Here is a 50,556-nt window from a genome sequence, read left to right as displayed (position 1 = left end):
GCCAAAGAAGCTCTATAACAAGATTACCAATCACAGGCTGTGCCAGTGGTATGAAATGGTGTACACTTCCTGTCTCCTAAGTGGCTGTAATGGCCTCTCCCCCTGTTCCCATTGGGCATTTTTAGCACTGATGCATCACTGATGGCTTGTCCATGTCCAAACAATACAACATCAGATACAGTAATGTTAGTGCTTTATAGTGCCAGTGACTCATATTACCTTAATATGCTCAGATATCTCAGAATGTGTTGCTGAAACAGACAAATCACGAAGTGAATTTTCTTCTGATGTGTCCGTTTGAAAAACACCATTTCAGTGTCAAAATGTTCAGAAGATATGTGGCTTGTGAAAAATTGGTCCAATATTTACTTTAGTGACTCTGGGGCGAAAGAATTGGTCTCAATCTGTGCTCACAGTCATTGGAATCAATAGATTCAGGACCTGCCGCTAATGTCTCCTAAAGGGCCGTCAGTGGTGACACCCACATGACACGGATACAGGAAATGACTCTTTAGGGTGTCGTGTCTACTGAGGCTGTACTCAAACACAGCGATGCTTTGAAATGAGTACTAACGTCAACATGCTAACATGCTTACAGAGTCAGCGCTAACAGGCTGATGTTTAGCAGGTTTAACATGTCTAGCTTAGTTAGCATGCTAACATTCAGCACTAAACACAGCATAGCTGAGCCCCAATTATATATCAATGGATCACTGAATTCACTGCAGTTCATCCTCTGGGGGAATGAATGTTTGAACTAAAATTCATGGCAGTCCATGCAATAGCTGACCATGAATATATATACAAAATTAAATGGCCATCCATCCAGTAGCTGTTGGAATATTTCAGTCTGGACCGAAGTGGTGGACTGACCAACACACGGCCCTCCCTTAAGCCACGATGCTGGCATGGATAAAAGAGAAGAGTAGTCAAAACCAGACCATCAATCCACTAGATCCTATATTTCCCATAATGCCAGGCAACTGTCTTTTATTTGACACCCCCCCCCCCCCGCTGTTTTTCAAGCTCTCAACACAAGTTTTCTGTTAAAAAAAAAATATAAGATTTTGAAGCCCAAGCGGAGACATCCTACGTCTTTCTATGACATCACTATGACATGAGACTCGACAGATTAGTTGACGTTAGTGCCAGCTGTTTTTACAAGCTGAGCAGCACTCCACATAAAGAAAACAATTATCCTAATGTGTAAAATATGTTCACATTAGAGTAAGTATGTGTGTGTGTGTGTGTGTGTGTGTGTGTGTGTGTGTGTGTGTGTGTGTGTGTGTGTGTGTGTGTGTGTGTGTGTGTGTGTGTGTGTGTGTGCGTGTGCGTGTGTGTGTGTGTGTGTGTGTGAGCCCCATGACTGCTATAAACATAATGGCTGCTCAGCTGAGTGTAATCACCCACTTTAAGGCCTGACCTCAACCTGTGACCCTTCACCCCGACTGTCACGGCTTCTCTGAGCACAAAGCTGCAATGAGCCTGGATCTCTAAAAATTATCACACTTTCTTTCTGAATAAATCATATTCTACTGCATTTTATTCTTTTCTAGTCCTTGAAGACACCCCAGGGCCCACCAGACAGGCGTGTGGGTCATGGATTACAGTCAGATAGTATTATAGAGGATTATTTTCTAATGACTCATTTAACTCAAAGAACAAAGGACCAGCTTAAGTGACGTGATAAGGCTCAATAAAGGAGACTTCTGGCAATGCAGTGCTGTCACACTTGGAGGTCCAACCCTCACTGTGAAATGAAAATTAAAATGAAGTTAGATGGAGGTGGATTATTTAAAGTTCGAGGTCTAAACCTCAGTAGAGGAAGGTTCAAATACACAAGATGGACAGAAATATCTAAAAAACTATTGTTGGATTGCCATTACATACATCTCTGTCAATTATATTCATTTTATGCACCTTTAACTGTCATTGTGTATGTACTGTACCACACTGCCTCGCCTTATCTGCCAGTCAGTCGGTAAAATAACGGCACCACTGTTCCCATTCAGACCACTGTAAACCTGTCAGTGAGTAGCTGCTGGGAAACCGATGCTCTGAATAGGTTTTGATGGGACAGATGTGAAGTCCTGAAAATATGAACCAGCCATGAACTGCTTATCCTGGCACACCTGAAATGGTCAAATATCAGCAGCTTCCTGTTGTTCTGGATTCATGTTTCTCTGAGAGCTAGTGTGACTGAAACAGTACAATGTGTCCACGCACGCACGCACACACACACACACACACACACACACACACACACACACACACACACACACATATTTATGCATCATCTGTGGTGACCGAGACAACCTTCACACTCTGTGTCACACATTGTCTGTGTGTGTGTGTGTGTGTGTGTGTGTGTGTGTGTGTGTGTGTGTGTGTGTGTGTGCATACATGCATATTAAAGGCCTCTGCTGCCTGGTCCACAAGGACCGCTGGTGTCTGGCAGCGTTTGCTCCCCAGACAGCCTCTGCTGCTCCACCTCTGCTGGCGTTGTTTGTGTCTGTTATTGTTTGTGTGCATCTTTGATGAGAGTGTGTTTTTTTAATGAGCGTGTGTTTTTACAGCTGTGATCTCGGTGCAGCTGCTCACACAGCCTTTGTAGGATGTTTCACACCTGACTTACCCGATAACAACTGTGGTTGAACAATAATATACTCTCACATTGTTATTGTCGGTTTTTGACCATCACGCTATGGCCGACTTGAAGATCTCCATTTTTCTGTTTTCACATAACTGAGTTGTAATTCGTGGGTTTCTTTCAATGCGATACTGTTCAAAAACCCCAGTGCTGTTGCAGCTGAAGGCACCGTTTCAATCACTTGTAACTTAAATGGATTTCATCCCACTCAGGTTTCTAATTAAGTCTGATTAAGTCACCATTATGTTACACTAATTCATGTTCCAAGAATCACAAGAATTTGATCACTTAACTTTTCATTTCATCAGGTCAAAATGGTTTTTGACTAAATACCTGCAAGACTGATTCTCCTCAGCTTCAGCTTTGTGTTCAGTGCAAATGTTAGCATGCTATCACGCTACAACATTACTGTATAATGAGGTTTGGTAAATGTTACCTACCTGCTAAACATCAGTGATGTTAGCATTTTAATGCAGCCTCGCGGAGCTGCTAGCATGGCTTGTTCAAGGGGAATACAGTGCTAGGATTTGCTACATGCGCCTTATTTTTAAAGTATAGACACGTCTCGCTGTGTTTGAGCTGACACAACATACATGTAGGATGTGGAAGTATGCCAGCGTGCCCTCTCTGTGTCTGATGGCTGATTTGTCATGGTGAGTCAACCTGCTATTCATCCTGCACAGACCCGTGTTGCTCCTCCATATCCCCTAAAGAGATTAGTGACTGACCCAGTGACCCACTGACTCACTGCTGGGCCACGTGAGTGATGGAAAAATATGGGTGGACATAGATTTGATTAGAGTGAGGGGAGCAAGCAGAAAGGCGGCCACATGAAAGATGGCAGACGAGGGGGAAGGTGCGTACATGCACTCCTCCGCTGCAGGCGAGTCGGTGGGAGGAATGAAAGAGGAGGAAAGAGTCGGGGTAGCTCAGCAGAGCTCGGCCTTGTGCTGTTTCCTCAATGATGTGGTCTTTTCTGATCAAAGGCCCACTTCCTTCTCCTCCTCCTCCTCCTCCTCCTCCCGCTGCTCCCCAGGGCTCCTCATCCTAACCCCACAAAGCTCTGCGCACCCCCACCCCCTCCAACCACACAAGTCTAACTACGCCTCCATCAGCCTGCATTTGGATATAATGAAGGTTTTTGACATTTCTGCCTCTAATGACGCCACTCACTCACTCACTCACTCCCTCACTCACCTCTTTAATTCAGAGCTTGTAACAGCTGGTGTTTCCATGGGAACAAGAGGATCGGTTGAGGTGTGGGGGGGCTCTCAGATGTGGGCGGACATGGCGGCCATTTCGCACACAGCCACTCCTCCCTCTCTTAACCCTCCCCCCATCCCTCCCTGCCTCGCCTCTCCTCACTCGTTCATTTGTTCTGAGAGAAAGAGAGAGAGACAGACAGAGAGACAGATAGAGACAGAGACAGACAGAGGGCTGGCTCAGCCTGCAGCCTGGCACTTTACCCACAAACCACTGCACCCATTTCTGGGATCTGGGTCATATTTTCAGTGACTCATCTTTTTAGCAGAATCGTTGATGAGGGAGGAGGAAAAAGCAGTGGGAGAGAGGCAGAATGGAGGATTAATGGGAAGAGATGGTTCGAGCAGGCAGAGAGAGGGGAAAGGATTAGGTGGGAGGGGGACATGAGGCAGCACAGGGGAGGAGATTAGATGAAGGGGTGGTGTGTGTTTGTTTTGCCATGTTGGGTGTTCCTCTGGGATCTGCAAGCCTGAAGGGTAGGTGGGGGCGTGGGGGGCTTAGGGACCTGCTCTGGGGGCTCCATCATTACATTACCACCCCGGATGGTGTTCATGTGTGTGCATGCGTGTGCGTGAATCTGTAGAGGGGGTTGCCCTTTCTCTGCACTAGAATAAATGTTTCAACACAAAGGCTCTATTCAGGAGACAGGAAAAAGTGTGTGTGTTTCCATGTATGTGTGTGTAAGTGGGACAGCACATGGAGCCGCTGTGGTCAGAAACTGGCAGGAGACCAAGAACGAAGCACTGCGATTATATGAGAAATGAGCGAGAAAAGGCTGGGTTTCCAGAGCTACGCAGGTGGGATTATGACTGCCATCGTGTTTCATAGGTAGAAAATCATGCAAGACCAAACAAGAGTTTAGATCCTGAAGCTCGTCCACCTCACAGGACCTTTGCGCCCTGTGAAGCACAGCTTAAATGTCATGTCATGTTCAAAGAAAATCCACACAATGATGCACAAAATATCTGTAATTTTCCAGTTGGCAGTTTGCTAATGCTTCCTGAACAATGATGCTCGGCAGGTTTGTCAAGCTTTGAGTTTCTCAGCATAATGAAGCGGTGTTTCATGATTTTGAATGTACAGTGCTTTTTTTAACTTTAACAAATAAATGCATTTATTAAAAATACAAACGTAAGTAGCAAAAGTGTAAGGAGCCAACATTAGCATGTCTCTTGCAACATTAAAACTTAAATGTAAACTACAAACAAATCCAACGTAATGGACTCAATGGACTCTTGAGGCAAGAGTTTCCATCTTAACATGCTAATTTTAGCTTAACTAGCTTGTTGGCTGTTGCTGATAAAATCTGCTAGTGACAAAATTGACAGTTAAGTGTGATGTGACTGTTTTAGCTAAACGTATTCATCATTTGATCAGGGGAACAATGAGTGACACTCAAAAAGCGAGGACCGAAAGAAACAATGGAGGCACATAGCGTTCCAAATCCCAGTTTTATTGGTCGTTGGGTTTCAGGTGAACCAATGGCACGAGAGAGATTAATCCACAATATCAAAAAATTATACAAAATCATAATACAAAAAGAAAGCTCCAGTTATACAAAGCAAAGATGTGGACTTTCTTCTTCTTTTTTCAAATCTTTTATTTTCCAACTGCCCAAAAACTCAAGAGTAAGGCACAGTCATTACCACATGTTTACCCTTCCACATCCGTTTGTCTAAGCCTTGGTCTTGGCTACCTTGGAGACGCTGTTTCTCCGAGGCTAACCGCTCCTTTTATTAGCTTGAGATTCACAGCGCTTCATGCAAGAACCTCAGGGAGGAATCTGAACGGAGTTGGTGAGGAGCTGGCTACAATCAATGATTGGTTTTCCATACTGATTTCCACATCAGAGGAATGCTTGATGATGATTGCGATGATGGGTGGAAGAGCCCGATAATACACGGCCCGGTGCCAAGATAATCTCTGCTGTGTTGTAAAACTCAGTCGACAGAAACCATTGCTCCTTAATGTGGAATGGAGAAAGCAAGCCGCTAAATGGCAGAGGATCAAAGGATCTATGGGTGTAATGTGCTACATGACTGCCTCACAGACGTTTCAGTTAAATGGACGACAAATTCAAAGTCTGCTTCTACTCTTTTTCTTTCTTTTTTTTTAACATATCCCTTCGCCGCCTTCACCGACGAGCCAGGAACAGAAAATCAAACAAAAACAAAAACAATTTGGTCGTTTCTCATTGAAAAGGCTGTCCAGATACTTCTCAGAGTTCAGACAGAAATTAAAATCAAAGAAGAAGCAGGATTAGATCATTAACTCTTGGCAGCCCTTGAAGTTAAAGAGAGAGGCTCTCAAGGGCAGAGACGTGGCAGGAAATCACGATCTGCTGGTCCAGACGGTGTGTGAGACGCTCGACGGCGCTGCGGTATTTCTTAACATGTCGTGAGTTAGTAGCACCAGGTTCCAGTTTGGTCAGTTGTGTGTGTGAGATGACGGTTTGTTAATCCAGCATCAGCTGGTTTGGCGTCGATAAAGGCTGAGGTCTAAGTTTGGTTGAAGGATCCAAAAAGCAGCTTTCAAAAGGCTCTAGAAATTTCACTCCAGTTGCTATGGCTACCCATGATAATGCCTGTGCCTTGCACATAGAAAAAGAAACGAATCCAAGTGTGTGTCGGCGAGTGCTTTTTCTTCCAGTAACACAGGTGAGTGCAGTAAACGCGTGTGCCCGCACCATTTTTAACTTTATTTTCTTTATACTGTTCTCAGGACAATAGGTCTAGCTTGTGGGGGGTGGGAGGGGGACAAATGTTTGAACTTCCTACTTCCTGTTTGGTCCAGGAAAATGCCCGCCGACCAATGAGAACACAGCTAGAGAACAACACAGGAAACTGGTTTACATTTGACTATTTTACATTTGAGATGAAGAGGGGGGGTGAACCCGTCAGTTACATCACCTTTATCATCAGATCCACTCCAGTTATATCACACGGAGGCAACGGGGCCTGCTCGTCAAAACAAACACACCAGGCCTGGTCTGATAGGAGCACAAAATCTGCCTCCACCTGACCCGACCACACAAAAACAGACTCTCTGTAGCTAACAGGAAGCCGGTGAGGAGGACTTTTTCCAGCAGTGGATCTGTTTTGGGAGATTAGATCAGGTAGAAACAGATCTAACAGACCAGGTCAGATATCATAAATACTGCCACCATGTGCTGCTCACACACACACACAATAGAGACAAGTACAAAGACGAGGGGTTAACTCAGAGAAGGTGGGGCTCTTTAAACGTGGCTCTGCTCTGCTCTGGGAGAGGGACGGCCCAATCGTAAGGCGAGGAGGGAGTGAGTGACAGGTCGAGCAGCGAATCAGATTGGAGCAGAAAAAAGTGCACAGCCCCACGGTAACTATGGCAACAGGTAAAGGTCGGCGCTGCAGAGCAGAGCTGGGAAAGGGAGGAAGGAAGGATGAAGGGAAGGAAAGGGAGGCAGGAGAGAAAGGAGTGTCTCCTTCCTTCTTCTTCTATCCTTCCTTTTCTCTCTGTGCAGTTTATCAACATATAAAGTCATAAGTATAGGATATAATATCAGGACTGGAAGGAGAGTGGCGGGATGGATGTAAGGGTGGGTAGTGCTGCGTCGCCATGCTTCATTCATCCATCAGCATCGCAGCAGTGGGCGACCACCTCCACGCTTCCCTCAGTACTCCCAGAGCGTGGCGGTCTCCAGGTCATCGGCGTTGGCCTTCAGCACGCCGGCGTGGTCCCCGCGGAGGTACTTGTTGTCGGCGAAGTGGCGGATGGCCAGCTTGTTGTAGTCGCAAAACTCAAAGAGGAAGTCGACGGGTGTGTCGCTGCTGCTCACCACCGACTGCTCGTTACCCACCATCCAGTATTTACCCGTCGAGTCTGCAGGAGGAGATGAGACGAGAGGGACCATGTAGATTAAAGAAAGAGGAAAGGGAGTGAGGAAGAAGAAGGAGGTATCATGTGGCACAAAGGTGGGGGAAGGGTGTGAACACATGGAGGAGGGAACAAAAGCTTGGCTTAAAAAATGTCTTTGTTTGAATTACATAATGAGAAGGCGTGGAAATTATCCGAATCAAATCCCTCTTTTTGGCATAAACGCCTCATGAGTGAGTAAACCCATAATGAGAATCCCTGAATGATTTAATCCCTTGTATGCCTGCAGGAGGTCCCTCCACATGCTCCGACAAGCAGTACCTCTCTGCGCCTGCTTAATGCTGCAACATATAGGTTTACATTCAACACACACAACAGCCAAAATGTCAACAAGACACTGACCGTCCAGCTGCTGTCAGCTGAACACCTGAACTGACCTTGCAGGCTGTAAGCTCCATCTCTGAACTCCATGGTGAAGTAGTCATAGGAGGAGCGGTTGGAGTCAAGCGTCCCCGTCACCTTCCTGCAGCCGATGAAGCCGTGCTCCCCACGCAGCACGATGATCGGGCGGTTAATCAGCTTCATGATGAACTCCTCGGACTCACCTGGAGACAAAGGATGAGGCGTGTTTACTGGAAATACTGTGAGCATGTGACAACCTCAGCAGTTTATTTGTATGCTACAATAATTGGTCACGATACATTCAATTACACAAAAACACTTTGCTTCTCATGCCTAAAATGCCAAAATCTGCACTTTCCAAACACTCACACTGCTCTGCAAGAGCGACTTATATTAGCTCACTGCTGGAGCATAAAGTGCTGAGTTTTTATACATCTCATTAAAAATGTATGCAAAGCAGCTCGGCTTCAAATCTGCCCTAAAAAGAGCACAGTGGTAGCTGACAGCACAAAGTGAAAGCTTCAGCTTTGATCCTCCAGTGCCAACACACAGAGCCCACTTTCTAATCGGTGCATCGTCTGATCTGCTTGCTGACATGGTGCCTGCTTCATGCAGCAGAGTGTGCTCTAATAATACAATGAGCTGGTGTAATTAAAGGAAGACTTTGACGTTTGCTTTCTTGCTGAGAGGTTGATGAGCTGATAAATTCAACTCACATATCTGCCCATTCACTGTAAGGCTACAGCCAGCAGCAGCTTAGTTTAGCTTACTGTAGCTTAGCACAAAGACTAAGACTGTTTAAGCCCACTGTTTGTTTGCATGGCTTCACCTTCAGTTAATATATGTGCGCATGGTAATAAGCACATACTTTACATGTGCCTAGCTGTGAAAGATGCATTAAGGTTTTTGTGTTCGACCAGCATCGAACACAAATAATACGATATTTTGGTGCAGTGGTGGAAGGAGTACTCAGATCCTTTACTTACATAAAAGTACCATTAATGTATACATACAGTAAAATGTGCCCTATGCCATATATTATTATATATGATATTTTGACTGTTGACGCATCACTGTAATAAATATAGCTGTCAGATAAATATAGTGGAGTGGAAGTATGAAGTTGCATAAAACAGAAATACACAAGAAAAAGTATTGTGTTTGAGTACATGTTGCTTTCCAGCACTGTTCTGGCGTCACCGTGCAGCCTCCTCAGTGCCTCTGCACACTCAGGAGTTTTCTCATGATGTTTCCCATCAACGTGATTAACTTCAAACAGAAAAGCAGCGAGAATGTGGCAAAAGGAACAAACGAAAAGACTCCAACAAAGCCGACTCTTCGCAGAGTAAACAGCCACGTTCTGCTGTTACGAAACAGAACCGCTCTGCTCATGAGTGCTGGAGCCTCTGAAGCCCAGACAACTGGAACATGCAGCCATGATTTCATTCCTGCTCTCTCACTGTGTGGAAATCCCCCCATCGCTGCTAGTAAATCAGTTAGCTAACGTGTCACTTTCTGAACAGCTGAATCAACAAATCTCACCGACCAGCAGAGTCGATGGTGGCTGCGAGCTGGCCGTTTTTCTTGGCGGCGACGTATTTCCCATTAGCAGCCCGGAGAGTCAGCCTCTTCCCACGCCACTCAATGTCAAAGTAGCAATTAGCAGACCTGCAGAGAGAGAGAGAGAAAGTAAAGACGTGAGAGGGAACAGGGGTAATTTACATGGCAGTTAGGTATCCAGTAGCACCTGTGTGTCACATTCAGCTCTGCTTAGAAAACTTCCCTCAGCTGCTTCATCCAGAGCACAAAAGTAATTGTTGGGTAATTGGATAGGTGGGCTCAGGGTGGAGGGATAAGCCTCACTTGTAGTCTTTGGTTCAGCTGAATCAAGCACCTTGTTAATCCCTTCACTCAACACGGAGGACAGTTTTATTTCCTCGTCACATTCTGGGGTCAACACTCATTTTCCCTTCTCGCTTTTATTAGAGATGCTCTGAAACATTCTCCTCAAACCACAAGAGGACTTGGTGAAAGAAAACGTTTCTGTGGTTTAATCAGCGAGGACTAAAGCGAGTCGAATCTCAAGAATGCGATAGAGGAATTTGGTGTACTTCCTGCGGAGCGCTCTGCAGTGTGTCCATGACTGTCTCTGTTCTGACTACACTTGAAAAATGGAGGGGTGTCAGCCTCAGAGTTAACTCAGGACGCTTCACTCCTGTACTTATAATACATCTGCAGCTTCAATCTGTGCATTAAAAACAAAGATTTTCAAAATAAAGCTCACACAAGTACTCTATTTAATACTCGAGGGAGTCTAAGCTTCTACTCCTGCATCTGTTCGGGGCCTCACAGTGAAATCGCCCAGGAGCAGAGGGTCAAAGGTCAAAGTTCAGGGGTTAACAGCCAGTACTCGGGTTGGACAGCCCCACTGCACATTAAAGAAAATCACTCTCTACAGGTTGAGGTCGCACACAAATGCACTTCATCTCCCACAACATGCCACAGCCATGACGTGAGATCACTCACTCTTCACCTCCCACACATCATCCACCCCCCACTGCACACACACACCATCAAATACATACAAAACTTCTAAGTAAACTCAAATTGCCAAAGGGGGCTACAGACCAGGAGCTGTGACAGACCAGTATCAGGTTCCCCCACGATCACTGCCTCCGGTTAGCCAGTGAGCAGACACATTGGAGCAGGTGTGGTGGATTTGAACTTTCAGATGTCTGTTCGAGGAGAGACCCAGTGATGGGTGTGATGCTTACTTGGTGGAGGCGGTGCACTGCAGGCCACCATTAGCAGTCAGGGTCCAGTATTTCCCTGCAGCGGTCCGGAATGCACATTTCCTGTTTTCACGACAAATTTCCACCTGGAACACCTCCTGGTCGCCCTCCTCGTCCTGATTGGCTGACAGGTCCATACCTGGTTGGGGTCAGATGAGGAGGAGTGGTTAGTTAAAATACAGGCTAGTGGGTCAGTCGTGAGTCCCACACACATGTGGAGGATGCAAATAACCACAGAGGATGACACACACTCACACCCACACACATCCTCTGGTCAGGCTCAGACCTACTAAATGAGCAACATCAGAAAGCATGGATTAGTAAAGGATTTCACACACACACACACACACACACACACACACACACACACACACACACACACACATCTGTCCAGACAGACCCCACTAGATTTCAAAGGATTAGTCGTCATGGTGGACAGTCACAAACCACACACACACACACACACACACACACACACACACACACACACACACACACACACACACACACACGCATCGATTATGAATGCAGAACTGAAACAGTTAATCGATCAACAGGAAATTAATCTGCAACAGTTCTGAAGTTTAGCAGGTATGAAGTTCACATTTAACATCTTGGTTTAGCATATTAGCATCCTAACATACATTAATTAACACTGGACACAACGTACAGCTGAGGCTGACGGGAGTGTCGTTAGGTTTTGCAGATATTTGGTCATACGATAAAGCAAATAGGAAATTAAATTAAACAGACAAAATAACAGATTAATCACTACTGACATTATTATATCTACGAGTTGTGGCTCTTGCTACAGATACTAAATCTATAGTCCAAAAGGCTACTGTGCATATCTGTGTGTCCATACACCAGAACACCAGACCTCATTAAAATGACATCAAATCCAATGAGGCACTTAAGAGCAAGGTAAACAAGCACAAGTGAACTATGAATACATATACATACACACACACACACTTCATGCAGCACAAAGCATGCTATTGTATATGATGAGGTCATGGGCCTATATCTGGAGGGCTGGATAGAGAGAGACCGAGACAGAGAGATGGACTGTCCATTGGGCTGCTGTGTAAATGTGTGCAGAGTGAGACAGTGAACGAGACAGAGAGAGAAAGAAAGAAGTGTTTGAGAAAACAAACCAGCACGCTCATGTGTTCCCCATCCGACTCCCTCTTCATGTGTGACACCCTCCCCCCACCTCATCTCATTTTTCCATGCTTCTTGTTCTCGCACAGCCGAGGCAAGCTGGCGGCAGAGGTCATGTTGAACGCGCTGAACGGGAAAATCTGCCCTAAAACGCTGCTCATAAGAAACAATCATGTGCTTTCAAAATTGGAGGTACGTCCTCTGGTCATGACATTTTCAACTGAGGGACTCTAAGAAAATTATTTTGGCGGGAGGTTAAGTAGGCCAGTATTTATCTATTCATTTATTCACAGTATTTTGACTCCAGTGACATCACTTGAGGCAATTCATTAGATTTTTGCGCAGCTCCCTCTGGAGACACAAACCGTTTTATACAAAAAGTACAAAAAAATACAAAAAGTCAAGGGAAAAGAAAAGATGAAGGACTCTGAGGACCTCACTTTTTTAAAAAGTCAATCATAAAATTCAATAATCAATAAGCCCTGCTCAATAATCCAATAATAATTGTCGTACAGTCCCTAACAGTGTCACAGTGTCCTCAGTCAGTACTGTGTCTCACTACAAGCTGTATACTGTTCATCTCCACCTGAAGCCAAAGATGTACTTCATATTAAAGTTCCTCATCAGAGAAAAGCCTGACAAAAGGTGTTAGTCACTGAAGAGTTACTGCTCACACTTAGTGTCTGTGAAACAGACGAAAAAAAGGAAAATATGCATCACTCCTCTCCCATGGAGTGTTTGCTCGGGAACCCTGGCCTCTGCGGACATATTGAGTTTCTGCAGAACTATGTGAGGATGCACACGAACGCAACACACACACACACACACACACACACACACACACACACACACACATTGAAGATTGAGAAGGAAAATATAACTGACCATAATGGGAACCACATGGTGGTGGTGGTGGTGGTGTGTGTGTGTGTGTGTGTGTGTGTGTGCGTGTGTGTGTGTGTGTGTGTGTGTGTGTGTGTGTGTGTGTGTGTGTGTGTGTGTGTGTGTGTGTGTGTTGGGGGGGGGCGGCAAAGAAGATGAAATGTGAGTTTAGCTCCATCAGACAAGGAGGGCTTGAAGGAACACATTAGAGGAGGAGCAGAGGAGGAAAAATGAGGAGAAACGAGGGTGAGAGTGTGCGCGCCTCCAGGATCATCCGTCACATCCCTGAACTCTGCTCTAATCCTGCTCCGCCAACGCACACACACACCTCATACAGTAGCACAGGACAGCCCATTTATTAGTGTGGGGAGAGGGAGGGAGGGAGGGAACCATCTGCTGGATGCTTTCACACACCAGAAACTGACAGCGTACTACTGACTCACCATCATGATTATTCCACAATGCTACAATGCTAATGCTCATTATTCAAATGTGAAAAATATGAAGAACCCATTCTTTAAATGTTACCAATTAATCAATCAAGGAAAAATAATGGAGTTGTACAGCAAATCGTCTTTTTTACTATGTAGTTTCTGCACAGATACAAGTTTGACAAACACAAGACAGATAAATATCATTAGTGTGTATATATATATATATATATATATATATATATATATATATATATATATATATATATATATATATATATATATATATATATATATATCAGTGAGCTTTAGAGGGGCTGGTAGACAGTGTTACCTGGACAGAGCCAGGCTAGCTGTTTCCAGTTTTTATGCTAAGCTATGCTAGCTAGCTGCCCGCTGTAGCTTCATATTTTCCTTGCAGATGTCAAACTGGTACCGATCTGCTCAGCTGACTTTGGCAAGAAAGTAAATTTTAAATGTGCTTTTAAGCGTGTTTTGCTTAAAAATGAACTTTAAAAGTCACTCGGGGCTGACAGAGCTACTTGGTACATGATTTACATTTACAAACATCTTTTCTGTCTGTGTTCAGACTGTGTGGAGGTCAGCTCGTTGAACAGTTTCAAAACTATGCAAAACTCCAGACTAGTTAAAGTGATCATCCTGGAAAAGACAAGAATTTCACTATATGAAAATAAACCAGCTAACAAAAGGCTCACTTTACATACTGCACTGCACAGCGCTGTTTAATTCTGCCACTGAGCTGGTTTGAACAGATCACTCCTCTAATAGATCCTCTATACGTGAATCATTTTGGATTCAATCAAAGAGGTTTTTATTGTCGTCAGCAACACAATTCACACACCTGAACATTTTGAAGGAATTGGGATGATATTTGACTGTTGTCCTGGACAAACAGTGGCAAGGAGGAAGTGTTCGTTTCTTCATTTTAGACGCACACACAACATGAAAACAGACTGACGGAGACAAAACACTCACCCTGAGGCCTGCACAGCCTCAGCCATGACCCTGAGAGAGCCTGTCAGGCTTCATCTGTGTGTGTGTGTGTGTGTGTGTGTGTGTGTGTGTGTGTGTGTGTGTGTGTGTGTGTGTGTGTGTGTGTGTGCCCAGATATGTCTGTACTGATCACTCACAGGGTTAATAGAGGAGGAGGGAAGAGGGTCTGCACTTACACACAAGCATGAGTGAACTATGTCCCTCTTCAGCAAACCACACCAGAGGAGGTGACCACACATACAGAATCCACCCAAACCACACCAAACGCAGAACACACACACACACACACACACACACACACACACACACACACACACACACACACTTGAAAACAACCCCTGTATCTTTCTGTCCACCCCACCCACCGCATTCAGCCTGATGGCGGCAGGCACAGATTGTTGGCCCCGGTTACTGTGAAGCAGCACTGGAGGCCTGCTGTGAACGCACGCGATTGTATCAAGTGCAATTGTGTGTGTGTTTGTGCGCGTCTCCTATTGTTCAGCAAGGCTGACCGAGGAGGCGACCAGCTGGGGCACGAACAGGGAGCCAGATCATCAGCCTTTGTTCTGATCCAAACACACACACACACACACACACACACACACACACACACACACACACACACACACACACACACAGCACAGAGCAGCCAGCCTACACGCCAAATACTGTGCCGACTGTAACACCGCCGCTCATACAGTATGGACACACTGAACACACACAAGCTCATACCCCCATTTCCTCACACAAATGCAAGAAAAAGGAGGTCAGACATGCGAGTATTGTGCCTGGGGATGTCCCAAATGTTTTGGTGAATTGATCTCAACTCCATTCTGCGTTCAGTGTGGTGCAAAAATCAACTGAAGTACAGTCGGAGTGTTAGAGGGCATTAGTGAGGAGACACACCCAGAGAGGAGCAGAATGACACACTGGAGACCAGCTGAAGCCTAACCTATAATAAAGTAGACGACATAAAGGAGGAGAGGTTCCCTGGGGCTCCCATGGCGCGCGTACACACTCACACACACACACACACACACACACATGCACACACACACACACACACACGACAGTCTGAAAACACACAAACAAACTGAGGGTCTATACACACATTTAAGGTCGCAGTCAACAAACACTACCAAGGATGCTTAAATTCACTGCATCCCTTCTTTTTTTCCTATCAGTGTGTGTGTGTGTGTGTGTGTGTGTGTGTGTGTGTGTGTGTGTGTGTGTGTGTGTGTGTTATAGAGGAAGCAAATCATCACCCTTTACCCTGCAGGGATTAACACACACCAGCCAAGGTCGGAGCTGTGCGTCTCATGTCTCATTTCCTGCCAGCGAGGCGGGGGGGTGAAGGATACAGAATGGGTGTCAGGGCCTGAATCATGGCCAGACACAACATGGAGCCACAGTTTCTGTCTGTCTCCTTTAACCACACACAACACAATCCGCGATTTAAAGTCTGATTCTAACTCTGATTTGACGTGATGACTGCTTTTCAACACTTTCAACACATGTGCACTGGAGTCTGCAAAAAGCACAGCCACACAGCCAGCATCAGATTATATTCAGCAGGTGCTTTTAGAGCAGTCTAAGATGCACATATGACACATTTTTACACGAAATCTGAATGTGATCGTATGCTTTGAGCTGAGCAAAGATGGGCTACAAAAGTCTGCCTTTAAAGAAGACTTTGACATTGTGAGAAATTAGCTCATTCCCTACTGGTTAGCTTAGCTTAGCACAAAGACTGGAAACGGTGGGAAACAGCTAGCCTGGCTCTGTCTGAACAAAGGAAGTTCATTAATCAACACATTATATCTCACTTATTCTAATCAAAAAACAACTATTTGTGTTTTTCGGGCGGTTGTGTGACCATTTCTTGGCTGGGTGCAGTGACATCCAACACAAAGTCCCTACTCCTCACCAAGAAAAGATCCCTCACATAACCCCATGTAAAACTACAAATAGCTGTTTTTGCACAATGCTTCGACAGGACAGAGCCAGGCTAACAGTTTAGCCCTGTTTCCAGCCTTTATGCTAAGCTAAGCTAACTGGCTCTTGCTTTATGTTAAACGGACCGACAGTATCAACCCTCTCATCTAACTCAGAGATCTCATACATTCATACAAAGTCTTGTAAATCCAGTTTCAAATGAATAGACAGGTTAGTCACAGGATACCTGATCATCAGATATTAAATATTTGAGACAAAAAGCAGCCCAGTCCCAACAGGGATCACCCTCCAGCTCACCTCACCCCTCTCAGAGGCAGAGATGACCATCAGTTTCAAGGACCAGTCAGCACCCAGTGGTCACACCAATAGCAGGACATGATAGGCTTTCATCCACTTAGCTGACAAACTCAGTATTCCCACACACTGTTCACCACAGTTTGGGGGTAGAACAGGCCACTTAAAAGGCCACTGAGCTCCAGGCTAACGGACTGATAATTGTGTCTCAGTCCATATGAGGGTCGTTAAACCGTCTCAGGGAATTTGCGATCATCTCTGTTTCCAGGGAAGAGGAGAGTGGATGTCCAGAGACGAGCAAGGGTCGGGTTAATGGCAGTTATGATGGTGCGAGACCAAATTAGAGGACAGCTGACATAAGAGGAGCCTACATGACGAGACTGCATGCTGAATGTCGAGGATTTATTTAAGGGTTTTGATCAAAATTCAAAAATAGGATCACTTCATAGCATCATGGGGCTGGGGGGTAACGTGAACATGTTTGCTAATTAAAAGCCTGCTTTCCAGTTATTATTGAATCAGGAAGTATAGAAGAAACGATAACAGATGTGAGTAGAAGAAATAAATGACAAGAGTTCTGACTCAATCAATCGACAATCCTGACTCCGGACAACTAAACTGGATTTGATCTCCACCACAATCTATTAAAATCAATTGTGATTCCCGAAGCCAGCCAGTTTGATTGGACAAAGCAGCTTTTGGACTGTCCCACTTTGAGCTCGTTCATGTCAAAAACCCCCGGCTGCTAATGAAAGCCAGCCGACTTCAGCTGCCATCTTGGCTCGGGTCTGCCAGGCAAATAGCAGCTGTCGGTCTGAAACACATGTGGAGCCAGTTTAATTCCACTCAGAACTTAATCCACATTACAGGGATCCAGTTGTTGGTGGGTTGAACGAGGTCTTCCTCTAAAGATTCAGTTTTTGAGCTGCAGGGTGGCAGACAGGGCGGAGAGGACATCCAGCCTGCACACGGCTTCAGACTGACCTCTGATTTTTCTTACTCAATATCGATTCTGAGCTCTCCGGTCAAGGTATCCAGTGACATCAAGTACCAATGTGACACTAGTGCACTTTTTTTAATGCAAAAATGGAAATGCTTCACCTCCTTGATACACAAACTGTGTTCTGGTGAGAACCACTGAATGTAAACATAACTTTTGTTTGTTTACAAGAAAACTCGGCACAGCACCTTTAATGTGGCCGATACCTGATCTGCTCCATACGGTCTGTTTCAGCACTGACATGCATCCAGCATATTTCCCTGTGAGCATCAATAATGTCCAGAGCTGCAACTGGTGATTTCTATTCTTAAGCTTAATTCTGACTGATGGCCATTAGAGCTGTCAGAGCTGAAGTGAGTCCAGCAGCTGTGAAATAAAGATTTAAAAGCTGTAATCAGAGGTTGAACATGACTGGATGCCAGTTAGTTTTCCATTCAGGGTGCTAAAATGTGTCATAATAGGACTTTATTACACAGAAGTCTCAAATAAATGTCATTATTTTAATAAGTATGAGAGTGTGAGTAGGAGCAGGGTGTTTGCATTTCATTGAGTTTCACCCTCCATAATAAAAAGACTAAATCTGATTAAGCCAAATGTCTCCCTGAGAGCAATGACATGCTCCTCATTTAGAGATTATTAAAGTGCGATTCACGCTCCCGTTACAGAGGACGCAGTCCAGAACAGATCAGTCCAGCATTGACACTGCTCCCCTGTCGCGACCCGCTTTTATGCAACCTCCACCTTCAAAACCGGCCTCCATTTTGAGTCTGAGATGGACGGCGAAAAAGTGAAAGAGAGAAAAGTAGATAAACATCCCCAGGTCAAGTAAACAAAGCAGGGAGAGAGAACAAACAGGCTCAACAAAAGGATAGACAGGTCATACTTTGTGAAAAGAACAAGAAAAACCACCAAACCGCACAGTATTCTCACTGGTGTGCTCCCCTGACCAGATGCTAAATATAGACTTAAAGAGCATCAATTACTATATTCCTATCACTCATTACACCAGACAGTCACTGCCACTGTCTCTCGGCTTCCTCAGGCGTTCCACCAAAATCACTCCCATGATGTTTTTGTGCTGACTCAATGAGGTTTTCAAGAGCTCAGTGGGACCTTAAATTCAAGGCCTTTCTATTCATTTCAATACGTCTCTTTCTATTTAGACAGCCATCAACAACATGAGGGATGCCACTGATAATGACCTCAGACACACAGCATCCAGGCCTGGAGGCTGGAGGAGTGGGGGAGGGGGCGAAGAGGAGACGCAGAGGGAGAATGGGAGAGATGAGGAAATGATGAGTGGAAAAAGGAAGGAGAAAAGGAAGGAAGCAGGTGGAGGGACAAGCTTGTAATATCAGACTGAAGAAGCATGAATCTGTGTGAAGCCTCAGCTTTTCTGTGCAGGCTGTTTATGGTGCAGCTGCAGAGAACATGCTTTGGTTTGCGGTTGCCTGCGTGCCGTAAATGCTGATGACAGATATTCTGTTTGATCGATCATTAGTGTTAACGGTGATGACTAAAGTTTGGCATTTTAAATTCAGTTCTGACGAATAAGAACAACAGTGGATGTCGTAAGTGAAGCGAAATGCTGCAATACAGACAATCATCCTCAACGCATGATGAATAAATCAGGCACCAAGTATCTGGTCTTACGAAATATCTGGATCAGAGGATTTTTCATAGTATTTCTGCTTTAATTGTGCCGTTTTGCCGTTGACTTTCTCTCCTCTAAGCTGCTTTGTGCCAGTTCAGCCTCCTGCCAGTTTGAGGCTGTTTTACATTTGAATGTTGGCACACGTGCACATGATGCTGCATGTGTGTTCAGAGGACGAGGACTCTTTGTGCACTTCTTTGTTACACTCTTTCATGTCAGCTGTCTGGAAAACCCAGTGAAAACACTTACAGCTAACATGGACAATACTCTGCGTGCTTTCATCAGCTCTTATTGTCCATCCTGCTCACATTAGTTTGGGCTTTGGAGAGAGAGGATATCAAATTTAATGTGATGGTGTGCATCACATGCTGTGTGCTGTGGCCCTGGACTTTAATACGTTACAGGCCTTTAGTGTTTGAGTCATTATTTGAACATGTGTACACACAAAGGCTTAAGCATATATATAGGCCATCTACATATCCTGCTGCTTTAGGGTGCATGTGTGTGTGTGTGCGTGTGTGTGTGTGTGTGTGTGTGTGTGTGTGTGTGTGTGTGTGTGTGTGTGTGTGTGTGTGTGTGTGTGTGTGTGTGTGTGTGTGTGGGCTGCAGGGGGGATGCAGTCTGACATTCCATCACTTTAACCCTTCCTCTGCCAGAGGATGAGATACCAGCGGACTCACACACACAAGCTGACCACCACACCCACCTTGCCGGGTGGAGACGTTCCTCTCGTTGGCCGCGGTGAGCACGACCTGCGGGTGGCTCTGCTCCAGCACGAACAGCTCGTCCTTGCCCACGCGCGCGCTCTTACCGGACTTCATGGTGCCGGAGGGCCCAGAGGGCGCGAGGTACTTGCCGCTACAGTCCCTAAACGCCACCTTGCCGGAGCGGAACTCCAGCGTGTAGCCCGTGCTCTTGTCCGTGGTGGCGACCAGCGCGCCGTCGTTCCTCAGGAAGCGGTTGTCGGAGGTCTGCAGGTGGTAGCGCTGCTCGCGGAACACCAGCGTGATCATGGAGTCCACCCCCCACGGGACGTCCCGGTCGATGGCAATCTCGTCCACCTTGGAGCTCAGGTGCGCGTACCGCTTGCGCGTCATGCTGAAGATGTTCACCTGCGGGTGCATGGCGATGTGCACGCTCCATTTCTCCGCCACAGACGCGGTCTGGGCGAAGCAGATGATCCGGTCCTCGGTGCCGCCCAGGTAGCGGCCGTGCGCTTCGGACTGCAGAGACCAGCGGCCGTCGTCATGGGCGGTGATGATGAACCGGCACTCCGGGCCCGGGGTCTCGCTGTCTCCGGTAACGTTCCCGTCCTTGTCGGCGGCGATGTACCGGCCCAGATGTGACTTGAGGGAGAACACATTGCCGCTGGACTCGTCGCCGCTCTGCTCCAGAGTCCAGATCTGCTTCTTCTTCATGCTCGTGGCGGAGGCGTTGATTTTGAAGCCGAAGGTCTCTGCCGTGAGGTATTTGTTCCCGCAGTTGATCAGACCGAACTGGATCTGCAGCATGTCGCTGGTTCCGTTAGACGCGCCGTTAGTTGTCATTGTCGGATCTGTGCGCTCGAGCTTCGGACCGGACCGGTTCTGTCTGAGAGGGATGGGGGGGGGCGGTTCTGCAAGTGAGCTCGCGGCTGAAAGGGTGGGATGCTGTGCTGCCTCGCGTGCTTCTCTTTGTTTGGGGAGTGTGTATGTGTGTGTGTGAGTGGCTGAGTGGGAGTCTGTGAGCGCGCGCCACCGGTCCTCAGTGCTCTGCCTGTCTCAGCAGCGCGAGCCCGCCGCCACAGCTGCAGCCTATATAACCATCAGTGACGTTTCGCTGCAGGCCACGCCCCCTAATATGGACCGAAATCTGGGAGCTGAACTGAACTTTTATCTCTCTCCTCCTCCACTGATGTTCTGTCACTTTTAATACAAGCTCTCCTTCCTCTCCCTCTTCTCTTGTCTTCTCTTCTCCTCTCCTGTTTTCTTTGTTTCTGTCCTCTGCTCTTTTCTCCTCTCCTCTCCTCTCCTCTCCTCTCCTCTCCTCTCCTCTCCTCTCTGCCCTCCTTTATAGTCTGTATTTCTTAAAGGTCTTACCAAATTAGAAATAATGTGTACACATAGATATGGAGAAAGGCTGTGAGTGAGGAGACAGGAGAGGAGGCTTCGTTAACCTCAATAGCCATCCCCTTTACCCACAGTCACATATGGGGAATCTGTTTTGCCGAGACTGATAGCATCATATCACTCTCTCGCTCGCTCGCTCGCTCGCTCGCTCGCTCGCTCTTGGACTCACTGATCAGATAGACTCAGCATTCAGATCATGAGGACAGGTTGTGTGTTCGTCAGCACACAAAGCTCTATTCAGGGCTCGAGCACGCACATCAGAGGGCAGGAAAGGCCTGGCTCCATAAACAAAGAGGCCAAACAGATCACTCTGGCATCTTCTCACTGCTTGTGCACAAGTGTGCATGCCAACACACATACAAGCAAACAAAAAGTGGGGGTCATATCAGCAGCCGCGGCACACTTAGTATGTCTCAGAACACACACCCACACACTCAAATGTCAAAGCAGAAGTTCATACCTCATTTCTCTCCCAGTGTGGTTACTCTTTCCAACACAGATGATGCTCTGCTGTCTGCATTCCTGTAGACACAGTGAGCGATGAGAGTGAGAGTAATGGTTTAGTCCTCCGCCTCCATTACAACCCACACATTATTCATGCCTGCATCATTATGCAAAGGATGTCTCTAAGATTAGGAGATCGAGGATCAGAGCTTCATTTGCACGTACTGAGCTGCAGACCACATTTCAGCTACAGGACTTCAGCAGATGTCCAACCTTTCCGTTCAATCGCTCAACCGTTATTTAAAATCTCCAGGAATGACTGAGGGCATGCCTTCATATCAAAAGATATGACAGGGATCAAGCATAAAGCTATCATTATTCAGTGTTTGAATGGTATTTTTTGTCTTTATCAGGACAGCTTCCTTTGTAACAACCCATATAATTACTTCCTGTATCTGGAGTCAGACAGTTAAGAGCGGCAGAAGCGATTAAAAAAACTTAGATAAATAATTAATATTCCTAAATTATGACTGTCACAACCAGTGTGTATCAAAATGCTCTCATTCCTCTCCCTGCATGCTGGTGGGCTTGCAAACGGAAAGTAATCTGACCCTGACATGTAATCTAATCAACGGTAATCCCTCCCTGCCTCTCCTTCTCCTGCAGTCTGGATGAATCCAATCTCCAGACAGAACATCTTCAGACAAATCCAATTTCAATGTCATTTCAGCCGCAGATTCACACAGTAATAAAATCACCTGACCCGTTCTGATATATATTTGCTTGTCTGTGTTGTGCAATATTTATTTCTAATAGTGCGAGTTACAGAAATGAATCGAACCCTTTCAGTCCACACACACACACACACACACACACACACACACACACACTCAAACAGCATTTTCATCCATGATTTTGCTTTGTGAGTTTTTAGAAGCCGATTTTTTGGGGGCATTTCTGGCAGACCTGGTGTAGTGTGATATTTGGACAGAGCTGGACTGGCTGTTTCACTCCAGTCTTTATTCTAATTTATGCTAATTTCTGGCTTCATATTGAACATGAGAGTGTTGACCTTCTCATCTAGGCCTTGATAAAAAATATATAAATAAGTGTATTTCCCCAAATGTCAATGCCATTTTTTCCAAGATACGCTTTCAGTCGTCCATAAACACAGTTATAAGGCCTCTGCAGCAGACCCATGCAGAATGACTGCATACCTAAAATGGACAGAGTCACCTCTTTGGGATTGATTGACAGGGTCTGGCACAGCAGCGTCAATAAGCTTTCTCTGCAAAGTGCAAATCCCTCACATCACCCTGTGCCAACTGCGGCGCAAATTAACTAAGAGGATTCAAATAAATAATTGATTCGGGTTTGTTGTTGGATTAACAGACAGCCAACGCTCACAGATGGTCCTCTGTGAGTTTGTGTGCGGGTCGGGAAAAGCCATCCTCGTTACCAAAAGCCTCAAACATAGTGAACTGGAAGTTTGGTTCCAACTTGGTAATGTTTTGGAAATCCAAAATCAAATCCAACATCAGTCAAACAGGGAAAAGTGTGTCAGATTGAAGTGGCCAGACTGAATCACACTGTCACTGAATGAATCGGTAGCTTTCAGCAGTGGAGCTCCTCACTGGTGACTGAGAGCACTGTTGTCAGTTTGGCCATGATGTACAGCAGAACCAGGAATTTCAAATCACCTGACTGATTTCAATCATTTCGTTCAGTTCAGTTCAAAGATCTGTGGTCGTTAGCCATGTTTCCATCAAGGTTTTTTAAGGCAGATTTTGAAGAATCACACAGAAGAAGATGAAGAAGAAGAAGCTGCTTTCATTGTCCTGAATATTCCCATAATGCAGGATAGCGAGGCTGGTACTCCTCTTCTTCTCTGAGGTTTGTCGGCAGCGAGCAAACAGCTGGTTTTATTTCTGTATACAATCTGTACCGTCAGCTTCTGACCTTTACAAAGAGTTGCTTCAAATTCACTTCATAATTTTATGGAAACACAGCAACTGCCTGTGTAGTTTGATCACGTCATCACTGTTCGTGTGCATTCAGTGTGTACCTCAGCAGTGAACTAATCACTGTTCGTACAGCCCTGTGCTCAGCCCTGATCTGTCTCTAGCTCAGTGGTACGTTCAGTCTGCTGCCGGTTCAACCCGTTCCATTCACTTTAGTACAAAACTAAGTCTATACAAACTGCTCATGAGGCTAATGGCTCAACAGATTACTTACAGCAGAGTTATCACATCAAGTTTCTGTGACTTTTGCTGCTGTTTCGTGTGCTTTTAACAGGGAAATAATGTGCTGTGAATCACAGCTGAGCTGACGACAGTGCGCCCGTAAGGAGCCGCGCCGCTGAAAGCTCCTGACTCAGTCAGTGATAATGTGATTCAGTGTAGTCAGTGCACTTTGAAGATTCATTGATAAAGATTTGTTCATACACGGACTGAAAATATCTAATACACAGCAGGTTACTGCCCTGTTAAAAGCTTACTGTAAGGCCATGGAAGCCACATAAGCGATCATGATCTGATGACTCTGTTGCAGATGAAAGAGCTGCTGAGCTATACCCTCATGCACAGTGCTCATACAGGCTAGTTTTGTACAGAGCTGGAGTGTAAGCCAGTGAACAAGCAACAGAACCAAACTGAACCATAGTGATGCGTTCACTTGCTGATGTATGCACTGAAGCGCATTTGAAAAGGTGATGCAACCACTTTGCTTATTAAGTGAGTGAACTGTATGGTCAGTGTTTAGAAACCTTTGAACTGAACGACTGCCTCTGAGCAACACACAGCTGCCAGTCAAAACATCTCACACAGCCGCAACAACCACGAATAAATGGCAATGTAGTATGATCAACTGTGCGTGTGGGTGTGTGTGTGTGTGTGTGTGTGTGTGTGTTTGCAAGAGCATTTATCCTCATTCTCCGTTTATCTTTCCCTCCAGATGGGTGCCTCCATTGTTGCAAATTGAAATTCATTTGCGTTTTAAGGGAAACACTCTGTCATGCACGTACACACACACACACACACACACACACACACACACACACACACACACACACACACACACACAGAGTCTCTCCTCTTCTGATTATGCATGTCTTCAAGACATTTTAACCCTGTTATGAGATGAGATTAGCAATGATTTATGATTACACCTCATCCACAGACACACATGCATACGAGCACACAGAAACAAGCCTCTGGAGAGGCCTCACCACAGGAGTCGCGCACTGCTGGTCACAGAGGGAAGGGAGAGAGGGAGGGAAGCTATCATTGTTCACAAGCTGAGCTTTGAGGATGGTTGCTATGGAGACCGGCCTCAAATTTGCTGGTTGATGAAGGGCAGGCAGTCTGCTGCAGCAAGCACACACACACACTGACACACTGACACACTTGCTGCACACACAACACCTGCAGACGGCGCAGCACTGCAGCACTGCGTCAGAAGACGCAAAACTGACCAATGAGTATCTTTGCCTAACACACACCTCTGAGCTGGAGCCAATCAGAGCTTCTTTCCCCCTCCTGCATCACGATGTCTGCCAATCAGGGCAACATCATTCCAGATATGTCTGGAAAATATGAGCCAACCAACAGCGACACTGTGAGAAGGTTTTTTAATAAAATGGAAAGTCCAGGGATTTTTTTTTTTAGAAGTCTGAATGTGATTAATTTAATAGCCAAAATTTCCTCCTTCTTTGTGTTTGACTGCAGCTGTGGAGGAACTGTTGCAGCTTTTAGGCATGACTCAGAAACCTCACTGGAGTATAAGAAAAGACTGAAACAGAGACAGACAAAAAAGTGCAAACATCAACTAAGAAAGGAAGATTATGAAGATTGTGTTGCATATTTTGTGTTGTATATTTCTTAATTTGTGTTGTATATTTCTAATTTACATATATCTTTAGTTTTAATATTCTGTTTCTTAATATTGCCTTTATATATATATTTATTCCTTCTTGTTCTTTCTCTCTTTTTTATTCTAATCTGTAATTCTGTTTTGTGTGGAGCACTGTACAAAAAACAATTTCCCCTCGGGGATCAATAAAGGAATTCTGATTCTGATTCTGATTCTGATTCTGATTCTGATTCTGAAAGGAGAGGAAGGGTGAATGGTGTGAAGATGAGGTGGAGAAAGATGATGTCTCTCCCCTGACCTGGATTCATTCTGTCATTTCAACCACAAGCTGGAAAGCACTGTATGATGTATGCACACACAAACGTGTCTGAAGTGACACACAGCAGAATGATTATAGAAAGCATGTGGGATGAAGACTTCCTAATGTGATGTATTCTGGTGAGCAGATGAACTGACACTTTTAGTACTTATCCCTGATCACAGCTGGTCCTTTTATTGATTGTATTGATCATTTTCATGACGGCACATGTCCTTTCCCTCTCCTCCTTGTTCAGGGGTTAGGATCATGTTTCCTCAGAAACAAGAAGGAAGAAAACAACAGGAGGAGTCCTTAAAGTTGACCGCTTAGAGTAAGACAATGTCTTTCTGTCTGTTTCAAGCTGAAGTAAAATTCAGCCACACAGAGCTGCTGGCAGGGCTGTGGAGTCTTGCTAAACAGCAGCACTGAACATTTCTAGCTTTTAGCTCAGCTTTTCATTTGAAGTGCCTCCTCTTTTAATTAGCTTTTAATCTTTTTCTTTACTGTGAAGTGTTTTTAGTTACATTCTTCATTCATTTTCGACAAACAGTGCCATTTAATCTTAATCCTGTCATTATTCTGGGCCATATAGCAAAAGTGACATACTGTAGATGTTAGTGGATTTTTAATGAGCAGATGCCAGAACAATTTGGAAAAAGGACTCAAGGTCTTTTTCAGATGTGCAGTGTAAAAATGCTGAAGTGTGAAATGGCTGAATGAGTGAGCTGTGTGTGATGGTGTCTCTTGCAATCAGTAAGGAATGTGTGTGTTTGCTTGTGAGCATGTGTGTGTGCGCACAGCTGCAGCCCTACCAAGGGCCTCCTCTCCACCAACAAAGAGCTGGAAGCTGGAGCCACTGGGGAACACCACACACTCCCCTCTTTGCCTTTGCCTCCATTCTCCACACAGCGGTCAGGTTAAAGGTCAGCATGTGTGTGTGTGTGTGTGTGTGTGTGCCCGTGTGTGTTCGTGCGTGCTTTGGGGGTGCCTCCAGCTTCTCCACTCTCTCATTGTCATGGCGACTGCAAAGCAGCTGAGCTGAGATCAGCAGAGCAATTTCAGCTTCTACCTCTGTTTAACACATTATGGAGTGTGTGTGATTCTGGGTGTGTAGCTCTGTCTGTGTGTGTGTGCATGTGTGTGTGTGTGTGTGTGTGTGTGTGTGTGTGTGTGTGTGTGTGTGTGTGTGTGTGTGTGACCATGACGCCTGTAGCCAACGGAAAGATATAGGTCAGTCAAGAGAAACAGAGCAGCGAGGCATGAGCGAGATACTGCAGGGTGTGTGTTTGTGTGTCAGCGTGTGTGTTTGTATGTTAGTGTCATGTATGTCTAGATGTTTGTATGTCTGTGTCTGTGTCTGTGTGTGTGATAGCATGAGGGTCAGCTATGTGTGCAACTGTCACATCATCTCATTTTCAACTCCCCCATCCCCCCACAGCAGACACGCTGATTTGAGATGAAACGAGACGCTGATTTTCCTCTCAAGGTCATGAGAATGCATCACACTGCATTACGTGTGTGTGTGCGTGCGTGTGTGTGCGCGCGTGTGTGTGTGTGTGTGTGTGTGTTTGTTTGAATTGATTGTGGCGCCTCCACTACTGACTACAGGGAAACTTGATCAGGATGCCACTAAAAATACTCCTTCCTGCCCCTCAGTGAGGGCCTGTGACATCACATCCTGTCCTCATGAATGAACACTGTGACTGTGGTCGGTAGCCTGAATATCCCTCCTTCCTTCCCTCTTTCTTTCTTTGTCTTAGCACCTCGTGCAGCTACTTTGATCTCCAAGGCAGTAAACAGCTGCAGGGAAAGAAGTTTATGAAATAACTTCTTTGCATCTTAAAAAAGAAATGGATGTTTTTTTCATTTGACTGTATCAAGTGGTCACCTGTAGGAAATGAGCACACATTTCATACGATCACACAATCAGCTCATTCATCTGGAGGTGTGTCTCTGGCCACCTGATGAACGCAAGTCCAATATGCACTCTTTTTTTCAACTCTGTCTCCACCAACTCCTGAGGGAAATATCTGACTCTTTATCTGCTTTGGTAGTGAGTTTTTCAGGACTTTGCAGCTGAAAGAGCTGCAGCCACCTGCTGAAATGTTGATGAGAGAGCCAAAAAAATAAGGAATAAAATAAAATTGTTGGTTGGAAAAGCAAAACAATGAGCAGACAGATGCTAAAACGCTGTGTGGAGCTGAGGGCAACGGCAGTTTTGACACATTCATATACACGTAGTCATTTGATCCATAGGTAATAAAATAATATTGATTAGAGCAGCTTTAAACATGATCATGTTGCACACTGCACAGTAGTATTATGTGCCAGAGGACCACATAGGTGATACCTTATCATTACATAAAAATTTTGATATTTTTGGTCCTAAAAAGTGTCTGGAACAACTGTTCAGATACATGTATTACACATAACAGAATAATGGAGGATTATATATTATAGCATATGGACAACAATACTGTGTACAATACTGTGTCTGTCTTCCCCTTGTGGATCAATAACATTTATTCCATCTTATTTGATACAGAGTGTTGAACTCTTTCCATGGCTGCTGCCTGCATGTCTCTGTGCAGTCCTGCTCTGTCTCATGGCTCATGGAGTCTAAAGGAGCTCTGTTGCTCCACCCACTGGCTGCAGCTGCGCACTACACCGGTCACATCATCCACCCTCTTCTCAATCGATTTCACCCTCACACACCCACACAGCTACACTGGCAGGAACATGAGTATCCACAACGGATGGACACACACACACACACACACACACACACACACACACACACATAGAGGGTACATTTAGTTGAACTGGCAGGTGTTGCTGGTCATTGCCACCACTTTCCTGTTGTATCCCTAGGGTCCCCTTCTTATACCCTCTCTCTCTCTCTCTCTCTCTCTCTCTCTCTCTCTCTCTCTCTCTCTCTCTCTCTCTCTCTCTCCCTTCTTCTGTGTCTCGCTCACTCTCGTCCACTCTCAGCTTTTCATCTTCCTTTCTCTTCATGGGCAATAAGGAGTTTTAGATGCTAATGATATGCCCCCTGGCAACAAAAGGTTGGAGGCCCCCTTATAGGGCCTCTTTGGACACTCACACAGGCACACACGCACGCGCGCACACACACACACACACACACACACACACACACACACACACACACACACACACACACACACACACACACATCCCCAAGTACAAACACCAGCTGTTCTCTGTTGGCCTCTTATTACACACACCCCCTGAAAGATTTAGCTGCTCTGGTTCTTTTTCATTTTACACACACATGCACATGCATATAGTGCATAAACGTATAAAAAAAACACACACTCACTCTTCTTTTTTGACCAGACACAGACTCAGAGTATCCAACTTTGAACAGTTGCAAATATTTTGTCATTTTGAAGCTTTTATTGTGAAATGAATGTAATCGATTTGAGTGATTTTACAGTAAATTTGTTTTTGTCTTCAATAGTCTTCAGTCTTCTGGTGTGAATAATTGATGATTGAGAACTGATAATGGAAGACAGCATGTGTGTGACAGACACACACCATCTGCTGACAAGTGCGTGCACACACACACACAGAGGATGATCATTAACATCTGGCGCAGATGGCCATCTTGAACACACACACTGGCCAGCCGCCCTTGTGGGCCAAACCAGGGGGTTCACTGGCTTGAGCCCAGTGTGCAGACAGATACAGTAGACCTCATGATAGAGTGTACTCCAACTTTATTTGTTCCTCAGAGGTTCCCCACAGTGGGCTGACCCCCACCTCTCTGTTTACTGGTAGGCCATTTTTAGAAAGTTTAAACATCTTATTGTAATGGTATCATAGCAGCTTTCATTTCCTGTTACATCTCAAAATGACCCAAACTAAGAAAGCAAAACTGACCAAACTTCACCCAAAATTTAAGTTTTCCACATCTGAACGCAGAGTCCTGACCCTGGCTGCTGAACGTGAGCGAGAGGACTGTGGGTGAATTCACCTCAACCCTGTTTTGAACCATGGCTCAGTGTTATGTATTTATCTAGCAGTTGTCTAGCCGTGCTTTCATTAGCTAAGGAAATCTCCAAAATCAGTCACCTCAGTCACTCAGCAATACTAACTGTAATGACTCGCTCCATTCTTCTGCCCCATACAGTCTATATCACAATGTAATGTAATGTTTGGCAACCAAAAAAAATGAATCCTCACACTTTCTCTGCTGAGTGAGAATGAGAGAGGACTCATCAGGTTTTTTTCCATCAGGTTGCGAAACAATTACAAACTTTCCTGTTTTATGAGTCATCAGACTAAACGCAGTGCAGACATATCAGTGTTTAGCATATTGTTTGTATATTGAGCTGAACATGACACCCTTAGCAGCATGGTGGCGCAGCAGGTAGTGTGCGTGCCTCACAGCAAGAAGGTTGCCGGTTCAATCCCCTGTGCGAAGTTTGCATGTTCTTCCCGTGCATGCGTGGGTTCTCTCCGGGTACTCCAGCTTCCTCCCACAGACCAAAAACATGCTCATTAGGTTGATTGGTGACTCTAAAATTGCCCCTAGGTGTGAGTGTGAATGGTTGTTTGTCTTGTATGTTGCCCTGCGATCGACTGGCGACCAGTTCAGGGTGTACCCCGCCTCTCGTGGACAGCTGGGATAGGCTCCAGCCAGGAATAGGCGGTATAGAAAATGGATGGATGGATAGACATGACGCCTTATATTTCACTGCACTTTTCATTGCAATAAACCATCACAGTGGACGTCTGTGTCCTTGATGCTTAAGCAGAAGAAAGAGATAGAGTCAAAATGAAAATCGAAGGGGATTGTGCAGACAGTATTTTCCCCTGTAAAAGTTTTGCTTTTGATGATTAATGCAAACATCCCCCATTAAACTCCTCCCTGTTGTACTTAAAATGATACAGAGGAGTTTACAGGATTTTTCACTGCTTGGCTGAGCAGGACATCCAGTGATCTATAATGTACGTCAGCCATAGAACAAACAATCCACTGCTGCAGGTTGTATTTGGTGATATCTTGTGAAATTAGGTCAGTCTAAGGAAGAAGAATTAAAGCCGGGGCCTGCACACACACACACACACACACACACACACACACGCACACACACACACACACGCACACACACGCACACACACACGCACACACACGCACACACACACACACACACACACACACACACACACACACACACACACACACGCACTCAACATATTCCATTTCCTTTCAACAACAATGTGGTTTTGTCCATTCACACACACACACACACACACACACACACACACACACACACACACACGAACAACAGACACAAGCAAATTCCTTTTGCAGAAAAAAATGGCAGTGTGACTAACCCAGTTATCCATATGTTACCAAAGAAACGGAGGGAAAACAGGAGAGATATTGGACCGCTGCTGACTGTCACACACTCTCTGCAAACACACACACACACACACACACACACACACACACACACACACACACACACACACACACACACACACACCACATCTCTCAAGTTGTCTCCTATCCCTTATGTAACAGCTTGCTAGTATGTTCCAGGTTATCAGCTTACAATCAGATGAGCCAAGAAAGGTGTAACTCCCCCTCTCTCAATTTACCCATCTCTCTCTCTCTCCTCCTCCTCCTCCTCCCATTCTCCCTCTTTCTATTGTCCTGTACACCTGCAGCAAATAGGAGTGTGTAAACCAGCAGAATGGACACACAGAAAGACTTTGGAGATGTAATGAGAGACAACTAGATAAAGGCAGAGTAGGAAGGGGGGGGGGATGCTGATTGAAGAGAGAGAGAGGGAGAGTAGGAGGTATCGAGGACGAGTGAAGGAGGGATTTACAGCAGGTCTGTGAGCAGTCCTTAAAAGGCAATCCAGTCCAGGTGATTACCTGCAGCTCTCAGCCAATGACTGTGCTGTGAGTTATGTATCCACCTTAAAAAACATGATCTCTCTGTTCTACAACACACACACACACACACACACACACACACACACACACACACACACACACACACACACACACACACACACACAAACTGAACAGTTGCTGATACTGGATGTCTTCCCTGCACATCAGCACACTCACAGCCGAAAGTTGTGTATCTTAGTTCTGCTGGATCTGGCTACACACTTGTGCGTGTGTGTGTGTCTGTGTTTGTGCATAGTTATGCAACAGTGCAAGGAAAATGTGGTGCCTCTTGACCTACATTTTAGGGTTTGACTCTGTCTCACTGCTTAGGGAATCCCACATCATTAGCTGTAACACAGTCACACACACACACACACACACACACACGCACACATGCACTTACAGAATACAAGCACACACACACACACACACACACACACACACACATACACAAACAGAGACAGAGACAGACACAAACATCCTCTGCACATGCATCCTTTCCTTCTCTCCCGACCTTTTCTTTCCTCATATCCTCCTCCAATGAAACATACATTTTGCCGGTTCTTTAGAAACAAAGTGTTTCCACTTTAACCCCTTGACAGGAGGTGAACATGTGAACACAGTGAGGGGGGGGCACGGCAGTGTAACTAAGCCAAAGCTTTGTGGAAATCTCGTGGTCAATGTCACAATGCTGAGAGAGAAGAGAAGGTGCAGAGATGAGGGAAGTAAGGAGGGTGGGGTGTTTTATTTGGACACACTGCCAAACAGGCTTGTTAACCCACCCACACACACAAATGGTGGAGTTAATTGCCAGTCCAGAGGAACATACTGATGTCTAGGAGATGACGAGGAGAGAGTTAAATGAATGAATGGATGAGTGCATCGGATAGAAAATGAGAAAGAAAAGAAGGAATCCAGGCTGGTCTGTATTCTCAAGGAGGACCATCAGCTGTTACATCACCTCCTGTTTCCTCTGGGATGTGTGTGTTGGGCTGGTGGAGGCAGGAGGGGTGAGGCCAGGGGGAGAGACAGGGCTCAGGGTTGTTGGAGAGGGAGGAGGAGTAGGAAAGAGCAATGCCTGAGTCAGAGAAGGCTCATGAATGAATCCAGTCCTCCTCTAACTCTGTGAGGCTCCTCTTTTTCTGTATTCATTGCCCCATGCTCTCATCTCTCTTTCCTCCTCTCTGTGCCACTTTTTCCCTTTCTTATAAAAGCCTGGGGGTGGAGGTGAGGTGGAGGTTATGTACATAGAAGACTTTGGGATCCCCTGACGTCTCTTCTAGCACCACCAACAAATCAGTTTCCTCTTATCAACTGAAACATCTTAACATCTGATAGACCAGATACCCACGCTCCCTTCAGGATGTAATATCTTTGGTAATTCCTTAGAGGACTAGTGTGTAGAATTTAGTGGCATCTAGCAGTGAGGCTGCAGATAGCAACCAACTGAATGCCCCGCCCCCCCGCCCCCCCCTTATGAGCATGTGGGAGAACCTACAAAGAGCAGGGATCAACATTTATGCAGCACTGATGTGAAAATTCTCAACTCAGGAAAATTTAAATGACTAAAACAGGAACTCTCTTTTGCTCTTGGTCCAGTTTGGAAAAAAAAAACAGAAATGATGTGCTGATGACAACTAAACTAGGCTGTTGCCCAAAGTTTCCGGTCCTCATGACTAACATGCACACTGCAACAGATCAAAGGAACGATGGTACAAACAGCCTCGGTCTACCCAGATATGGCCTCCCAGTGCCACTGTCTGAGCTTGTGTAGTAATGGTGTCTGTGTCTATACCTGCCAACTGTTAACCTTATATGGTGTCCTGTAGTGAATAAAAAGGAAGTTCCTCTCTGTGTGTAGTAAAAAATAGGTGACAGCGCTGTGTGGTTTCAGTCAGTGGCTATAGGAGGCAGCACAGAGCAGCCTCAGCTGCAGGCCACAGAGTGGTTCAGCTTTAGGAAGTGGTGTGAGTGCTGATTTTCATTTCTACATCTATCATTACACATAAGACACACAAAATATATAGCATTGTTTCATGCAGAATCTAACTCTCTCTCTCTCTCTCTCTCTCTCTCTCTCACACACACACACACACACACACACTTGTTCGTCTTCTGTCTAAGAAGGAAATTGGAACGTCCTCCTCTGCAGTTTCCAGTTACTGAAACATAACTGAAAGAGAAGTGAAATCTCTAGAGCTGTGAATTCCCCTGTAATCACACACACACACACACACACACACACACACACACACACACACACACACACACACACACACACACACACACACACACACACACACACAGAGTCACAGGGGGGCACATGCACTCTGCCAAAAGACACAGAGATACACTGTTTGTTGCTTACACATTGATACATATATGGAAGTCCTGTAGGTCCTTGCAAATAGGAGCACACACCTAATGAGGCAAACACACACACACACACGCACATAATTTCACAGTCCTTTGGGGGTGAAGCTGATTTCCTTGAGACAGCATCCCATGTGACCGCTCTTGCATTCCTCAGATTGTTGTCATGTGACAAACTTAAATATCTCCTTTTATGGACGTCAACGTTAACAGGAGGGCGTGGTCTCACTAATACACTCCCAGGTCAACAAATACACACACACACACACACACACACACACACACACACACACACAAAGAATGCATATGAGCGTACACCCTAACACCTCACACACTGCTGCCAGCTCAAACACATACAAACCCACAGACAAAGAAAAACTGGATGAAGGGGTTGTGAAATGAGACTGGCAGCACTGTCACCGGCCTCTAAGTCACAGGTACAACCAGACTCTGGCAGACTGTGAGTTTCAGATCAACTGCTGCGTGACACGACATTTGGATCGCAACACTGTATCTGCTATTACTGGAAAACAGGTTAGCTTTTAGATTGACATCAATGTTGCACTGAAAGGGGAGGTAGAAATGATGCTCAAGTTTCTGAAACTGGCAGAAGATATAAAGAACCATTACAGTAACAGGGATACAATCAGTGAAACAGAAATACTGTGGGGACACACACAGTGAGCTCAGCAGGGTGGATGTTCACCAGTAGGGGCTGTTAAAATGCATTCAATTCAAGATCATTGAGGTTATAGTTCAGTCACTGAAATTCTTGGGCAATTTCAATTTAGCATGACCTCTGCTGACAGCCTCATCTTTAACAACACCAAGGAACATTTCTCCAAGGATCTCGGCCTATGGTAAGGTTGATAGCACAGTTTATTAGTATTTCATCATAATCAGGCTTCACTGTGCTCTCCCTATGTCAGCATATCATACAGCTATGTATTTGTTGGCTGGTAATAAGGCTGCAGACAGGCTGTAAAAAAAAGGTCAACAGGGCCCCCTTTTCATATATCTTACCTTAAATGGGTAGATAACAAATTCACTGCTGAGAGCTACTTGCAAAGATTGACGTAGCAGCAGGTTAGCTTAGCATAAAATCTGGTGCAATGATAATCCAGACTCTCTTAAGGAATCTTGTCGTCACCATCAGGCTGCCAAATATCCCTGTTTAGAGTCATTGAGCGAAGCTAAGCTAACTGTCTGCTGACTCTAGCTTTTGAACACCTTCACATGGAGGCATCCTTATCATGTGACTAGGAAACCTCCCTGAACTACAACGTGAAAGAGTATCGGTATGTCCCCATCCTCTCCATATTGCCAAACATAAAATTTCAGGGAGGGGGACCTGGAACCTTTATTTATTCTCCTAAACGTATTCAAATTGACAAAACTGACCAGCACATGTGCATTTTTGATCATCAGCTCCATAAAGATTGCTGAAACCCAGGTCTCTCCCTCCATGTCTCGCTCTGGCACATTACATCATACTGTACTCATATAACAATCTGCTGCACAACAGCAACACGTACTGCTGCTGCATAGCTCAGAGTGGACTTTGACCGACCCTCAGCTGTAAAGTAAAGCCAGTGTGCGGCACTAAGCTGAAAGACTGCTGCCATGAGTGATTAAGAGGCTCCCAGTCACACACTCCGAGCATGCTAATAAGTACAGCAGGTACTACAAATGAGTGACTGACTCAGTACACGTTTCTGAATGTGCTAATCAGGAAAGGTGCAAAATCAGGAGGGGAGAGAGGATGATGAATGAGAGGTGCACACAGAGAGAGAGGAGAGAATTATGTCAAAAATGAAGAGATGACACATTGTAAACTGAAAAGAAAAGATGGAGAAGGGATTGAAGGAAAGGTGTGGCAATTTCTTATGAATTCTCCATAGGCTGCACATTCTCTGCTGCCGGTCTCCGAGAACCGGTTCTCTACTTCCTCTTTACCCCACTTCCTGCCTCTGCTGCTGGCCTATGCCCTTATATGGCAGCTGCCAACAGCCAATGAGCGCAGAGCAGGCAGCTCATTCAAACAGCGAGTGTGAGAGACGAGAAGGGTGGGAACTGCAAACAGACATGAACTGCATCGCACCGTACAAAACAATATAGCCCACTAGCACACACACACACACACACACACACACACACACACAAACCTGCCTGCTGGCTTAAAACAAAAAAGAGGTGCTACAATACAACAAAGCAAAGCAACGCATGCAAACTTTACTCAGCGTTTCAGGGGCACTGGGTGCATGCTGCAGCACCGCAATGAAGTTGTTTTTTGGTGGCAAAAAGAGAGGGTGGGCTCTCAGTTACTATGCAGAGGAGAGGAGAGGAGAGGAGAGGAGAGGAGAGGAGAGGAGAGGAGAGGAGAGGAGAGGAGAGGAGGTAGACGTCTAGAGCTGAGAGGAGGATGTGGACAGAGGTATGATTTGGGACACTGCTATGATTCCTGTTATGTTGAACACTTTAAGGTTGATGTCTGTCAGAATAACATAAAGACAGAGACAGGAAGAGAATGGCAGAAAACGATTCAAAGATATGAAAATATATGAAGAGAAAGAATGAGAGCCAAAACAGGGAGGCACGACAGGCTGTAATGTTATGTAAGGAACGTCCAAACAGAGCTGACTGCCAAGGACTGCAGACCAAAGTGCATGGGCGTGTGTGTAGGTGGCTGACCTCTCTCACTGCGCTCGAGCTAAAGCTGAGGGGGCAGCGATGGAATAAGGAAGATCAGGAAGTAAAAGCAGGGCCAGGGCCAGTCCAGAGGCTCAAAATTCTGCAAATGAGCCAATCAGAAGGCTGGCAGCTTGTGAAATGAGCCAATCTGAGAAGAGGAGCCCTCCCAGCAGACAGAGACAGATGGCCGAGGATGATAAGCCTCCCTGGGTTCACCACCATGCAGGGGGTGAATAAGGAGTGTATATGTGTGTTTGTGTGTGTGCGTGCGCACATCAGTGTGAGAATTAGATACAGAGATAGATAAGTCTGTCACACTTCTTAGCTTGAGCAGTAGAGATGAAGATCCAGTTTATATATTACTCCCATTTGCACAAACTCCATACAAAAACACATGTATTCTGTAACATTTTCCTAGTGTGGACCTTGTTTCAGACCCAAGTGTGTGTCATCATGTATGCAATTCCGTCTTTGCATGCAGTGCACACATCAGCATGTCTTCACATGCTGCTTTGGGTAAGGTAATAGAGGCTGTCATCAGTCTCTAGCGTGCATAACACCTGAATGAAACCTGCCTTAAAAGGCACCCCAGCTGCTACTTTGGGCCAATAAGAGAACAGAACACTAAGAGGAAATGAGGTGGGTGCACAGGAAGGGGAAGACAAGAAGAAGAGAGGACAGAGGGCCTGGTGTGTGGTTATTACATTAGTTCAGCCACAATAAAGAAGCTCCTTTCTCTGACAAGTAAGTCAGAAAACTAGGTTATACACTTCAAGCTCTTTATCACATTTACCATTAAGCGCATGATTTTCAAAGAGCGGGGAGATTCACCAAAGCAGCCTTAGCCTTTGACAGATTATTAGCGCAAGACATTTGTGTGTAGCTGCTGCTAATAAATCACATTTGTTTTAAAGCTCTGTGCCAGTAGCTGGAGTGAGACCAAAAAGAGCTGTGGCACAGAATGAAAAGAGGAAGTGCCGAACCTGTAATTCAACTAAAAATCCTTGCAACAGTTTGTGTCTCGTAATGTGAACTACTTGTTGTGCTGCTGCGGATGAACTCGTCACACACAGAAAAGAGGTGTGGCTGATTTGTCGCATTTCAGAGAATACCAATGAGTTGTATTTTGAGTAAAGTTTAAATGACATGAAGATACTGATCAGGATGCCATGATGGGTGTGGCCTATAAACTCTGCCTGTGTGTGTGTGTGTGTGTGTGTGTGTGTGTGTGTGTGTGTGTGTGTATGTGTGTGTGTGTGTGTGTAAGAAGTGGGGGTTGGAGTTAAGGATCCATTTGGGCCGTAAATGGGAAGCTAATCCAATCGAAGCACGAACAGACCAGCTGGCAGGCACAATACACACTCACACACACACACACACACACACACACACACACACACACACACACACACACACACACACACACACACACACACACACACACACACAGATACACAGCTGGTAACTGGCCCGTGCCTTGGAGTCAGACTGTCACCACGGCGACCCACGGATCAATGACGCTGCAGACGACCAATCTATTGGCTGTATCATGGGAGAGGGGGCTGTAGAGAGGAAGGGGGGAGAGAGGCAGGAAGGGGGTGAGGGGAGAGCGGTGAATAGGGCTTCCCTCTCTGAAACTATGACTAGTCACAGATGGCAAACAATTGGTCAGCCAAACACTTTTCAACAGGCTACAAAGACAAGAGAGAGGAGAAGAAGAGAAGAGAAGAGAAGAGAAGAGAAGAGAAGAGAAGAGAAGAGAAGAGAAGAGAAGAGAAGAGAAGAGAAGAGAAGAGAAGAGAAGAGAAGGAGATGGTGTGAGGAAAGAGGAAAAGAGGAGAGCATGGAAAGAAAGAAAGAGAGGAGGAGGAGGAGGAGAGGAAAAGTTTGCTGCTGATAGACAAAAGTTTGGGTTACTGCATCAAAAGCTAAATATATTCTTAAAGCAAAGGTTCTGCATTTTGGGAGATATGAGAGTTAGATGACAACAATTATACCACTCTCATATATGTCTATTAAATATGTGATGCTACAGCCAGCAGCTGGTTAGCTTAGCTAACCACAAATACTGGAATTAGTGGGAAACAGCTAGCCTGGCCCAGTCCAGAGGTAAAAAAAACTCTTGCTTGGCTTTGAATCTTAAATGAATCAAAATTCAGCATCCCGTGTCAGTGAGCATCCATCCTGATGAAGCATCCCTTACCAACACGCTGACCGCCGAGCTTACTAAGTGACATCATTTCAAACCCCTGTTTACATTGAACCATTGGTGATGACCTGAAAGTTAGACTGTTTGTTGCTTAAACATTAACAGCCAGTTCGCTTAACTTAGCAAGAACACTGAGAACAGGGAGAAACAGTTACAAAGTACATCAACTTTGTCAAATTTGTTTCACTTGACAAAACTTAAGTGCAGAAATGACAAGATGCCATTTTACAGGGACTATGTGTCGGGCTGTTGCTTGGCTCAGAGCATCTAACCCTCTGCATGAAACTGAATTTTGTATATTTCACAAACTACCAAAGTATTCTTTCAAACTTCTTAGCTACAAGTCTCAAGGAGAAATTTCCAACATTGCTGCATCCAGTTCGACCTGCATGTTTATACATGCAATTACACACACATACAAACCGTGCAGTGGAGCAAGAGTGAAACTCCAGTGGGTGACACACAAGATGCATTTCCAACATGGCATTATGTATTTCCCATCATCTTCCCTCTCTGTCTACATCTTTACTCCACTTAGATGCCATTTGATGGTTTTATCCCTCACTCTCATCTCACCCTCATTGTTTCCTATCCCTCTTCTGAAGTCTGCATGTCCAGGTCTTAGCTTTCAACCTCACTCAAGGCTAATTGCTACTAATGTTTTTTGAATTGAGCGGCTGCCTTGCAGTCTAGTTGCAGCTAGACTCAAGGCAGCAGATGCTTAGCTCTGTTTGTATGTGTATGTGTGGATAATAGATAAAGTATTCATGTCCACCCCCTATGGCCAGCTTTACCGATTAGCAAAAGGCCTTTCATGGTTCCTCTGCCCTCCCCCACAAACGCCCACATGCCCTTGTTTATTGCCTCAGCTACCCAGTGCCATGGGTACAAAATATTAAATTCTCCTCATGTTAAGAACGACAGGAAGAGGAAGACAAGGGGAGACCATAAATGCAGATCGAGATGAGAGAAGAGGAGGCAGTGGGAGTGAATTAGTCAATGATGGCCTTCTTAGGTTGAAAGCAAAGAGAAACTAGTGGCATCTTTACTCATTAGAGGAACAGGAAACCATGGTGGGATGGCTTTAGTAACGTAGGGAGTGGCAACGCTGCAGAACAGACTGTTTGTGAGCAGGCTCGATAGTAGCTTACCTTATTTGAAGAAAAAAACCTGAGTTAATGACGTCACATGAAGGTGTCACAATAGCTTCAATTCACTGGTAAACATTGAGACTAAACAGGCACGTATGCACACTCAAAGATACAAACATGAATACTTAACAGGTGTGTGTGCATGTGTGCATTATGTCATTAAAACAGGAATTTGTTTCATATAGTTGAGAGGTCGGCGGGGTGAAGTCTGTTATTTGACCTTCAAAATACGCACACACACACACCCCATCAGACACACATGCATGCACCCGCTCAGATCATACATCCATGCAAGCCTTATCGGTCAGTTCTGCATTACTCATTTGCATTCTTGCACAGTCATCAAAGATAGCATTTATTTATGACTAGCTATTTTCATTCAAAGTTCTTTAACCTTTGAATCACACAGACACATATAAACACACGTGCTGCTGTGGTCAGTGGTTTACTGATTGACTTGTCACGTGGCAATGATGATGCCTGACTTCAGTGGGAAGAAGGCAAAAAGTCAACATGGCCACCTGTCACTTAGTTGTGCAATAGAAATCAAGGTTGCTGCAGGTGCTGAACACATAATGACTAAATAAGCGATAGCTGCAGTGTAGTTCAACAGCTGGGCAGATGACTTCAGGGACACTTAGATTCGGGGACACTCAGATTCCCGAATAAACATGCCATTAAAGAAATACTTTAACATTCTGGGACGTTGCGTTCTTGCCAAGAGTTAAGGTTCATACCACCCTCATTTCTGTACAGTAGATATGAAGCTACAGCCAGCACCAGGTTAGCTTTGATTAGCATAAAGACAGGAAGCAGGGGGGAAAAGTTAGCCTGACTGCCTAATAGAAATAAAACCTGCCTACTGAAAAAAACCTGTCTGACTCCTTTGGTCACCTGGCAACTGGTCTTGTCCAAGAAATAGTTCAACACATAGCCTCTCATAAAATGGCAAATTGTCTTTTTTACACAAGACATAACATGTTACTTTGTGACCTTTCGAGCTGTTGATAGGTGGATTTTGTTGCCTTTGGACTGAGCCAGGCTAAGTGTTTCCCCCTGCTTCCAGTGTTTGTGCTAAGCTAACGTCAGCTGCTGCCTCTAGTGACAAATTTGCCGGATAAAGGGACAGAATGGAGACAGAATATACCTACTGGGAGAAAAGAGGATGAATTATTTAAAAAGGGTAATAAATGATTAGATCGTGGAAAACACTTGCAGTCATGCTGCTGAAGTTGTTTTAACAACAAAAGCTGTCAGTGCAGTGTGGCCTTCGGATGTGAAAGTTGCTAGGTGAGTCAGGCTAACAAGGACGTGAAGCCTAAAACCAGATCCAGGAGATTTTCCCCACCAGAGTACTGTGGTTTACAACTTCAATCTACCTCAGTACAACCAACCACAGATATGTGTGAACTGTGATGTCAGGCTGGACCTCAGCCCCTTGTATGCCACACAGAAAAAGGATGAGAGGTAACAACAAGCACTGAAAGGCAGCTAAACAATTCACCTGGCTGAAAACCTTTGCACCACCTGACTCTGGCCCCTCACTGGTTTCCACTAGTGGCGGCTTGGTCAAGCTGCTGAATACCCTTTATACAAGAACATATAGACAAGGTGTTTTTTTTCCAAAGGGCACAGGACTTTTACAGCTAAATTACAGTCATTTTCAGGAGCTCCATAACTCTCCACCACTCTAAATGGCAGGTTTAAGCCCAGAATTTCCACTTGTTGCTCTCGTTAAAGAGTCACTTAGTTTGACAAGTGGTCTATTTAGATAACCACAACTCATGGTAATAGTCATTATACACAACAACTCAAGTGCCTGTGTATAAACTGCTGTCTGGGGGAAAAATCCTCAGAAAAATTCATTAGGTGGCTCTATTGCATTAAGTGACTTGGCACCAAGGTCCAGGTTCAGAGAGGCTGCATTTCACTGGCACCCAGGATGTAAACACAGACACACATACACACTGTTATGACACATGAGAGGAGTCTTCCCAGGACGGTATTCCAAGCACTTGGATAGTAGAAATTCCCACTGAAGAGTGCTGACAACATACCACTTAACCAGAGACCTCTCACTTACTACCAGTGGTCCACACACACACAAAAGTAAATGCATGTCCAAAGTCCTGCTTACCAAAGCTGACTGACAACTGGTTTAACACTGTGAAAAAGAAACTTGAGCTCTCCGTTCACTCTTTATTCAGGAATAAACAAACAAGAGTATGTAATGCCATTTAACCTGATTCAAAGCAGGCTGGACCGGAACAATGACACACTCACTAATGTGCTGTAAGTGCATACGTACACACACACACACACACACACACACACACACACACACACACACACACACACACACACACTGTGGACTTGAGAGGCACTCCCTTGAGGTCAGATTGAATATTTCCCAGCCAATCATTACAGCATCAACATAGCGAAGCAGTCCTCGTCACCCAGACACACCTTCTTTACACCCCCTCGTCACAGAAATGTACCTGTATCATTAATCTAAATGAACGGGTGAGTTTCAGGGTGACATAGGTGAGACAGGGACAAACAAGGTTTGAGAGTTGACTTTTAATTATGAGATTTATGGTCTGTAAATCAATAAGTGGGCTCGTAGACCTTTGATCCCCTTAAACACTCTTCCTTCCATCTGTAAAACCCTCTAACCTCATCTATATGGAACTGCACAGAGGGTCTTTCACAAGAGTCAGAACTCTGTAAATCAACAGGCCTAGCTCAGATTTTCCTCTTTTATCAAATGTTTATCACCACCAGATAGTTATTTAAGTCTGGGAGCAGGGCTAGACTTAAACCATGTTTGTAAAAATGGCTTGTAAGAACTGAAATGTGCTGATGAACCCTGTAGAATCTGCAGGGTTAGAGGGAACTTACACAATTCATCTCTTTAAAAAGAGTGCTGTTTCACACTGCATGGTCACAGAGTTGTAGCTAACAAAATGTGATGATAATAATGTCAATTAACTAAAAAGCCTGAATGACAACAACAAAGATAAGAAAAACAGATACATGAGACTTGATGCAACTGAGGGTGGGGGGGGGGGGTAAGTGGTAAAGGAGGAAGAGATGAAACTGTCTTAGTGGCCACAGCTACAGCTTTAAATGGCACTGAGGCCATCTAGCATTCTACCAATGTATACACTCATGGTTTAGGAGCACAAAATGAATAAAACTGTGTGCCAGATGTCATATATTGAGGGGAAGATGGACCAGGGAGGGATGCAGGACAGAGGGGGGAAGAAATTCACAAAAATGAATGAAGGGAAGTGCTTAAAAGTGGGGCGATTCATGATAAGACTATGGTCGGATGGTGTATGGAGCATTAATGTGGCTGTGAATCAGGGAAGGAAAATGTATTAGCTTGTAGCTCCATGTCAGTCTAAAATGTAAGTCTGAGATACTGTCACATGGGCCTCATTAGTCAGGATGTGAATGAGGCAGAGAGTGAAAGCCTCTAAAATTTCCACCCTTACGGCAATGCAGTGGATCAGGAAGTGGAACTAGGAGCAGTGTGTGTCTGTGTTTCATTTAACAAAGGTGAATAAGAGTTAGTAAAAAAAAAAAAAAAGAGGTTTGATTGATAAAGCTGGACTGCTGATGGTCCGTCTGATAGAGGGTCTTGGCATTTCCTGCTTCATAGTGGGTGAAAATGACATACAGACACCTTGGTGTTTACATGATTGAAAGGCAGCTGAAACAGCAACTGAAAACCCTCAGGGTACTTTCACTCAGTGCATATTTTGGTGGATTTTTTTGTCTAATTATCACAAGGAATATCGTCTAAGGGGTGTCATTTAACCCTCATTTTAACACCCACATCGAGTGTGGCATTCAATCTGAGAATGCTAACAAATCCTATCCTGTCCTGAAAACGACACACCTTTGTCAAACCGTTGTACCTCAGGCAGACAGAACAAGCAGGCAGTGACAGGATATTCAGGAGGAGCCAAAGCCATGTAGCCACAAAGCACAAATACTTGATCAATACATGAACATCAGCAAGCAATTTGGGGAAAGGGTGGCCTACATAAGTGGTCATTCCCCGGCCTGTGGCAGGGTAGCTCCACCACCCTGTGTGTGTTATGTATGTCATGTGTTTGACCAAGTGATGCAGTGGCTGTAAGTCAAACTGAGCTTACAGTCGGTTTTCAAAGTGACAGCAAACATCAGCATCACCTCCACCCGCTGGAATGTCTGAAATACAAAATAGTGTCAGGTTAATCCTAAGAGAATAACCGGGAGCGAGGACAGTCTTTGATAATCAGCCTTGGGCCTTTGCAGCCTTCACTGGGAGGAGTCCTGGGTGACAAGACCTTTCAATTATCATATAAATATGTGCTAAACTTCTTAAGCAAGCGCAGGGAAGATATTTTATGAAAGTTTACACATCATTTAACCGGTATATAAAACATTATATCAAGAGATTAAGCTTACTAGGCCTCACAACATCAATCCCTTCCCTTTTATTTTCTCCAATCCTTTGCTATTATCGCCTCCCTCTCTCTCTCTCTCCCTCAAATCGCGAGCGCCCAGTGCACCACAGTGTGCACGCGACGTGCCCTAGTGCATGACGCTGAACCAATCAGAGGGCGCAATTCCGAAAGTTTACCTTTTATGGCTAGAGCCGGGCAACTGATGGAGTATAAATAACATGCGCCCACAGCTAGCGGATTCACTCTGAGCGCCGTTACACGCAGCTTGTGCGGGATATCATTTGCCTGAAACCGGTTCCCTTAAAGCGAAAAGCCCCCCACCCAAAGGTAAGTAGCCAGGAAACTTTTACACATTTCTAATTTTAGGATAATATTTAAGTAAACAATGTGCTGATTTGTTATTTCAATGCAATTGTTTATGAAATTTGTCATAATGAAAGCAAAAGATGGCAAGGAACCACGAGGTTCTTTGTCCCGGCATCCGCAATTGTACTAATTTAACTCAACGATTTAAAAAAAAAAAAAGTCTTGTGATAGAAACCAGTATTTGTCTTTTGCGTTTTTAATGTTTGCAGTTGTAACAGTGGTAGTGGATAGAGACCGTTGTACTTGCGACTCACAGGTGCTTTTGGATGTAGCCGGCTTATGGTTAATGATACCTTGATAACGGTCTTTCTCAGACGGACTTTGTCATTGTGTAGTTGTGCAAATTTGCTATATTCCAGGCTTTCCTTATGTCTCTTCCTCAGCAGGTTGGTTTTAAAGAGGCTTTTGAGTTGAGGTCGTCTGGATTCCGGCTGCTCCCTTTGTGCGCCCGATGCGGCGGGGTGTGACCTACTTTAGCATATTAGCCTAGCCACATCATGCTAGCACCGCCCTTCAGACTTTGCAACATGAGCAATTTTTATCAATAGCTTTTTTTTTTTTTTTAATGGACACTTGTGTTCACTTCTTTGAGTCATTAAATTTAACATATTCATTGGAATAATCTATATTAAAAGGCTTCGTCCAAACAGGGAAGTGCCAAGAATATGAGGCCTGCAAAAAACATTAATTAACTGATTAGACCTGTCTGGCCATGAATTCATGCGCTGCCAGCCGGCACATGAGGAAAAGGGGAAATCGCGAATGACAAATCCTCCAGTCTTAGAAAAGGCGTGGCCTTCAGGAAATGGAGCATCAGTCAAGGACTTGTGACCCATTCATGAGTCAATATGAGCTCATTATGCAACTTGATTTCTTTAATTAAAGCCAGCCTATAAAGTTTGGTGATGGGGCTTTTTTATTCATTTATTTATTTTAAGTTGAACTGTTAGTAATATATGTAGTCGTGTGTCGGAGTGACTGTAGTTAATGAATGAAGCGGTTGAAGTTGAGTATGACGCAGTGATATTGAAGCGAAGCTTCCTGGTCGGTATTAAAACGAGTATGATGAAGCAACAATGGGAGGGGCAGAAGGAAGTTAACTGTAGTGAACCGGAGGGAGTGGTCGCGCGGCGCCGGGTATGATAATGTCGAATGTTCCTTTTTCTTGATGTGCTCTGTCGCTCTGGCCGCGCGCCATGGCGCCGGTAGCCGCAAAGCTGCTGAAAACCGAACCATGTCCTTATATGGTAATAACAGAATGCAGCGCCACTTCCTTTTGTCTGGCTCGGTCGGAATGTAGGGCAGGGGCGCCACCCAGCGGCTGATCTCATGAAATGCCTCTAGTTGGTTAGGAAGTGAGAGTACGAAGTGAGGTGGCGTTGTTAGGAGGTGAATGTGAGACTTGAATACTTAACTTTCTTTTTCCTCTGAACAGTTCAGCCATGGAAGATGAAATCGCCGCACTGGTTGTTGACAACGGATCCGGTATGTGCAAAGCCGGATTCGCCGGAGACGATGCCCCTCGTGCTGTCTTCCCCTCCATCGTTGGTCGCCCCAGGCATCAGGTGAGTTGATCTCCAGCAAAATACAATCAAACACTTTCTAATTAGATTTAATGAGTTGTTTAATATATACACTTACTGTTCCAATTAAGCTGTTTACATTGTAGTTACTTCAGTTTGTTCAAATGACATTTGACAAACTACACAAATTTTATATGCTGCCATTATGACACTGTAGTGGAAGGCCCTCTGAGATTTTTACTCTGAATATTTCCTGGGCCAGGTACCTGTAGTCAAAATGTTGGCCTGTAACTAGTTTTGCATCTGTCACTGAACTTGTGTTTAACATGCTTTCTGATCTCTCATTCAGGGTGTGATGGTGGGTATGGGCCAGAAGGACAGCTACGTTGGTGATGAAGCCCAGAGCAAGAGAGGTATCCTGACCCTGAAGTACCCCATCGAGCACGGTATTGTGACAAACTGGGATGACATGGAGAAGATCTGGCATCACACCTTCTACAATGAGCTGAGAGTTGCCCCTGAGGAGCACCCTGTCCTGCTCACAGAGGCCCCCCTGAACCCCAAAGCCAACAGGGAGAAGATGACCCAGGTATACACCCCTACTTATACACATAGAGAGTTTAGCATATCCAGTGTAGCTAGATGGCATATTACAGTATTGACTGGTCTAAACTCATACCTCATTTCCTTAGTCTCCTCCTCCATTCCATTCTCACTTGCTCATTCCTCCCCTCTCCTCCAGGCCTTATCTCCTATAAGATGATCTATCATCAACAGGTCTCTTGACTGTGTGTCTTTATCTGCACTTGTGTCTGTTTAGCTGAGTCAGTAGATCAGCACCTAATAGACATGTGACATGCACAAGTGTGAAGGGATGTTGACTTTCTGCACCTTTTTTCTACTAACTTCAGTCTTAGCCTCACTCTAATGCATGTAGTGAGTGCAGTGGCCACAAGTTAAAGACTTTTTGGTGTGACTGAAAATACTAAAATGTCCTCTCCTTGCAGATCATGTTCGAGACCTTCAACACCCCCGCCATGTACGTTGCCATCCAGGCTGTGCTGTCCCTGTATGCCTCTGGTCGTACCACTGGTATCGTCATGGACTCCGGTGATGGTGTGACCCACACAGTGCCCATCTATGAGGGCTACGCCCTGCCCCACGCCATCCTGCGTCTGGACTTGGCCGGCCGCGACCTCACAGACTACCTCATGAAGATCCTGACAGAGCGTGGCTACTCCTTCACCACCACAGCTGAGAGGGAAATTGTGCGTGACATCAAGGAGAAGCTGTGCTACGTCGCCCTGGACTTCGAGCAGGAGATGGGCACCGCTGCCTCCTCCTCCTCCCTGGAGAAGAGTTATGAGCTGCCTGACGGACAGGTCATCACCATCGGCAATGAGAGGTTCCGTTGCCCAGAGGCCCTCTTCCAGCCTTCCTTCCTCGGTATGTTTCCTAACTTAAGCTACCATGCAATGAATACTAGAACATACTAAACCCTTATGGCTACCCTGCACTTCAGCTTTTTAACAAGTCTCTTGTATCTGCTCTCAGGTATGGAGTCCTGCGGAATCCACGAGACCACCTACAACAGCATCATGAAGTGTGATGTCGACATCCGTAAGGACCTGTACGCCAACACCGTGCTGTCTGGAGGTACCACCATGTACCCCGGCATTGCCGACAGGATGCAGAAGGAGATCACATCCCTGGCTCCATCCACCATGAAGATCAAGGTGAGTTGACTTGCTATAGAGCCACCAGAGTGACATTTTGACATATTTATTAAATGGGTTACTTGGGGAAAAAAAATGCTTTGGTATGCTGATGGTTTGTCTTGTCTGCCTGCAGATCATTGCCCCACCTGAGCGTAAATACTCTGTCTGGATCGGAGGCTCCATCCTGGCCTCTCTGTCCACCTTCCAGCAGATGTGGATCAGCAAGCAGGAGTACGATGAGTCCGGCCCCTCCATCGTCCACCGCAAATGCTTCTAAACAGACTGTTCCTCCTCCCCCCTCCCCAACCAAACACCCAACAACTTCAGCTCTGTGCAAAACAACCACACACCACACATTTCTCATACACACTCAGGCGCAGAGCCTAGATGACCAACTCATTGGCATGGCTTCAGTTATTTTTGGCGCTTGACTCAGGATTTTAAAAAACTGGAACGATGGAGACAGTGATGTTTTTGGCTAGGTTTAAAAAAAGAAAAGCACCCCAGGGTTCTGCAGTTGCATCTGGGGACTTAAAAATGTACATTTTGTTTTCTTTGAGTCATTCCAAATGTTTGTTAACTGCATTGTTCAGACACATGATTCCAAATGTTAACTGCATTGTTCAGACACGTATTCGCCTCTGTGAAGGCTGCCCAGTGGTTGGCGCATACTTAAACATGGTTGTAGTATCGCTTGTATGTAAATTATGTCTGGGTTTTTTGTACTTTCAGCCTTAAAAATATCTTGGTCCTGTTAATTTTTTTGTTTTTGTTATGCAAAACCCAGTCGTGACCTCTTCTTCCCCCTGTTGGAGGTTTCATCCCCGGGGTGGTGGGGCAAGGGGTCTCGAAGTGATGGGGTAACATGGGGTGCCAGACCGGTGGGGCCAACCTGTACACTGACTAAACAATCCCAATAAAGTGCACATGTGTTCCGACATGATGTCTGACTCTTGTCCTCCTTTTGAAGATATTTGGGTGAGAATATACAAAGCTTTTCTGGAGACTGACAGGACATGGTGCATGCTGAAAAATGGTTTAAGAATTTGTACTACAAAAATGAAAACATGGCAACTTCTAACTTGATTAGAGAAGTATAAGACCTTCAAACTAGCATTTAATGCATGCCTCACTTGCACACTAGATCTTTTATCACTTTTGGTCCTAAATAAGTTCAGTCTCTGCTGGAAGAAAAGTTTTCTTTAACAAAAAAAGAAACTGCAGTAACTTATCAAGATAAAGTGTGTGAGCATAATAATATCACTTAAATCTGAGTGCCAACAAGTCAATGGTGAAAGGCCATTAGCAGCTGCTCAGTGCTCATCAATTTGTGTGTGTGAGCCACAATATCTTGAGAAATTTGTCAGCACAACTGTATGAAGAGCCAGAAATTGGCTTCTACCTTATCTTTACAATTTTCTTGTTTCTGAAGACACCGTCCCAGGCAGAAAGTCATTTGGGTTCACAAGCATGCAGTAGATCAGACTGCTGATTGTTTGCCTGCAGCACTTGCCTCACCTGTTCAGGCCTTCTTCAGTCTCAGCAGTGAAGGATTGCTGGATGTTTACTGTCTGAAACAGGATGACATAACCTCTAGTTTAAAGGACAAGTCATTACATGAAGGCGTGCTTGTAAACCTGGGACAGTTTGATAACACCAGCAATTTTGTCTGTTACATTCAAATTGCAGCAATAGAAATCCTGGATTACACAAGAGAAAAAAGCTAAAGCTTGTCAGAAGTGACTTCACACACTAACATACATTATATTTGAATTGGAAATCTGACCCAGAATACAGCATTTTCTGATACTGGAGCTGACCAGGATCAGTTCCTGATTACTATTTGATGATATTGTTTCAGATAACGCAGGGTGTTTCAAAGCACCTGACCAGTCCCATTAAGACAGCCTCACTGTCAATATACACTCCCCACTTCTCCCAGTCCACTGAATAATAATGTTATCTCATATATTTGTTTAACAAATATAATAATAGTGCATTTTATGAAGCTCATATTTGGTCATTTCATTAAATATAATGCAACTATATTCTGT

General features: G+C 45.0%; 2 protein-coding genes across 2 annotated transcripts; one reads left to right on the top strand and one right to left on the bottom strand.

Annotated features, from left to right (window-relative positions):
• Positions 1-5,868: 5,868 nt before the first annotated feature.
• On the bottom strand, positions 5,869-21,991 carry fscn1a (fascin actin-bundling protein 1a). Its single transcript, XM_070980932.1, has 5 exons — positions 20,064-21,991; positions 10,945-11,101; positions 9,717-9,838; positions 8,206-8,373; positions 5,869-7,774 (listed from the first exon to the last, which is right to left on the bottom strand). Exons 1-5 carry the CDS (start codon positions 20,902-20,904, stop codon positions 7,566-7,568), a joined length of 1,497 nt encoding a protein of 498 aa, XP_070837033.1. The 5' UTR covers positions 20,905-21,991; the 3' UTR covers positions 5,869-7,565.
• Positions 21,992-45,117: 23,126 nt separating this feature from the next.
• On the top strand, positions 45,118-49,445 carry actb2 (actin, beta 2). Its single transcript, XM_070981783.1, has 6 exons — positions 45,118-45,222; positions 46,697-46,826; positions 47,134-47,373; positions 47,792-48,230; positions 48,339-48,520; positions 48,636-49,445. The coding sequence occupies exons 2-6, from the start codon at positions 46,704-46,706 to the stop codon at positions 48,777-48,779; spliced, it is 1,128 nt and encodes a 375-aa protein (XP_070837884.1). The 5' UTR covers positions 45,118-45,222; positions 46,697-46,703; the 3' UTR covers positions 48,780-49,445.
• The last annotated feature ends 1,111 nt before the right edge of the window (positions 49,446-50,556 follow it).

The sequence above is a fragment of the Chaetodon trifascialis genome, chromosome 15, assembly GCF_039877785.1.
Source record: "Chaetodon trifascialis isolate fChaTrf1 chromosome 15, fChaTrf1.hap1, whole genome shotgun sequence".
Classification (NCBI taxonomy): Eukaryota; Metazoa; Chordata; class Actinopteri; order Chaetodontiformes; family Chaetodontidae; genus Chaetodon; species Chaetodon trifascialis.
The sequence above is the reverse complement of the archived record's forward strand: the minus strand, read 5'-3'. Positions and strand labels throughout refer to the sequence as shown.

Excerpts from the sequence above, each read along its gene's own strand:
- fscn1a (XM_070980932.1), bottom strand. The coding sequence starts at position 20,904 with ATGACAACTAACGGCGCGTCTAACGGAACCAGCGACATGCTGCAGATC. Across the intron at positions 9,839-10,944 it reads CAGTGCACCGCCTCCACCAA|GTCTGCTAATTGCTACTTTG; the intron begins GTAAGCATCACA and ends CTCTCTCTGCAG. Across the intron at positions 7,775-8,205 it reads TGGAGCTTACAGCCTGCAAG|ACTCGACGGGTAAATACTGG; the intron begins GTCAGTTCAGGT and ends CTCCTCCTGCAG.
- actb2 (XM_070981783.1), top strand. The coding sequence starts at position 46,704 with ATGGAAGATGAAATCGCCGCACTGGTTGTTGACAACGGATCCGGTATG. Across the intron at positions 48,231-48,338 it reads CTTCCAGCCTTCCTTCCTCG|GTATGGAGTCCTGCGGAATC; the intron begins GTATGTTTCCTA and ends ATCTGCTCTCAG. Across the intron at positions 48,521-48,635 it reads CATCCACCATGAAGATCAAG|ATCATTGCCCCACCTGAGCG; the intron begins GTGAGTTGACTT and ends GTCTGCCTGCAG.